The 72,089-nt window shown below is 36.1% G+C and overlaps 5 protein-coding genes and 1 pseudogene across 7 annotated transcripts; 4 read left to right on the top strand and 2 right to left on the bottom strand.

Annotated features, from left to right (window-relative positions):
• Nucleotides 1-17,199: 17,199 nt before the first annotated feature.
• LOC131656047 (uncharacterized) lies at nucleotides 17,200-18,606 on the bottom strand (annotated as a pseudogene).
• A 2,949-nt stretch (nucleotides 18,607-21,555) lies between these two features.
• On the top strand, nucleotides 21,556-23,241 carry LOC131658270 (aldehyde oxidase GLOX-like). The gene has a single exon (XM_058927582.1). The coding sequence runs from the start codon at nucleotides 21,556-21,558 to the stop codon at nucleotides 23,239-23,241; it is 1,686 nt and encodes a 561-aa protein (XP_058783565.1).
• Nucleotides 23,242-24,646: 1,405 nt separating this feature from the next.
• LOC131661795 (probable galactinol--sucrose galactosyltransferase 2) lies at nucleotides 24,647-29,319 on the top strand. Its single transcript, XM_058931428.1, has 13 exons — nucleotides 24,647-24,936; nucleotides 25,183-25,454; nucleotides 26,134-26,224; nucleotides 26,324-26,464; nucleotides 26,555-26,662; nucleotides 26,745-26,864; nucleotides 26,967-27,377; nucleotides 27,482-27,623; nucleotides 27,721-27,788; nucleotides 27,891-28,025; nucleotides 28,124-28,335; nucleotides 28,691-28,779; nucleotides 28,883-29,319. Exons 1-13 carry the CDS (start codon nucleotides 24,758-24,760, stop codon nucleotides 29,165-29,167), a joined length of 2,253 nt encoding a protein of 750 aa, XP_058787411.1. The 5' UTR covers nucleotides 24,647-24,757; the 3' UTR covers nucleotides 29,168-29,319.
• Nucleotides 29,320-37,391: 8,072 nt separating this feature from the next.
• LOC131661796 (28 kDa ribonucleoprotein, chloroplastic-like) lies at nucleotides 37,392-39,272 on the top strand. Of its 2 annotated transcripts, XM_058931430.1 has the most exons (5): nucleotides 37,392-37,894; nucleotides 38,005-38,106; nucleotides 38,442-38,732; nucleotides 38,910-38,987; nucleotides 39,070-39,272. In XM_058931430.1, the coding sequence occupies exons 1-4, from the start codon at nucleotides 37,472-37,474 to the stop codon at nucleotides 38,973-38,975; spliced, it is 882 nt and encodes a 293-aa protein (XP_058787413.1). In that variant the 5' UTR covers nucleotides 37,392-37,471; the 3' UTR covers nucleotides 38,976-38,987; nucleotides 39,070-39,272. The 2 variants fall into 2 exon arrangements, with proteins under 2 accessions (XP_058787413.1, XP_058787412.1); XM_058931429.1 differs by having other exon boundaries at nucleotides 38,910-39,272.
• A 5,045-nt stretch (nucleotides 39,273-44,317) lies between these two features.
• Nucleotides 44,318-46,800, bottom strand: LOC131656048 (protein-L-isoaspartate O-methyltransferase 1-like). Of its 2 annotated transcripts, none has more exons than XM_058925833.1 (4): nucleotides 46,558-46,800; nucleotides 46,118-46,391; nucleotides 45,299-45,457; nucleotides 44,318-44,878 (listed from the first exon to the last, which is right to left on the bottom strand). In XM_058925833.1, the coding sequence occupies exons 1-4, from the start codon at nucleotides 46,735-46,737 to the stop codon at nucleotides 44,628-44,630; spliced, it is 864 nt and encodes a 287-aa protein (XP_058781816.1). In that variant the 5' UTR covers nucleotides 46,738-46,800; the 3' UTR covers nucleotides 44,318-44,627. The 2 variants fall into 2 exon arrangements, with proteins under 2 accessions (XP_058781816.1, XP_058781814.1); XM_058925831.1 differs by having other exon boundaries at nucleotides 45,299-45,463; nucleotides 46,558-46,795.
• A 14,513-nt stretch (nucleotides 46,801-61,313) lies between these two features.
• On the top strand, nucleotides 61,314-64,771 carry LOC131656049 (protein SIEVE ELEMENT OCCLUSION B-like). Its single transcript, XM_058925834.1, has 7 exons — nucleotides 61,314-61,572; nucleotides 61,681-61,779; nucleotides 62,236-62,684; nucleotides 62,908-63,017; nucleotides 63,106-63,248; nucleotides 63,328-63,807; nucleotides 63,923-64,771. The coding sequence occupies exons 1-7, from the start codon at nucleotides 61,351-61,353 to the stop codon at nucleotides 64,538-64,540; spliced, it is 2,121 nt and encodes a 706-aa protein (XP_058781817.1). The 5' UTR covers nucleotides 61,314-61,350; the 3' UTR covers nucleotides 64,541-64,771.
• Nucleotides 64,772-72,089: the final 7,318 nt, after the last annotated feature.

Below are 72,089 nucleotides of genomic sequence, written 5' to 3' on the forward strand. Positions count from 1 at the left end.
ATAATATTTTATAAGGCAAACACATATTTAAATAAAATAATAGGGTCGGGACTTAGCTTCGTAATAGGCGAGGCGCATAGTCGGAAGATGTCTGATGATAACCCTGAAAATTTGCGCAAAGGAGAGAAGAGAATCGCAATGAAGAAATTCAATGTTTGATTACAAAACTGCATTCTCTGAATCCTTAGATTTGGAATTAGCGAGACTAGTGGAGGAGATTGAGGATGGATTTGCAAATATCCACGAGAATATATGAACAGCTCGAATGTACCTCGCAAAAACAAGAAAGTGTTAGTAATGACACATAAAAAAAATACTAATAATTATTAATTAAGATTAACTAAAAAAATATAACACTAAACATGTTTAGATCTAAAAAAGAAATTAAGAATGAATGACATATTTTTTGTATTTTTAATTATCAAAACTATTTAGAAATCATGTTTTTTTATACTTTTATTTATAAATGATGATCCTAATAAACTATATTAAATATTTAAATTAGTTAAATAAAAGACACATGAACCACACAGCCACTCTCATCTCTCTTAACATCTTCAAATCTTTATAAATAAACCACTTAAAGAGGACATGCGGCAAACACAAAACAAAACCAATATAAAAATCAGTAGCAATAATACAACTCAGGAACATAACATCTCTTTCTCTCTTAAACATTCTATCATACAACATTAATGAATCAAGAACAACACAAATAAATGTGAATCAAAGGGAAATGTTACCGAATAACACGCAGATCAGGCAGTAGTTACAACCGTCGACAGCGAGATTTCCGGCGGTTTGTGGTGCGTGCTGGCTTTGTTCCGTCGGAGTGATTCGCCCCTTGCGGCGGTGCTGGGTGCTGCGCGAATCGGAGAGGGCGGTGCTGATCGCGATTCTGATGTGATGTCTGTTGACGGAAGCGGTTGTGCGATGGATGGGCGAAGGCTGTCCGTCGATTCGTTTGCAGCAGGGACTTCGTTTGGTTTCTCAGAACTTTGTGAAGCTTCTCCTTTTTTTATTTTCGATTTTCCACCGTGACTTGTAAAAAGTTTTGTACGAGAGGAATAGGTTAGGATTCTCGTCCTCATAGTGTAGAAAATGCACCTATTTATACTAATAAATTAGGTCAGAAGAAAAATAGAATAAAATTAATTTCTCCAATCAATATAATTAAAATCTTAAATCAAAATGTAATTTGATTTAGAATCTTACTATATTGATCAAATTATATTAATTTTTTCGGTTTATTATCGCTTCATTAATAAGACACAAAAAACACATGAAATAACAAATTAAAATTAAAACTTTCTTTTTTGATTTTTGAACTATAAAATGCATAAATTTATGACTTAAAATAAAAGAAAATATTTTTTAAATTACTAAATAAATAAAAAACGAAAATTAAAGATTAAATAATTAAAAGACTTATTTTTTGTGTTTTTTTTTACATAAATAGAAAATGAAATTAAAACTAAGTTATACACAGATGAAAAGAAAAAGTTAGAAGTGAGATTCGAACTCGGGACCTTTCGCTCTTGTACCTTTTACGCCCACATTCTTACCAATTGTGCTATGTCACATATTTGATATAAAATGACATTTGCAAATATGTGAGGGCAAATTTTGGGGTATGACATGAAGGATTAACGCATAACTTATTATCCATAAGTCAATTAAGTGACAATGGTTATGATATAATCTTCAATCAAAAGTCTTGCAAGGCTGTAAGTCAGAAGGATGGCTCAATCCTATTTACAGGCAAGAGGAAGAACAACATTTATAAGATTGATCTTTCTGATCTTGAGAAGCAGAAGGTGACTTGTCTTATGTTTGTTTCTGAGGAGCAATGGGTCTGGCACAGAAGATTAGGACATGCTAGTTTGAGAAAGATTTCTCAGATTAACAAACTAAATCTGGTCAGAGGACTCCCAAATCTGAAATACAAATCAGATGCTCTTTGTGAAGCATGTCAGAAGGGCAAGTTCTCCAGACCTGCATTCAAGTCTAAGAATGTTGTTTCTTCCTCAAGGCCGTTAGAACTCTTACACATTGATCTGTTTGGCCCAGTCAAAACAGCATCTGTCAGAGGGAAGAAATATGGATTAATCATCGTTGATGATTATAGCCGCTGGACGTGGGTAAAGTTCTTGAAACACAAGGATGAGTCTCATTCAGTGTTCTTTGAATTCTGCACTAAGATTCAATCTGAGAAAGAGTGTAAAATCATAAAGGTCAGAAGTGATCATGGTGGCGAATTTGAGAACAGATTCTTTGAGGAGTTCTTCAAAGAAAATGGTATTGCCCATGATTTCTCTTGTCCTAGAACTCCACAACAAAATGGAGTTGTAGAGCGAAAGAATAGGACTCTACAAGAAATGGCCAGAACCATGATCAATGAAACCAATATGGCTAAGCATTTATGGGCAGAAGCAATAAACACTGCGTGTTATATTCAGAATAGAATCTCTATCAGACCTATTCTAAATAAGACTCCTTATGAATTGTGGAAGAACAGAAAGCCCAACATTTCATATTTCCATCCTTTTGGATGTGTATGTTTTATTCTGAACACTAAAGATCATCTTGGTAAGTTTGATTCCAAAGCTCAAAAATGTTTCCTTCTTGGATATTCTGAACGCTCTAAAGGCTACAGAGTATACAATACTGAAACATTGATTGTAGAAGAATCAATCAATATCAGGTTTGATGATAAGCTTGGTCTTGAAAAACCAAAGCAGTTTGAGAATTTTGCAGATTTTGATATTGATATATCAGAAGTTGAAGAATCAAGAAGCAAAGCTGCAGAAGCTGGCAGTCTCAGAAGCAATGGATCAGAAGATCAAGTTGCTGCATCTTTAGAGAATCTTAGGATTTCTGAAGAACCAACTATCAGAAGATCACCTAGACTTGCCTCAGCTCATTCAGAAGATGTGATCCTTGGAAAGAAAGATGATCCCATCAGAACAAGGGCATTCCTTAAGAACAATGCAAAATGTCAATTAGGTCTTGTTTCTTTGATCGAGCCAACTTCTGTTGATCAAGCTCTAGAAGATCCAGACTGGATAATTGCCATGCAAGAAGAACTAAATCAGTTTATAGGGAATGATGTATGGGACTTGGTTCCTAGACCAAAAGGATTTAACATCATCGGTACTAAGTGGGTTTTCAGAAACAAGCTAAGTGAGAAAGGTGAAGTGGTAAGAAACAAAGCCAGACTGGTTGCTCAGGGTTATAGTCAGCAAGAAGGGATTGATTATACAGAAACCTTTGCACCAGTGGCCAGGTTAGAATCTATTCGTCTATTAATTTCTTTTGCCACTCAACACAACATCACTCTTTATCAGATGGATGTCAAGAGTGCCTTCTTAAATGTTTATATAGATGAAGAAGTTTATGTTCACCAACCTCCTGGTTTTGAAGACTCCATGTCTCCAAATCATGTTTTCAAATTAAAGAAATCATTATACGGATTGAAACAAGCTCCCAGAGCTTGGTATGAACGTTTGAGTTCTTTCCTTCTGGAAAATGATTTCACTAGAGGAAAAGTGGACACTACTCTCTTTTGTAAAACATTTAAAAAGGATATTTTAATTTGTCAAATATATGTTGATGATATTATCTTTGGAACATCTAATGCTACACTTGGAAAGGAGTTTGCTGAGTCTATGCAGGCTGAATTTGAAATGAGCATGATGGGAGAACTCAAGTATTTCCTTGGGATTCAAATCAACCAAACTTCCGATGGAACCTATGTTCATCAAACGAAGTATGTGAAAGAACTTCTGAAGAAGTTTAATCTTTCTGAAAGCAAAGAAGCCAAAACTCCTATGCATCCAACATGTGTACTGGGTAAGGATGAGGTAAGTAAGAAGGTAGATCAGAAGTTGTACAGAGGTATGATTGGATCTCTTCTATATCTAACTGCTTCTAGACCTGACATTCTCTTTAATGTTTGTTTGTGTGCTCGATTCCAATCAGATCCAAGAGAATCTCATTTAACAGCGGTTAAGAGAATTCTAAGGTATCTGAAAGGTACTACTAATGTTGGTTTAGTTTACAGAAGATCTAAAGATTACAACTTAGTAGGATTCTGTGATGCTGACTATGCTGGAGATAGAATAGAAAGAAAGAGCACTTCTGGAAGTTGTCAATTTCTTGGAAGTCGTCTGATCTCATGGTACAGCAAGAAGCAAACTACTATTGCCCTCTCAACAACAGAAGCAGAATATGTTGCTGCTGCTGGTTGTAGCACACAAATGCTCTGGATGAGAAGTCAGCTGGAAGATTATCAGATATATGAGAGTAACATTCCTATTTTCTGTGATAATACTTCTGCTATATGTTTATCTAAGAATCCTAATTTACATTCAAAAGCTAAACATATTGAGATTAAACATCATTTCATAAGGGACTATGTTCAGAAGGGTGTTATATCTTTAAACTTTGTGGATACAGACCATCAATGGACTGATATCTTTACAAAACCCCTTGCTGAAGATAGGTTTAAGTTCATTCTGAAGAATATCAGTATGGATTTATGCCCAGAATGAGAAGATGAGAAGATCTTATGTATGAGTATCTTCTGAAATGAAATTGGATTTTTTTTAAGAAGTTCTGATTGAAATCAATTAGAAATTGTGATTCAGTTATTACTAACGTTTCATTGTCTAAGTTGATTCAGAATCTCTTTAAAAGCAAAACAGCTGTAACTGGCTATCCAGATGGTAAACACGTGTTCACTATTTCTGGACAAACGTGCGTGCAGTTGAGGGGACGTCTACTTAGGTAACTGTGCAAATCTCGTCTTTTGTCATTATTATCTCTCCTCACGTCATGTTACATTAAATGCCATTCATCATTTCTCTTATTGTCCTTCTTTTCTTATATTCCTCGAACGTTTCCCTCTTCTTTTTCCCTCTATTTATTCCTTCATTTCGTTGCATTTTTTTCAATATGTCTTGGCTCTCTTTCTCTTTCTTTTTTCTCTCTTGTCCAACAAAGTTTTTCTTTGGCATAAACCCTAGTTCATTCATCTTCAACCTAGCGTTCATCATGAATCCTTTCAACTCAATGAGAACGGATGGAAGGGTTAATCAGTTACAGGATGTGAAGCATATCTTGGGATGGCTCTCCAAGTCTCTTTCAAGACAGATCTCTTCTTCAATGCTGTTATCAACATTTATCCAAAGGAAGAAGACCTTCTTGAGTCACTGGAGCCCGTTTGCAACATTAGCTCCCTATCTATGAACTGTCCCTCACTTCCTCTTTGGTCTCTTGGATCTCTCCTACAGTGGAGGTTCTAGTCTGGACAGGCATGAAGAGTTTTCAAGCTTTCATGGCTGAACAAACTGAAGACCAGAGGGTTCTTGAGTTGTTTGCGCAGTCTTTGCGTAGGATAGAGTCTTAGGCTTTAAGTCTTTGTAGTTTTCTTTCCTTGTTGCATCTGTTTTCCTGCATTCCTCTTTTGTAATCCTTCTTGTTGAAATCAATGAAAAGTTATTTATGTTTCTTTCCTTTTGTCTCTTGCTTTACATCTGAATCTTTTATGTTTTTTGATGGTATGACAAAAGGGGGAGAAATATATGATAAATGATCTGATTAATATTATCAGTTACCGAGTAAAAAGGCTCCACATTTACTAACAGAACTTGCAAAGTTCTATGTTTTTAAGTTGTGTTGTTGCAGGAATCAAAGATTCAAGATCAACATAAGAAGCAACAAAATGAATCAAGCTCTTGGATTCTTGAAGCAAGCTGAGTGCTAGGAAGCTTCAGAATCAGAAGCAAGAAGGAAGAATGATCAGAAATAGCTCTTGGATTCTTGAAGCAAGCTGAGTGCTAGGAAGCTTCAGAATCAGAAGCAAGAAGGAAGAATGATCAGAAATTCTGATAATAGAATATGATCCAAATCATTGTCTATTTGCTCTGATACATTGTCTATTGGATCTGATATATTCTATATGGCTTATATGGCTCTGATACATATTTTGTGTTCTGATACACATTTTATGTTCTAACTCATTCATGCTGACTTTTGTCGTTTAGTTTTGTTCTGTAACATTTCAGGATGTAGAGATGCTCTGATGATGCTCTGGTACATTCAACAATGTTCTGATACAATCTAGCATGAAGTGATGTAAGAAGAAATTCAAAGCTCTTAAGCTATCCGAGGGAAGCAGAAATCAGAAGCTGTGAATGTTCTAAAGATCCAGAAAACTCAAGTTCTGAAGCTGTCCTAAATGGAAGCATGAATCAGAAGCTGTGAATGTTCTGAAGATCAAAGAAATTCAAGTTCTAAAGCTGTCCTAAATGGAAGCAGGAATCAGAAGCTGTGAATGTTCTGAAGATCAAAGAAATTCAAGTTCTGAAGCTGTCCTAAATGGAAGCATGAATCAGAAGCTGTGAGTGTTCTAGGGATCTAAAGAAATTCAAGTTCTGAAGCTGTCCAATGGAAGCAGAAGTCAGAAGCTATGAATTATCAGAAGACAGAAGCTTATGTGATCGTCTCTACCGAAATAATCAGGGAAGTCTTTTATTATTAAAGTTCTTCGAGTATTTATTTCAGGGGGAGATTATTCATCTCAGGGGGAGATTGTTAATCTCAGGGGGAGACATATTCACATGCTTATGCTATAGCTGTGTAATTTGTCTTTAGCCGTCTGCTCTTTCTGATCGCAAATTCAAATCATTTATATATGTTTTTGTCATCATCAAAAAGGGGGAGATTGTTAGAACAATATTTGTTCTGATCAATATTCTTAGTTTTGATGATAACAAGGATATGAATTTTGTGTGAGATAATGTGGTACTCTAATACATTGCAATTTCCCTTTCAGGAAATATATAAAGAGTATGCACAAATCAGCGCTCAAAAGTTTTGTCTCAGAAGGTTCATCATGCAACATCAGAACATGGTCTGGCAAGACATCAGAAGATGGTCAAGGCAGAATCAGAACATGGGTCTATGGAAGCATCAGAAGAACTTGAGATCAGACGCAGAAGCACTGAAGTTCTCATGGTATCACGCTCAGAAGCACTTCAAGGTCAGAAGACAAGAAGATGCTATGCACCAAGCTGTTTGACTCTGATGATATTCAAATATTTTATTCACAAACATCAGATCAAAAGAAAGTACAGGTGGCAGGCTACGCTGACTGACAAAAGGAACGTTGGAAGCTATTAAAGGCAACGTCAGTAGACACAGCGTGAACAAGGCTCGAGGTAGTTGACAAAAGCGTGAAACATTAAATGCAATGCTGTACGGAATACGCAAAGCATTAAATGCACCCAACGGTCATCTTCTCAAACGCCTATAAATATGAAGTTCTGATGAGAAGCAAGGTTAACAATTCTGAACGAAATTATTCTGAAAGACTTGCTGAAACGCTGTTCAAATTCAAAGCTCAGAAACTTCATCTTCATCAAAGCTCACTACATTGCTGTTGTAATATATTAGTGAGATTAAGCTTAAACGTTAAGAGAAATATCACTGTTGTGATTATAGCTTTTCAGAAGCATTTGTAATACTCTTAGAATTGATTACATTAATTTGTAAGTAACTAGAGTGATCAAGTGTTGATCAGGATACTCTAGGAAGTCTTAGCTTGTGTCTAAGCAGTTGTAATTAGAGTGATCACGTGGTGGTCAGGATACTCTAAGAAAGTCTTAGCTTGTGTCTAAGCATTTGTTCCTGGAGTGATCAGGTTGTGATCAGGATACTCTAGAAGACTTAGTCGCGGACTAAGTGGAAAACCATTGTAATCTGTTGCGATTAGTGGATTAAATCCTCAGGTGAGGTAAATCACTCCGTGGGGGTGGACTGGAATAGTTTAGTTAACAACGAACCAGGATAAAAATAACTGTGCAATTTATTTTTATCGTTCAAGTTTTTAAGACTACACTTATTCAAACCCCCCCTTTCTAAGTGTTTTTCTATCCTTCATTCCTATGGAACTTGCTTAAATAGTAAAAATAAAATAACTACTACTAACGGTCGACTGATTATCAGTCAACACGTGTCTTCGACATGCAAGATCTTCAACTGTGAGACCTCCACGCGTCCTGTGAAAACTGGCAGAAAACTGCTTGAAACTGCCTTTTAACTTCTGATGCCTTCCGACTTCAGGGCTATACTTAAACAAAACGTTTAAGTTTTTCTGTTTGTTCTAGTCGAACATGCATATTGACTAATTCTAGTCGAACCTTGGCAATGATGATTTATAGATAGTCGAACGTCAGCTTTGACTAAACAAGACCTTTTAGTCAGACTTTTCTCTTTAGATTCTTTAATAATCTCACCTGTTTTAGGGATTATTTTACCATTATTTAATAAGTCGAAATCCTAGGGTAACAAATTGCCCCCCAAGCGACTTCTTTCGTTGACTTCAGGAAAGAGAAAAATGGCGTTTCAGTTCTTTCTTAGGTTTCGACTTTTGTTCTCTTCTGACGCCATGATTACTTTGCGCATCCCTAGGTACTAATTATTACCTAAATCTTAGGTAGTGGGCTATAACTGCTCCCCACTTTCTAAAAACCAGTTTCCAAAGCGTTTCTTTGACATGACCTTTGATTTCTACAACTTCTTTTTGCACGATTTCTGCTGACGTCACTACCAGCTTATATATATGTGCAGGTTCCTTCTCCTTTTTCTTTCTTTCTTCTCGTTTCCTTCTCATCTCAAACGTTTCAGAAAGAAACACCCCTCTTTTCTAACCTTTCACCATTTTCTTCTTCTCCTTCCATACACAACAATGGCTGCTGCAACCACCAACACAACCGTTTACGCTACAGGTGCTAACCCTTTAGGGTTTATTATGTCTCGTGAAGAAGAAGAACAAGGGTTGGATTTTGTTCCTCAACCCAACCTCACAGAGGCCAAAGCCATTATTTGGCAACACCAGATGTTAATCCCTTTTCAGATTACTGATAGATTAATGGCTTTCTCAGGGCCATTACCAGATCATCGTTATCATCCAGAACAAACCACTGGTTTCTTTCCTTGCTTCCAAACCACTATGCCTGTAGCTTTCGACAAACCACGTCCCCTCGACTTGAAGTTTATGGACCCTTCACTTAGGGTGTTTCGTTCGACTCTAGCTCCTGGCAACAAAGAGTATTTGGCTTGGCTTAACAAAGTTCAAGCGAAAAAGCAACAAAGATGGGAGGAATTGGGCATCTTCGACGCCATACAACTATCCAGAACTGGTCATAGGGTTTGTCCTCCAATGTTACTTGCTTCGATATTTTTCTGGGAAGGTTCGACTAACACCTTCCACTTTCCTTGTGGAATGATGACTCCCACTCTCTTCGACGTGGCTGCCATCACAGGACTTTCACCATTGGGTGAGATCTTCGACCCAACTCTTCCCACAGAAATGAATTTCAACTTCACCAACGCTACCATCACCAAGTATATGCAAGATCATTATGACAAGTCGATAGAAGAAGTCTCTGACGAAGAGCATGTTGCCTTCCTCACCTACTGGCTCTCATACTATCTGTTTTGTCCAGGGTCAGTTCAAATTGCTAAAGCTTACATACCTTTGGCTATTCAGATTCATGAAGGTCGAAAGGTCTCTTTAGGTAAGCTTCTCCTTGCTTATCTTTACCATACTTTAGGCATAGCATCTTTAAGGATCAAACGTCTGCACGAAACTCCAAAACAACTCTCTCTGTCGGGACCTTATTGGCTCTTGCAACACTGGTTGAATGCCACCTTCGAGTCACATATAGGTTACACTGTTTCCAGGTTTATTCTAGAGGTCATGTATGACCGGAGGGTCGAAGGCATCAAGCTTGCCTTTCAAACTCCTCAAGATGAGTCTAACAGGCCCAACCTTCTCAAATATGTGAGATTGTTTTCTGAATGTAAAACATTCATAGCTTCTATGGCCCCTTTTTCCAATCGATGCTTTGGGCCGACTTGGTTCAAAGTTGTTTTCCCTGGAAACACTCCAACCCTTCGAGCTTAACTGAATGCTATTTGGGCTGCTTTTCTGACCCCAACACTTCTCTCTCATCGTATTGAGTCGACAGGCAAGTGCTATGGGTTTGTGAGTTATCAACCAAATTTGGTCTCTCGACAATTTGGTTTGAGCCAGATGCTGCCCAAAAGCCTATATTCTCATGACAATGACATTTGTTACTCCGGTCGACCGTTTACATCTCGTCAACACCTTGACTGTTTAAAGTTTCATAACAAACAATCTCTGGAACACCCAACTTTCACCTTTCAAAACTCCTATTTTACAACTAAAGAGTTTAGTGAGTGGTGGTCTGAATACTACCAACTATTTGATCGAGATTCTTTTATCAAGAAACTGAATACTGCGTTCGACAAGTTGGAGGATCAACTTACCATAAGTAAGTATTTTATATCTGCTTTCGTTTTCTTTTATTGCCAACAGCAATATTCTAATATCAATTTTAGATCTTTCAGGGCCTGATCTTACCAATCAAATCGAAGCTCCTGCTCCTAAGCCAGGTCGAAAGCGCCCCAGTACGTCGAACAGCACCACCACCAAGAAAAACAAAACTGTTAGAAAGGTACTTAGCTTGATCTTTAATCTTGTCAAATCTACCTTAACCTTCGTTAATTGTTACTTTTTCTTTTTCAGTTGGTAGTTCCTACTGAATCAGACGAAACTACGTCTCCACCGAATCAAGAAAGTGAGATTTTTTCACGACCCCCGCTTCCGACTCCACCAAAGAGACGAAAAACTGTAAAGAACATTCCCAAAGTGGTTGTCAAGCCTCAAACAGCTCCAACAATCTCTTCGTCTCAAATTCTTCCTGAGGTAACTTAACATTCTCTTCCAATATATCTCTTTCAATATCTCTGTTTTCTAACACTTTTCCTGAATAGAATGCACCAACTGTCGACCACACTCAGGAGAAAGTTGTCGAGGTTGCTGAAAAAACTGCTGAAGCTACTCGTGACTCCAACCTTTTTAGCCCTCAAAGGACTGACGCTTTTGGAAGCAACACTGATTCGGCTAACACTCCAGGTCGAAGTCGAACAGATCCCCAGAACAAACCCACCATCGAACAAACACCTGTCACAAAAATTGTTGAAGCTGGTGATATCCCTCGACCAGAACACAATGCAGTTTCTCAGTCCAGACAAGATCCTATTGCTGATGATACTAACTCCAACAGTTCTCTTAGTCAGGAGGAAATTCTGGACTTGAAGAAGACTAATCCTATAGAAGTTCTCTTTCGACTTCAGAAGCTGCGACCAAGTTCTTTTGAGATTCCTGCTCAATCGACCAATCCTGATGCTGAGATTGATGCTTCTCTTGTCGAAGCTATATGCCAGCTAAAAACCCATCTGAACGAACCTGAGTTTCTCGCTGTTCTTGAGAGTTCTGAACATCTTGGTGGAGAAATTCGTAAGATCCTAGACTTACTAATCAAAGCTTCTCTTCCAGCAGTTGTTGTTCAATTCTTCTTTGATTTTGAGGCGTACTTCGACCAACTCTGGAGGGACCTTATGACGAAGAAGAACATCACTCGTCAAGCAAAGAACAAAGAGCGTGAAATGGAGAGGGAATGGGATGCCAGTGCAGCTTCGACCAAAAAGGTTGAAGAATTTTAGGAGAAAACTTTAAAGTTTTCTGATAAGAAGGGAGAGATCGACAACAAGATTGCTGACTACAAAGCTCAAATTGATGATCTCAACAAGAAGATTCAAGGTCTTGAACAAGAGAAAATCAATTTAGCCCAAACTGAAGAAATCCCTTCGCCTGAAATTATTAACCAAGAAGTCTTGAAAGGACTTGGTCATGGTGAAAATGCCCTCAAGTTGGAAAGCAACATTCGACAACTTAGGCAAAACTTGTCTCGACTTGATTCTAAGATTGACTTTGAGTCAGCCAAGCTAGCTTATTTTAGGAACAACTTTCCAACTTTGTAATTTTATTTTCGACTAACTGACTATATTTTGTAATGACTGCCAACGCTCTTTATAAGGAACTTTTTGTAATGATTGGCCAAATTTTTAGCCATTTTAATATAATCTTTTGGTTTTATTCTATTATGCGAATTTCTTGAAGTATAGGTTTATATTTCTTCAAATATTTACCGTTTATCCTCAAGATTCGACCATCTGAATTTAGTTCTTCAATTTCATATGCATTGTTTGAAAATACTTGCAAAATTTTGAACGGTCCTTCCCAACTTGGGGACCATTTACCCAATAACTTATTCCTTTGATCCATGGGTAAAATAACTTTCCATACATAATCACCTATCATGAATGTTTTTTCTTTGACTTTCTTGTTGTAAGCTTTCGCCACTTTTTTCTTTTGTTTTATCAACCTATCTAACGCTATTATTCGTTCTTCGTCTAACTCTACTAATTCGTCTAACATCATACTCCAGTATTCATCAGACGAAAGGCTGTTTTGTCGTTGAATTCTAGCTGACTGTAAATGAATTTCTGCAGGCAACACAACATCATGCCCAAAAGTCAAACGAAATGGGGTAGTATTTATTGCTTCCTTTGGTGACGTTCGACAAGCCCAAAGGATTTGGTCGAGCGTTTGATGCCAATTTTTTGGCTTTCTCCCCACATGCTTTTTTATCAAATTTATAATAACTTTGTTAGCAGCTTCGACTTGACCATTAGCCTGAGCATAATACGGAGTGGATGTTAGTAATTTAAATCCTGTTTCAGCTGCAAAAGCTTGCATCTTTCGACCAATAAAAACTGATCCCTGATCAGTAGTGATAGTTTCTGGAATTCCATATATGTAAATAATGTGTTTTTGTATAAAACTAATCACTGCTTCTTGATCAGCATTAACCAGGGGAATTGCTTCTATCCATTTAGTAAAATAATCTATTCCTACTAAAATGAATCTTTGTTGTTTAGAAGATGCAGGTTTGATTTCTCCTATTAAATCCAAAGCCCATCCTCTAAAAGGCCAAGGTTTGACAATGGCATGCAATTCACTGGCTGGAACATGTTGAATGCCTGAAAATTTCTGGCACTCTTGGCACCCTCTTGCATATTCAATACAATCTTTTAACATTGTCGGCCAATATAAACCTTGTCTAAACAACAACCACTTCATCTTATGGCCTGACTGATGAGCTCCACAAACACCACTATGAACCTCTGACACAGCCAAATATGCTTCGGCTTCACTTAAGCATTTCAACAATACACCTTCAGCTGTTTTCTTGTATAAATCATTTCCCAATATCACATAGTTTAGAGCTCTGTATCTAATCTTTCGATCAGTTCCTCCGACTGGATTATTTAGGTACTGGACTAATGGGTTTCTCCAATCAGAAATTGTCATATTGTCGATGGCAAAAATTTCCAAGGCATGCAAATCTTTACTCTTTACTTTCAACTTTGTCTTCTACCCCCCCAAATTTTGACGTCGACAATTGACCCAACTTGTCTAACACTTCATGAGTCTCTTTCTCTTTGATATCGACCATATCTTCTAACTTGTTTTTAGAAAATCTATAGCCAGAAGCAATCTGTGCCTATTAATTGGCAATGTAATTATTCGATCTTGGTACATGTAAGACCTCAACATGTTCGAATTTCTCTAACAAGCGTACCACGATTGCATAGTACATTATTAGATTTTCTTTGATGCATTTATACTCTCTCTTGATTTGTCGAATTACTAACTCAGAATCACCTCGAATTTCAACCCGTGTTGCCCCCAAGTCTATTAGAGCTTTCAAACCAGTTATCAAGGCCTCGTATTCGACCTCATTATTAGAGCATACATCCTTCATTTTATAATGGAACTTTGTTGGAAGTCCGTCAGGAGAAATAATCAAGACTCCAATGCCTGATCCATTTTTATGACTAGAACCGTCAAAAAACAACTTCCAGTTAGTTTGATCGACTAGATTTGCAGATAGCTCGACTAACCCATGGTCAACTATAAAATCAGCCACAACCTGTCCTTTCATAGCTTTTAAAGGAACATATGTTAAAGAGAATTCAGTTAGCGCTAAGGCCCATTTACCAATTCGACTATGCAAAATTGGTTTAGACAACATATGTTTAATAACATCAAAATGAGAGGACACATACACATCAACAGGATTTATATATTGCTTAAGTTTGTTACATGAGAAATACAAGCATAAACATAACTTTTCAATATCATTATACCTAGTTTCAGCATCCACTAAGGTTCGACTTAAATATTATATAGCTCTTTCGACGCCATTATCATCCTCTTGGGCTAACATACTCCCAATTGTCGAACCTGATGCAGCTATGTACAATTTCATACTCTTTGTCCTATTGGGGGGTAACAAAATAGGAGGCTTAGTTAAATAGGCTTTTATTTGGTCGAACGCCTGTTGATGTTCTGGCTCCCATTTGAATTGATCTTGATTCTTGAGCTTCACAAGTGGTGAAAAAATCTTCGTTTTGCCACTTAGATTTGAAATAAATCTCCTCAAGAAATTAATTTTCCCCAACAATGACTGGAGTTGTTTCTTTGTTTCTGGCGCCTTTAGCTCCAAGATTGCTTTCGTATTGTTCTGGTTTATCTCAATACCTTTCTTGTGAACCACGAAGCCCAAGAAATCCCCTGCATGGACACCAAAAGCACATTTTAAAGGATTCATTTTGAGTCCATATTTTCTCATTCGTTCAAAAGACTGTTGAAGATGGTCTAAGTGACCATTTTCAGAGTTAGATTTTATTACAATATCATCGATATAAACCTGCATAAACTTGTCAATAAAATCATGAAACATGGAATTCATAGCTCGTTGATATGTAGCTCCAGCATTTTTTAAACCAAAGGGCATTACTACCCATTCATAAGTTCCTAAAGCACCTGGGCATCGAAACGCCGTCTTAGGTACATCTTCGTCTGCTATAAAAATTTGGTTATAACCTGAATATCCATCTAATAAACTGAGATATTCAAATCTGGCTGCGGAATCGACTAACATTTCAGCAACAGGCATGGGATATTCATCTTTAGGGGTAGCCTTATTTAAATCTCTGAAATCTATGCATATACGAAGGCTACCATTTTTCTTTATTACAGGCACTATATTAGCTAACCATTCGACATACCTCGCAGTTCGAATAAACTTGCTTTTCAGCAATCTTTCAATTTCTACTTTGATTTTTTCCATAACCTCTGGCGCAAATCTCCTAGGGAGTTGCTTGATAGGTTTCTTTCCTGGGTTTAAAGGTAATTGATGTTCAACCACACTTCGACTTAAACCAGGCATTTCATTGTAATCCCATGCAAAACAATCCTTATATTCTTTCAACAGTCGAACCAACTTGGTCTTTAGGTCACTTGTAAGTTTTGTACTTACATAAGTAGGTCTTCTAATGACTCCGTCACCTAAGTCAACTTCCTCAAGAGGATCTTGAGCTTACATTCTTTTTACCGATCCTAATGGATCCATTTCGAAACCTAAAGGTTCGTCATCGTATATCCCATCAAACCGTTCGACCTGATGATCGATTTCCGGATTGTTTGCATTTTTTACCATCATGGCCTCAATGGCCATATTTTTCTCTAGTTCGGCTTCTAAAGCTGTTTTTTTCCTGTTCTCGGCCAAATAAGCCGTTATTCGAGCCAGATATTCTGACTCAGTGGTCATCATCTTTGACTGTTGTCCTCTCCTATGGAGGACTTTCATGATTCAATGGTTCATTAGGATCTTCTTTATTCCAAATGAAACCATAATTTGGGTCCAAGTTCAGATACTTAGACACACTTTCATCAGAAGAATACACCTCTTCTGCTTTGTAGCAAGGGGCTACATTTGCCAGATGTTGGTCGAAATGCTTGCGACCACTCTTAGTTTTGTAATAGCTTTGGTCAGCTTCAACATTTTCCACTATACCATCTGGCCTCCAAATGGCCACACGCTGATGCAAAGTAGAGGGAACTGCCCCTATACCATGGATCCATTCTCGACCTAGAAGTAACTTGAAATTGGCTTGAGACGCAATCACCATAAAGATGGTTGACCTGACAGTCGAACCAACAGCTAATTTCACCTGAATTACTCCAAGTATTCCACTTGTCTTACCCTCATAATTAGACAACACCATATTGTGGGGTCTTAAATCTTTGTCAGATTTTCCCACTTTCTGAAGTGAGGAATAGGGCATTAAATTCACAGCAGCCCCACCATCGACGAACACTTTGTTTATTGGAACCCCATCCACTTTTGCCCTTATGAATAAAGGCTTCAAATGATACATCATTCCTCGATCTGGCTTCTCAAACACAGCCTTTTGTTCTTCCACTACTCCTTTTCCCATTACATAATAACAAACAGGCGTCTCTTCTACATTCTCGTCAGGGAGAATATCATCTTCATTCTCAGACACCTCAGATACTCTGTCGAACTCTGCTGGAAGTACAGATACAATTCCAAATTCAATTAACAACTCATCTGACTCTATGTCAAAGTTGTCGTCGACCTCTTCATCCGACAGTGGAGAATACTCAGGCTCTTTTTCTGTATTGAGAATCGGAGCATCATCATCAACTAATTCTTTGATGAGTTTCTTTCCCAGGATCATTCCTGCAGCCAACCTCTCATTTGCCACTTTGGCCTGCTCTTCAGTCAATCTCCTCTGAAAAGGTTTCGGCTGGTAGTGAGAGAAACCTGCCTGCATCATCTTTGAGTTTTCCTGGCCATTCTTATGGCTTCTTTGGTAATGCCTCCACTGCGTTCGAGTCATAAGATTCTTTCCTTTGTAATTTGGAGATATATAGTCTTTCCTCTTAGATCCACTATCAGTCCAAGAGCCTTCAGCATTTGCTCCAGTACCTTGGATCTGCCATTCAGGATGTTTACCTCCTCTGAAGTTAATGGGTTTCACCCACTTGTCCTCAGGGACATCCGTCTTAGGTCGAAAAGTCTTTGGCTTCTCAAACCTTTTCCTGTACTCTCCAGCCCTTCGACCACTGTTTTCTCCTGTATACATGAATTGACGATTCTTGCCTCGACGAGGGTCGAACCTCACTTTGTTTGCAACATCAACATTGAAAACAACATCACACCTTGGACATAATCCAACTTGAGAGTTGTTGTTGTGACACCTCTCAAGGAATTTCAAAAGGCTCTCGTTTGGCTCAGGATAGACCATGTTCAAGACTTTGCCATCAGTAGCACCATCTTGCTTTCCGCCGAAACCATCAGTAGTTTCGACCATCATCACATCAGCAAGCTCAGTATAGTGAGCCTCTTCGACTTGCAAGGGATCAGTATCCACTTGCATTGATGACTTTGGCTTTTCTCCAAACTGTAACCTTCCTTCTTTCAAAGCTTTCTGCACCAAATCCCTGAAAAGAACACATTGAGAAGTCTTATGACCCAGGAAATTATGAAATTTACAAAATCCTCTTTTTTTCTTTTGTTCAAGAGGAGGATTCTTAAGTCCTGGGGGTACTATGATTTGTCCATCAGTTACTAACAAATCGAATATCTCATCACATTTTGTTATATCAAATGAATACGTTTTACTAGAAAATTTATCATTTTTACTTTCGATCGGATTTTTATCTTTTGAGGGCTTGAGTAATTTACAAATATATGGTGGTCCCGGCTTCAATTCAGCCACATTGACCTCTCCCTCTTCGTATTCACTATCACTATCAGAGTCGAACTCATTTGTAGTAACATAAGCTATCTTTTCTTTCTTATGATATTTACTAACTCTGGCTTTTTCAGCTTTTAACCTTTCGACCTGGCGTACTCTGTCTGCCAGTAGTGCCATATCCCTTAAATGTTGGGTATCTAATTTCTTCCTTATGGAATAATCTAACCCACCTGCAGCCATTTCGACTAACTCATGTTCAGGAATTTGTGTAAAACATCTAGCTTTCAATAACCTGAAACGGTTGAGGTAGTCATCGACCGTTTCTGTACCCTTTCGCCTAACTCCAGCTAATTCTTTCAAACTAATCTTCGACTGTCCCATATAAAACTGTTCATGGAACAATCGTTCTAACTGACTCCATGAAAATACAGATTGTGGAGTTAAGGTCGTGAACCAAGTAAAGGCATTTTTTGTTAAAGAACTTGGGAAATATTTCACTTTTAAATTCTCATTGTTTGCTAATTCTCCAGCCTCTGTCTGGAATCTAGCAATATGTTCGACTGTCGACTCGCCAGTCTCACCAGCAAATTTGGTAAATTTTGGAATTTTCCAACCCCTAGGCAATTATGTCTGCCTTATGTACTCTGACAATGGGGAAACAAAATTTGGTCTATGCAAACCTACATTTATTCCATTCTGAACTAAGATTTGTTCGACTATATTCGAAATATTATTGTGTCCAACATTGACATCTTGCTGGATATTTCTAAGAACCTGATCAGCATCTTGATGCCTTTGTACTACTCTAGGGATTTCTTGTTCAATTTGTTCCCCATTTCTAGGAGTTTCAACTACTCTAACATTCGACCCTTGTGGAGTCGAAAGGTTTGGTTGTGGGGGCGCTCCAAAGAAATCTGCTATTCTGGCCATTTGTCTAGCCAATATTTCATAACTTTGGTTCGTATTGTTTATCATGGGAGTAAAAACAATTCCCATTTGTTGAGTAAGGGCATTCACCATTTCATGATTACTTTCGTCTATTTGTTGTCGAATTGACAACATTGACGTAGTACTTAAAGATGGCAAAACCTGGTTATTGTAACCTATGCCCATAGGTCGACCCCCTGGATTTGATGTGCTTGTTGCCATCATGCTGTCGGAGTACAATGAAGGATTAGTGTGTAAACCTTGCATCATAGACGTAGGCATTCCAAACTGAGGGTTAAAACCTGGTGGAGGTATCATTCTATGAAACGGCGGTCGTAATGGGTTAAACGGTGACCGCACGTTCATTGGTGATGATACCAACGTTGCTGCCGTCGATCCACCAATATTTGTTGTTCTAACTGGGGATGAATTTGCGGCATTTTGTGATGTTGTTCCGGTTAGAACAACTCCTTGGTTTCCAGAAAGGTCAGAATCATTTGCATTAACTTCAGACATGTTAGTTAATTTTCGACCACTTCTTAGAATCATACATAACTAATGCACTAACAAATATAAAACAAACAGCAATTGACGAGTCCCACTGGGCGTGCCAATTTGTTTACACAGAAAAATGGTAAACAAGCGCTAGTTTCCTTTTTAAAGGTTACTTTTGCGGAATCAACTAGAATATTCCAGGACTAATTGCTTTAATTTGTTTATTACGTGTATCTGGTTTGTATTAAATGCAACAGTGACTTTGAAAGTAAAAGTAAACACTGAAATTGAAGGCTTTGAAGTAAATAAAAGCAATTAAAAAGCAGTAAATGTGCACTGAAAACGAAATATAACGTAAAATGATTGCATAAATTACACTGGTACGCATACGTACATTCCAAAGTTGCACTCGTCACTCATTATTGCACAGAGATTTGAGTTTACTTGTGTTTTGTAGAAAATGCGGACCTCAAACTGTTCCTATGGAACTTGCTTAAATAGTAAAAATAAAATAACTACTACTAACGGTTGACTGATTATCAGTCAACACGTGTCTTCGACATGCAAGATCTTCAACTGTGAGACCTCCACGCGTCCTGTGAAAACTGCCAGAAAACTGCTTGAAGCTGCCTTTTAACTTCTAATGCCTTCCGACTTCAGGGCTATACTTAAACAAAACGTCTAAGTTTTTCTGTTTGTTCTAGTCGAACATGCATATTGACTAATTCTAGTCGAACCTTGGCAATGATGATTTATAGATAGTCGAACGTCAGCTTTGACTAAACAAGACCTTTTAGTCAGACTTTTCTCTTTAGATTCTTTAATAATCTCACCTGTTTTAGGGATTATTTTACCATTATTTAATAAGTCGAAATCCTAGGGTAACAAGGTGTTATATGCCATGTCATGCGTCTTGCATGCACAAGTGACGTAAGTTGTTTTATTGATGAGTGACGTAAGTTGTGTGTGCTCCACACCACATCTCTGCACAGACGAGTGATATAGACGTTCCTTTACAAACGAGTTATGTGGATCTTAAAAGTAAAACCTAATGAACCTAGACATCCAAAAAGAGTTATATTAGATTAAGACACTTAGGACTATAAAAGGTGACACAACTAGAAGTGTACACACTCATACACTAATTGATAACTCTTCTGATGCTAAGTTAGTAAGAGTCACAAACAGTTATCTTAGTGAAATTGTGAATGAATCACTCCTATTTTATTCCTCTCCTTTTATAGCGATTATGATCTCTTTCTTTGGAAGACTCAATTGATGCCATTTAACGTGATTGATCAGGTATCTAATGATGATTGAGAATCGACTTTGATGAAGGAGATCTTCGTAGCTGATTTCCATAATTAGTAATAAATGCGTATCTTTATCACACCTAGATCGAATATCGACCCCAATAAGAGTCGAGTCGGTACCTCCTATTCGACCCACTAACATGCCCATACCGTTTCATGCCATATGGGCGGGTTGCTCCATGTTCAATTATATAGGCCTAATTCCGTTTTTACGCCATCCAGGCAGGCTTTTCCATGCCCAATTGCAGAGTTCGACCCAATACTTCAAAAGGGGTGGGATCTAACCCTATTAAATATCTAAAATGTACAAGTAAAAAGAGGGGCATATTTATCTAAGACAAAATCCTTAGTTATTTTTTAAGAATACTCTTAGATTTTGTTTGAGAGTTTGGAGGGGAGGGTTTCGAAAATACATTTTATCTAAGACAATCAATACACCTACATTTTATCCTTAGTTATTTTCTAAGAATATTCTTAGGTCTTATTTCGGAGTTAAATTTCCTTCTATAATATTCCGTAGAGCAGTTCATCGTTGTAATTATCTTGTGTATACTATAAATACACGATGACATTCCGTCAATTTTTGAGAGATTATCATGATTAATTTGTTGAGTCAAATTAATACCAAATTATATATATTTTTTGGTTACACCAAATTATAATCTAACATCTAACACTTTGTAGAATATGTAAAAAATATTCAATCTATTTTATATATACATTAAAATGGAATCAAGATGTACAATCATATGCTTCGTGTAAGTTTGATCAATATCAGTTTATAAATTTGAAAATAAATTCGATTAAAAATATGAACCGTTTGATCTAGACCGGACAGTCGAGATGCGCATGACTACATGCAGTTGCACTGCATCTATTTCTGATGATAAAATAATTTCTGACTAGATTTAATTTATCTTTGGGCCAAACACAATAAGTCTAAAGGCCCCAACAAATGAGCATTCATATTAAGAAAAGGTTGTTTTGTAAAGTGATTGCATGTATTAGATCTAACATAACATAATAAAACTACTATTATTTCATCTATAAACTCTACTCATGAAAAGATCATAGGAATATTTTAATAGCACACTTCAGAATGAGGCTGAAGTTTAGCCAAATTGATTGCACCCTTTCAATTCCATGACCACTACTAACTCGGTTCCAACCAAAACATTATCCTATAAAAGGACCCTCTTAAGTCGATTCTCACAATACCAAATAGTAAAACATGTTTGTAATGAAAAACATGTTTCTGTCTAACACCAAAATCATGTTCATTATTGTCTTATTCTTCTTGGTTTGTGTTGGATTATGCAATGGTGCAAATCATGAAACACCATTGCAAGGTAGAAAAGGACAGTGGCAACTGCTTCTCAACAACACAGGCGTTGTTGGTATGCACATGGCATTAACCTACAAAAACACTGTCATAATGTTTGATCAAACTGGAGGAGGCCAATCTAGATACAAACTTCAAAAACGATTCAACGGAACAACATGTAGAAAAAACAACAACAATGATTTAACCGATTCAACATGCTATGCTCATTCAGTTGAGTATGATATCAATGCCAATAGAATAAGACCTTTGAGGCTTGACACTGATCCTTGGTGTTCCTCAGGTTCTTTCCTAAGCAATGGAACACTTCTACAAACAGGAGGCTATCATCAAGGTGCTAAGAGGGTTAGATTCTATAGACCTTGTGGGAATAATCAACATTGTGATTGGATACAATCAAAGAAAACTCTATCTGATGAAAGGTGGTATGCTTCTAGTCAGATTCTACCAGAACATGACAGGGTTGTTCTTGTTGGTGGAAGAAGAGTTTTCACTTACGAATTTGTCCCGAAAAGTAGTCCTAATGAAAAATCTTTCGAACTTCCGTTTCTGCATCAAACCAATGACAGAAACTCTGATGGCAACAATTTATATCCCTTCACCCACCTTTCATCCGACGGACACTTGTTCGTTTTCGCCAACCGTGATTCCATTTTACTCAACTTGAGACGTAATAAAGTAATCAAGACGTTTCCTCGGATTCCAGGAAGCGGGTCGAGAAACTACCCGAGTTCGGGATCATCCGTGTTACTCCCATTAGACCATAAAGACAGGTTCCAGAAAGCTGAAGTGATGGTATGTGGAGGTTCATCCACAGGAGCACTCAGTGCTGCTAAAAGCAAAAGGTTCATTTCAGGTTTAAGATCATGTGGGAGAATGGTGATCACAGGAAACAAACACACATGGGAAATGGAGTACATGCCGAATCCGCGTCTCTTACACGACATGTTGATTCTACCTACAGGTAACATCTTGATTATAAACGGTGCTAAACATGGTTGTGCAGGATATGACAATGCTAGAAACGCTTCGCTCGAGCCTTATCTTTATACTCCAAAGAAAAAGCTAGGAAAAAGATTCACCATCCTTCAGAAAACAATGATAGCAAGAATGTATCATTCATCAGCAACTCTTCTACCTGATGGAAGAGTGTTAGTTGCTGGTGGTAACCCGCATGGCAGATACACTTTTCAGAATGTAGCATACCCAACAGAACTTAGACTTCAAGCATTTGTTCCACATTACATGGAGAAGAGGTATCATACTTGGAGGCCAAGTAACCTGACCATAGAGAATCATGCAGTTGGGTATGGTAAAGAGTTTAATGTAAGTTTTGTGTTGAGGAGGAGGCCAAGTGATGAGGTGAGGTTCAGTGTTTATTCGCCGCCGTTTACTACTCACGCGTTCGCGATGAATCAAAGGATGTTGAATCTGAGGTGCAGGAGAATGGTGAGAAGTAGAGAGGGGAGGGTGAGGGCAGTGTTAGAAGCTCCACCGTCATCTATTGTTGCACCTTCTGGTTATTACTTGCTCACGGTTGTGAATGAAGGAATTCCAAGCATTTCACAGTGGATTCAGTTTGTTCATGCTTAGGCTTCTTTGCATGAAAATTACTAAAAGAATCTCATGCACAAATATGAGTAATGCGAGAAAGCTATATAGTTCATTATATGCATTTCAATATAGATTTAAAGCTACTAGATCATAGTTTTTATGTTTGCCATGAGATTATATATGCATAGTGAGGCATGGTGTAGTTTCTATATAAATTAATAAAAGAGATTATTTGATAAGCTTATTAGACCTTATATCTCAACTTGAATGAAGCTCGTTCAAAATGGATGATTACTTTTAGTTTTGTTGACCGCAAGTTAAATTGCTTAGATTTTTTTTAAAAATTATGTGTGAGTGAATTTGCTACTTTTTAAAATAAATTTTTGAATGGAAAATGAAATTTCTTTTATATAACATACTCATATTTTTAAATTTAGTTGAGTACTAACATAACAACCAATTAAATATTATGATATAAAATAATATAATAATTATATAAACTCAAATTTAATGAGGTTCATACAAACGGATCAATTTATTTGATATAATATAAAAGTATGTTTATAAATTTAAAATTAATTATTAAATAATAATAATTATATAAACTCAAATGTAATAAATAAATTTTGGTTAAACCTGAAATATTACAGTAAATGATTAAATAATTAAAATAAGTGTAGTGTGATATAATTTTCACTTAATGTATCTTTTATGATTAAAGGGGTAAATTCCTTTATTCAAGGCATGTTTCCCACACACGATACAACTATCACCTGTTAACAAAAGAAAACCGAGTGACGTGTCCACCACCCTCACTTGCACAGTCTAACGACAAAATTTCGAGTCAAAATAACTCAACAACCTAATCCTATCTATCACTGTAACAAAAGATATGCATGAATGAATAAAAAATTGTCGGGGACAACTTCATTACCCATCACAAAAAGTTAGGTAGTGTACATTCCACCAATCATATTGAATCATTTAATTTTATCTTATTTAATTAATTATTAAATAGTATATTTTGTTGTTGTTTCCAAAGCAATTTACACTAAGGGTAACACTACCCAACTTTTTGTGTTGGGTAGATAAGAATTCACCAAAATTGTCACATAATATAAAGGGTTAATGAACTTTTTCGTCCCTTTAAATATTTCAAATTTCGTTTTTAGTCCCTCCAAAATTTTTCTTCAAGAAATCGTCCTTTCAAAATTTTTCTTCCGAATTATTGGTCCCTAACGTCAAATTTCGTAGCTAATCAGTGGCTAAAGTCGTAGCTAATCTCTAGCAAATTTGACGTTAGGGACCAATAGTTTAGACGAAAAATTTTGAAGGGACGATTTCTTAAAGGAAAATTTTGGAGGGACTAAAAACGAAATCTGCAATATTTAGAGGGACCAAAAAGTTCATTAACCCTAATATAAATAAAGCAACCTCCCTTCCACACTCAGCTCATCATTCATCAATATACCTAACAAATTCCATTATCCAATTACTTTCTCAACTTCCTTTTGGTGTTGCATCTCTCATTTTCTTTCCTCCTTTGACTGCCAAAATGACGAATACGGTTGTGCCTACGGTAAAGGACGAGTGTCTTATGGTGAAAAGCCACGTGATTTTGACACGTGTCCCGAAAAACATTGTGGTATCTCCGGTTTCCACAGGATCCGCTTTTTTAGGCGCTACTTCCCCAATTCCAAGCTCCCGTCATGTCTTCACTCTCGGCACTCTCCGGTAACTCTCACTTCTTCTCTTTTCTTTTCTCTTTTCATACAATGTTCATAGAAACGGTTAGAGATATTAGCATTTGTTACATGTTAGTTACAAATTGGTTACACTAGATGAGAGTTAGTTATTAGTTGCAAGTTAGTTACAAATTGGTTATACTACATGAGAGAGTTAGTTATAATCTTACTCTATATAAGTATCATTGTATCACTTTAATGAAATTAAGCTCTCATTTGATCAATAAAAATGCAGAGGATATAGGTTATTATCTTTATTCAGAGTCAAAATATGGTGGATGATACCACGTGTAGGAAGATCCGCGAGTGATGTTCCAATGGAAACTCAATTGCTGCTAGTAGAAGCAAGAGAAGAGACTGCTCTTAAACCAGATATTTCTTCTGATTCTCAAGAGCTAGAACAAGAGAATATTTCCTACATTCTCTTCTTGCCTGTGTTGGACGGAGCATTTCGCGCAAGTTTGCAAGGAACTGCATTTAACGAGCTTCAATTCTGCGTTGAAAGTGGTTAGTTGGTTTATTTTTCATTTTCTTATATGTTTTGTGGCATGTTTTGATAATCAACATGCTTTCCTATCATTTGTCTGAGACTTTTGATTTTCTAGTACCAGAGGCAATCGATTTTTTTACAGAGTCCAAAGACTTATGCATAGCAATGTTGTGTCTCTTAAGTCAATGAATGTAGTTTTTAAAATGATTGATTTGCCATCCAAAAAAAGGTAGGGACATAGCTCATTACCCGTTTGCCTACCTTCTATTTTTGTATTATCTTTATTATATGTTTAAATTGAGTGTTGAAATAATGAAGCATAGAAGCTTTGAAGTGATAATGTGTTTAAGCCTTTTCAATTTGTGACCAACTTTCCTCTTTTAACAATTGAGTTTCAAATCTTAGTTAGAACTTAGAAGGTTTCCATTATGGGAAACTAGTCGGTTAGAGTTTTTTTTAGTTAGTTGAGTTTTGCTTACCGCTTATTTGATAAGCTATATAAGATTGATGCATGTACAATTTCAAATGAAGCTCAATAATGCAAATTGATTGCTTCACTCTTTCTCTCTTTTCTTCATGATGAATTCAATATTCTAACAGTGATAGAGAAAAATATTCTACATTATAAATTTCTCATTGTCAGATCAGCTGTTTAAATTCAATACTAATATGAATTTTGATTTTTGAATGTTTCAGGAGATGCCTGTGTTCAAACTTCTCAGTCGCTTGAGGCAGTATTTGTAAATTCAGGTGACAATCCATTTGAGCTAATCAAGGATTCTATCAAGTATGTTTTTTTTCTTGTTCCAGAATGTCCATATTCTTTGTGATATGATAATTGAAAGAACAAATTTCATATCCACTTTATTGGTAATTAATGATATAGGATATTAGAGAAACACAAAGGAACTTTCTGTCATCTTGAAAACAAGGAGATTCCTGTACATCTTGATTGGTTTGGTTGGTGCACTTGGGATGCATTTTACACTCAAGTAAATCCACAAGGAATAAAAGACGGGATTCAAAGGTACGTACATTTTCAAGTAACTTACCTATGTGATAAGCCTGCAAAATTTGAAAATATTGATGATGATTTTTTTCCTATTAAATTAAATAGTCTCTCAAGTGGAGGTTTTACGCCAAAGTTTGTCATTGTTGATGATGGATGGCAAGAGGCGCTCAACGAGTTTCACAAAGAAGGCGAACCAATAATTGAAGGAACTCAGTATGTCTCTCTTTTTGATCAAGGCCATACTTTTTTGTTCCGTTTCTTATTTCTCATGCTCACATATTTTATAACCTATTAGGTTTGCAACAAGACTGATAGACATGAAGGAAAATAGAAAGTTCAGCAGTGCTGGTTCCAACAATTCTTGCAACAATCTCCATGATTTTGTTCATTCTATCAAAGATAACATGGATGTAAAGTAAGCTGTCAGAATTCAGCAAGAAGCCTATAAAACAAAACTTCCATGCCGCAATTCATGGTAACTTAAGAACTGACAATGAAATATTTCTGCATTCTGCAGATACGTTTACATGTGGCATGCTTTAGCTGGTTATTGGGGAGGACTACTCCCGTCTTCAGATGCGATGAAAAAGTATAATCCGAAGCTTGTATATCCAATTCAGTCACCTAGTAACACAGGGAACCTAAGAGATATAGCCATGGACAGCTTGGAAAAATATGGAGTTGGAATCATAGATCCATCAAAATTATATGATTTTTACAATGACTATCACAGTTATCTTGCTAGCTGTGGTGTCGATGGAGTCAAAGTAGATGTCCAAAATTTAATAGAAGCCTTGGGTTCAGGTTATGGTGGACGTGTTTCATTAACCAAACAGTATCAAGAAGCTTTAGAGACATCAATTGCAAGGAACTTTAAACGCAATAACCTCATTTGCTGCATGTGTCACAACTCCGATTCAATTTACAGGTTTGCATTCTTAATAGTCTTAAGCTAATACAATCTTAAATATTCTTCGGATTCTGTTTTCTGATGAGTAGTCCTTTTTTTTTTTTATTATTCTTAATTGTCAGTTCAAAGAAGAGTGCAATAGCGAGAGCATCCGAGGATTTCATGCCAAGGGAACCAACTTTTCAAACCTTACACATTGCTTCAGTAGCTTTTAACAGTCTTCTTCTAGGGGAAATATTTGTGCCAGACTGGGATATGTTCCATGTAATATTCTTGTGCCATTACTTTTCTTTATCTTTCATGTCTGAAAATGCTAATGAGTTAGTCGCTTCATGTTGGCTCTGAAATGTGGATATTTTAGAGCAAGCACGAGACAGCTGAGTTTCATGCTGCAGCAAGAGCAATAGGTGGTTGTGCAGTATATGTTAGGTAATGCATCGAGTCTGATACAATTATTGGTCTCACTTATTTTTCTTTAAAAAATTACTATATAGATTGAAGGAAAAAAATTCCATTTTTGATGCATAACAGTGATAAGCCGGGAAATCATGATTTTAAAATCCTGAAGAAACTAGTACTGCCTAATGGATCAGTCTTGAGAGCAAGATATGCAGGTCGTCCTACTCGAGATTGTTTGTTTCAAGATCCTGTAATGGATGGTAAAAGGTAAGTTAAGTTGTTACTATTAGTCTCTAGTTTGCCATAATTTTCTGACTAGTTTTCATTCTTATGGAACAACTATATATTTTTTTAATTCTTTATAGTCTGCTGAAAATATGGAACTTAAACAAGCTGACCGGGGTGATAGGCGTCTTTAATTGCCAAGGAGCAGGAAGTTGGCCAATGAAATCATCAGAAGTCACACCGACACACTTAACCATTTCAGAGAAAATTAGACCACTTGATGTTGAGTTTCTTGAAGACATCGCAGGTGAAAAATGGAATGGAGACTGCATATTATATGCCTTCAATGCAGGTTCGAATTTAAACTTAGGAAATGCTTGGATTAAATAATTTAAGTCTATCTATCTACTGACATAAACACTTGTGAGACAGTTTTATAGAGTTCATGGAAACACCTTATGATATGTCTATAAGTTTGTTTCGGCTTATTTCCATAAGCTCTCCAGGATCTCCAGGATGGCTTATAAAACAGTTTGGAATAGCGTATACATAAAAACTTAAATGATAAGTGTGTATCCTCTAAGCAAATGATAAGTGTGTATGCTCTAAGCAAATGATAAGTGTGTACGCTCTAAGCGCTTAAGTAATGTCTACGCCTTTTAGAACCTTACATATCCAAAATACTTACAAATTGTACAATATTGCAGGCTTGCTTTCCAAGCTACCAAGTAGAGGAAAACTAGAAGTGTCCTTGGAAACTCTTCAATGTGAAGTATATACAGTTTCTCCAATCCGGGTAAGTGTCGTGGCATTGCTACATAATACATTTTGCGAAAATCATCTTTCTTTCTTTTTTTACCAAATCTAATGTTATAAAATGTTAACATATGTATAAACAGGTGTTTGGTCATGATGTGCAATTTGCACCAATTGGATTGCTTGACATGTACAATTCAGGAGGAGCCGTAGAAGAACTGTCTTGTACAATAGATGTTGCAGATTGCATAGAAGTAAAAATCAAAAGCAAAGGAGGTGCCCGTTTTGGAGCATACTCGAACGTTAGACCGAAACATTGCTTGGTGGACATGAAAGAGGAGGAGTTTTGTTACAACTCTGAAGATGGGTTAGTGACAATTAAACTTGGTGGTGAAGGCAATTCAAAGGACATAGAACTTGTATTCTAAGAGTTGAGGTAGTTTAAATGTTGATATACATAATGACTACATGTTTTTGTATATTGTTAGTAATGATAACTTTTAGTGAGGTCTCTCTTCTCAACCATAGACCTTTCTTATTGGATTTAAGTCCAGTTTTACTCCGACGAATATATTATTGATATTTTGTTTTATTAATAAAACAACTGTTACTGATATGTAAAATTTGAATATTTTAATTTTGAGATTAAATGAGCAAATTGAACGAGACTTGTTTCAAAAGAGTGTGGACTGGAAGGGCCTTTGTTGGAAGGAGTTGCTCTTCCACCCCTTAGGGGGGAAGAGTCACCCTAATGAAATCCGAAATTACTCTTCCAATATTTTAAAAATACATCTTCAAACACACCTAATGCATACTGAAATACGTTTTAAGTGATACAACTCTATTTTTTTTTTTTGTTGAAATTAGTCGGAAGTGTATCTCTGGACTAATTGATGGACAATTTACTAGCAAGTGTACTAATGTTGTTATCGAAGTAATAAAAATAAGTTTGTCTCCACAGGAATTGCAAACTTAAAACAAGGTACAGTTGAAAATGAAAGAGAGAAGTTTTTAGAACAATTATGATAAAGGCGACCGGGTCTTATTATCAGAATCCCCCTATTTCTACTTAATTGATGAAAACACGCGTTAACAGACATACACTAGCTACAAAGTTACACTACAAATTAACTCTACCATTACATCCAATTCCCTGACATGTAGCTCACTAGCCTAAGCATTAATCTCTCGATCCCCTAAGTCAATTATACTGTTAAAGCAGACAACACAACGCGTTAATCCATAAGTCATAACTTCTAATCATACTATTCCGTCAATTAGTGAATTCAACAACAGTTAAAGTATGTAAGATAAATAGTGTTAGGGTCAGTAGTCACTACTTATCAAGATCAATTCGAATGTCATAACAAACAAAAGGCAACGAGCACAATCAATAACTGAATAATAACAATGATTTTGAACAATTACATTAACATCTTCAGATCATATGTCTCAATCAAGTAAAAACAGATTCATTATTAAATGAGACCTAACCTAAGAGGAATCTAACTACTCATGTTGAAATTATTCAATACCATATGTAGATTCGAAGAACATGAAGAATCACCGAAGAAATAGCTTTCCAATAGCTTCAATGACCTCCAAAAACTCTAAAATCGCTCAAATACGTCACTTTTCTCTATCTAGAATCGAACCCTTTTTTCTTTTCCTCTTTTCCCTTATAAAGCTGCCAAAGCGTGTCACCCAAAAGTTCAACGCAGGCACGTTGACTAATAAAACAGGGACTAGTTTTTTCCAGTAGATCGCAGGCTAGCAGCGCGTTTTTGTTTCGTTTTTCATTAGTTTTCTCAATAAGTGATTTTCTTCATCCAAAAGTGTTTTTTCAAGCTTATTTTCACTCTTTTGCTTCTAACTAGCTCATTTCAAGTCCGATTGGCCGAATTGTCTTGCTATACGACGTGCAATGACATCATGTCATTACAACCCTAAAATTAAACTCTTGATTGACCCCAAGTAATCTGTTTGCACACTGAAACTTTGTCAAATTAAATTACAATCCTTACCAAATGAATGTCATTTACTTTTGTCTATCGAGACACACGTTCTCTTATTTGCTTTAATCAATTTAGATTAGTTATTCCAGCACGAGTACTCAACCTATCTCCCTACTCACCACTATGAACTCAATTGCAACGATGTTCACTCAATCAACATACAAGAGTAAATATCATTGAATTTGTAATCTATCTAAAATTCAGTCAAATGATATTTTAACACACACATTTGAGGACTTTTAAGGTTGTATCTTGGCTTGTCTCAAGGTAGGATAATTTTTTAATCACCGGCTTAAACTTTGGAGTTAGGTGCATCTTTGTCCTTCTATTATCTTCTTCCTTTCATATCAGTCTTTCTTTTATATTTGGTACTAGAAAATTTTTCTAATTTTTGGAGGACCTTAAAATGTGTTGGGTTCGAACAACAATAAATCATAAAACTCAAATTGGACTGAATGAATCCGTCCAAACCCTATATAGGTTACTCGTTGACCCGCTCACCAGAACAGAACCGACCCATTGAATAAAAAAAGTCATGGATAGAATCGAATTTCTTTGGGTGGTTTTTTTCAGTCCAACCCTAGGCGAGATTATAACTAATTTTCATAATAATTATTCTTAAAACTTAGTATGACAATTCAGACATTTAACACGGTGTATTTAGTTTAATTACTTTCTCATTTACTCCACATTGGTGCATTACTTGCGCGACACATCTTGCTGCAATTCAATCAATAAATCAAGTTTCATATTTAACAAATTTATACAATTAACCATCTAGAGATTACTTTATTAATTAAAATTTTAAATTCTATTTTGAGCGGGCCACAAGGTTCAAAAGCGTAACCTAGTTGCAGTATAAGCAGTTATCACGTGTAGAGTTGACAGACTTCGTTTTCCTTGACGTCACATAGTATTCATCACGAGAATATCATGTCAATCTCCTTGAATTCATCCAACGATCAACTGCATTCTACACGTGTGAAATTATCAACCATCTTCCTTATTTAAAGAGGAAACACACCACTTTTAAGGTACAAAATTTATTCCTATTCAAATTCCACATTTTTACACTATTATTGTCTTGAATGTTAGAGTAATAATCTTGTAAGTCACCCCCTCTCTACCGCGTCAGAAGCTTTGAACCACCACAATTAATTATAAATTCATCACAGCTTTGATTATACACCAATTTTAGAATAATATATTGACGTTGTTTGTAAAAATCAAACTCATAACCTTTAAACTTACATCTATTTCTTGATTTAAAACATACATCTATTTCAGATCATAACCTTTAAACTTACATCTATTTCTTGATTTAAAACATACATCTATTTCAGAGCAGAACAAATCTATATAATATTTTATAGACATTTATTAGGAATCTATATAATATTTCTAAATATTTTTTTAATGTACCGAAAATTTTGTTGATACCAAAAATTTTATTCGAAAATGTTGTTTTTCTTTAGAAGGAATATTTTTGGTATTAAGAAAAATTAGAAAAAATCATATATAATTTTATAATTTTAGGATGACATCTAAAATTTTTTAAAAATTATTTTTAAAGAAAAGCTAAAACAAACCGACAATTGTTTGATAGTTATGTTTTAACATATACACTTTTTATTAAATAAATAAAATATAATTTTATAATAAATATCTTGATAATTTTTTTTTCTTTTGACATCAAAATATATTCGACTTGTAATCATATTAATTAATAATTCAATAATTAGATTTATCTTTTATATGAGCAAACTTTAAATCACAATCAATATTTTAATAACCTTTTTAATCCAAAAAATACATTATTATTAAAAAAAAAAATTATAAAATTTAATATGTTGAATTTAAAAAGTACTAGACTACTAGTACATATACAATCTAAAACTGATCAAGAGTAGTGGTTACTTTTTTACTAATATTTTTGTGGCGCAGATCCCATTCATGATTCGACAGTAGTGGTTGAGGTTATTCCTACCCTTGTCGATAACAATATGAATCAGATTCTTACTATGATTCCATTGATGGAGGAAGTTTCTAATACGGTTCACAGTCTGAACAAAACCAGCTCGTCGGGCCCTGACGGTTTTTGAGGTGTCTTTCTATCATACTTATTGGGACATTATTAAGATGGAGGTGTATGAAGCAACAGTTCAATTCTTCCAAATTGGCTGGATTCTCCCCAACTATAATTCATGCTCAGTTATTTAAGTCTCGAAAAATAAGGATGCTCAATCTTTGGATAATTTCAGACCTATCACTCTATCTAACTTTAAGTATAAAATCATCTCTAAAATTCTGGCTAACATGATTTCCTCTATCTTGCCTTTTTTGATTTCTAAGGAGCAACGGGGGTTTATTCAGGGCCGTAATATTAGGGACTCTACCTGTTAGGGATGGCAGCGGGTGCCCGCGGGTGCGGGTTTTATACTACCCAAACCCGCACCCGAAATTACCACCCGAACCCAAATCCAAAAGCTATTCGGGTGATAAAATAACACCCGTGCCCACACCCGCAACAAAATACATAAAATATATTTTTCCTACAATTTTCTTACAAATTTCCACACAAAAAATAATATTTTATATATAATATATTATATAATATATATTATATAATATATTATATATATATATAATATATTATATATATATATAATATATTATATAATATATATTATATAATATATATATATATATATATATATATATATATATATATATATATATATATATATATATATATATATATATATATATATATATATATATATATATATATATATATATATATATATATATATATATATATATATATATATGGGTGTGATTTTGGGTTTCGGGCGCGGGTTTCACACTACCCAAACTCGCACCCGAAATATCGGGTGGCACCCGAACCCGAGCCCAAACCCAGTCAACTCGGGTTTTCACCCGTTGACTCGGGTTCGGGTGCGGGTGGGCGCTGCGGGTTCGGGTCTGTTTGCCATCCCTAGTACCTGTTTGGCTTTTCAAGCAATCAACATGTTGGATAAGAAGTGAAAGCATGGTAATTTGGCTGTCAAGTTCGATATCTCCAAGGCCTTCGATACCATAAGCAGGAGTTTTTTGGCCAAAGTCCTTGCTCAATTCGATTTTAATCAGTGGTTTTGCGACTGGATTGCTACGTTACTCTCTTCAGCCTGACTTTCAGTCAACTTTAATGGCAAGTCCCATGGCTTCTTCCAATGCCGTCTAGGTGTGAGGCAGGGAGATCCTCTTTCTCCTTTGCTGTTCTGTTTAGCTGAAGAACTGTTAAGCCGGAGTATTTCTAAGCTTCTCGATGCAAGTGGTTTAAAACTCATAAAATCTTCCAATAACAATCTGGTTCCTTCGCATATTTTTTATGCTGACGACATTCTTATCTTTTGCACCGATAAGAAATCTAACATCATTTCCCTGCAAAAGATTTTCAAGGATTACTCTATGGCTTCCAGTCAAAATTTCAACCCCCAAAAATCTTTCATTTACTCTGGTTCAATTTCTGATCAACACTTAGACGACATTATTAACAGTACTGGCTTTAGAAAAGGCTTTCCCCCTTTTACTTATCTCGGCATCCCGATTTTTATGGGCAGGGTTAATACCTCTTTCTTGGCCCCTGTTTCAGATAAAATTCTTAGCAAATTAGCATCTTGGAAAGGGTCTATTCTTTCCACGATTGGTAGGCATACTTTCGTCAAGTCCACTGTGCAAAATATGTTGTCCTATACGATAAGCATTTACTCTTGGCCATTTCCTTGTTGTGAATTATTGAGAAGGCTTGTAGAAATTTCATTTGGTATGGTAATATTTATAACCGTAAGTTGCTTATGGTGGCGTGGAAGAATACTTGCCATCCTGTTCTGAATGGGGGTCTTGGTTTAAGGTCATTGGTAAGGCTTAATGAAGCTTCCATCCTAAAGCTTGGTTGGGACTTGATGAACAACACTGAAACCTGGGCGATTCTTCTTCGAAGCAGGATTTTCAAAGGTGTTGGAATCATAAGGTATCATATTTTCTCCACTCTTTGGACCGGTATAAAATATGAGTTCTCTGTTCTGTACAATAATTCCCCATGGTCGATTGGCTCCGGTTGACGGATAAAGTTTCGGACTCACGCTTGGTGTGGTCTCCCCTTGATTCAACACACATCTCTGGATTTTCTTCGTTCTAAAGATATCAGCTTGCAGTCGGTTGTGGCATATTTTGTTCACAATGGCCGTTGGCACTTTCCGCCTTCTTGGTATGATTGGTTCCCCTCTCTTCTGTCTTGGTTTCTAGACCTTCCCAGTACCATTGATGATAGCCCAGATCTGTTGGTTTGGAGCCATAACGTTACGGGGCCCTTATCTCTGAAAGATGCATACAGTTTCAAAGATACGCTTTTGCCGAATCGTTCTTGGCCCAAGATTATTTGGTGCAATGACATTCCTCCTAATAAGGATATGCTGGTGTGGAGAGTTATGCATGATAAAATCTCCTCGGATGATTCGCTTAAAAAACGCGGCATCTCTTTGGCCTCCATGTGTTGTCTTTGTAACTCCAAGGAAGAAACTACTAATCACCTTTTTTCCAATGCAGTTTTGCTACTGCCATCTGGGATTGGTTTAGATGCAAAGCCAATATCTGTTCTAATCCCTCTTCAATGGAACAATGGTTAAATTGTTGTAAAGGTGCTAAGATAAATCATGCTTCCCTTGTTCTCAAAGCGGCGATTATTCTCATTATCAATCAGATTTGGTCTTCTAGAAATAGATGGAGGCATAATAATATTCGCCCTACTAAGTTCAGATATATTAATTGGATCATATCGAATGTGAAGTTGTTTGGAAACAATCCTGCCAACGCCTCCGCTATTTCCATTTCGGATTTCATCATCATCGAAGCGTTTGATGTCATTATTCGTCCTCCTTGCGCTCCTAACATCAGATAGATTCTATGGAGTCCTCCTTCTTTGGGTTGGCTCAAATGCAATTGCGATGGTTCGTTTAATTCGGTTACTAAGGCTGTTGGGTGTGGAGGGATTTTCCGGAATCATTTGGGTAATTTCATACTTGCTTTTGCAGTGAATATTACTTCGACGTCGTCGGTGTTCGCTGAATTTTCCGTTCTTCTCAAAGCTATTGACATAGCAATTTCTCGTGGTCGGAGGAATATTTGGATCGAAACCGATTGTAGTATGGTTGTTAACGCTTTCTCTAATTGACTTTGGCCCCCTAAAGCTTTTTCATATGTGGAATAGAAATTTGATTCCGCCTAATACTACTAACATCATAATTACTCACATACACAGGGAGGGAAACTCTTGTGTTGATTTTTTTAACTAATATAGCGCTCAACACAGGTTCCGCTGATATTTTTAACTCCATCCCAGTTATGATTAAGGATGATTTTATAAAGAATAAGTTAAAAGTACCTTTCACGGGCTAAGCACCTTTTGTGGAGGATTTGTAGGGGCTGTTTACCGACCCGGATACGACTCCAAAATTATCAAGTTCAGTGTCCGACAGGGTGTCAGTTATGTGATGCTATTTTTGAAGATGATTGGCATGTTCTGTTTGGGTGTAGTACTACTATCCAATGTTGGCGGGCAGCAGGTTTGTATTCCGTAATTGAACACCGGTTAACTTCATTTGATGATGCTAGAGATCTTATTTTTGATATTTGTAGTAGGGAGGATAGGAAGACCGCCGGGAGAGTGGCTGTTATGCTTGAGATGATATGGAAAAATAGAAATAATAAATTATGGAATAATGAGCAGGAGGATGCTACAACACTTGGTTTAATAGCGCTTAGTAATTGGCAGGCTTGGTTGGCGGCACAAAAGGAACAGGTTTTGGATATCCATCCCCAACATCCTACGAATTGGGAACCTTCGAATGTTGGGTGGTTCAAGTCTAATGTTGACGCGGGTTTCAATTCTAAAAAAGGCACCACGAATAAAGGGTGGTGTGTTCGTGATAATCTTAGTCGCTTTAATTTGCAGGTGTTGCTTGGGATGTTGGTACTCACTCCATCTTGGAAGCGGAGGTCATTGCACTTAAAGAAGCAATTCAAGGAGCTATAAGCTTGAATCTCCGACAAGTTATTTTTGAAAGTGATTCATAGACGGTTGTTCAAGCCCTTCGAAAGAAGCACACGGGTAGTTCCGAGTTTAGTCTTATTGTTTCTTCTTTACAAACCTTGTTGCTTTCTTTTCCTAACTTTGAGGTGAAGTTTATTAAACATCAAGCGAATTCGGTTGCCCACTCGTTAGCGAAGGCGGCCAATTCTTGGTCTAGACGTAGTAGTTTCCATTTGATACCTCCTTGTATTGAACATCTTTTGAATAATGATGAGTTAAGTTTGTTTTTGTAAAAAAAAAATAAATTAAAAGTACGTTTCTTGATTTAATAGTTTTTTGATTGGGATAACTTGATTTAATAGTTTTTTGATTGGGATAACTTAACTCCAATGTTTTTTTAGTTCTAATTGTATCTCTTTATTCTTTATCAATTTATGAGCCTTATTTAAAAAAAAAAAAAAAACTACTCAAGAGTCGAGAGTGTATAGATTTTATTTTTGTTTTTTCTCTTGCAATATTTTTGGCACAAAACCCTCGATTCCAGTTCATTTTCAGTTCGAGTATTTAAACCCTTATCCTCTAATATCCTCATTCCTTCACTTCACTACCTTCTTCATTCTATCACCATGTCTGTAACTTCCACCACTCCCCTCTTCAAATCCCTCACCATAGCCGCACTCTTCCACACCAAAACCAAACCTACCTTCTTCTCACTCCCCTCCAAACCCTTCAAACTCCATCTCTCCCTCAATTCCTCACCCTCTCTCACTCTCTCCCACAAAACCAACCGCGCTACACCTCTCTTCGCCGCGCAAGAAGGGGACACGCTAACCACAGACGAAGAAGGTGCCGTTGAAACCGACGGACTTCTCGATTGGGGGGAACCCGAAACTGCTGAAAACGAGACTGGTGAAGACGACTCTGTGGGAGGTGATTTTGCGGAACCGCCAGAAGATGCGAAATTGTTCGTTGGTAATTTGCCTTATGATGTTGATAGTGAGAAACTCGCCATGCTTTTTGAGTCGGCTGGAACTGTAGAGATTGCTGAGGTTAGTCTTTTCAATTTCGATTGCTTTCAATTCTTAATTGGTTGTGTGTTAGTTGTATTACGTTCTGTTTGTGGTGAAATGAAATTGAGTTATGGTGGTTGTTGTTTTAGGTTATTTATAACAGGGAAACTGACCGGAGTCGCGGATTTGGATTTGTAACCATGAGTACTGTTGAAGAAGCTGAAGCTGGTGTGGAGAAATTCAGCGGCTATGTAAGTTCAAGATCCAATTCATAAATGTGGATTTGTAACTATGAGCATTATTAGTGTGTATGTTGTGACAACCACTTTGAACTTTTGGTGCTTCTCATAATCCTATCTTAGCATAACCTTTTGTTTTCTTGTTGGATTTCATATTTATATGAAAATAAATCTACATATGTAAAGGAGTTTAAGTTTCATGCTCTTTCTTTTATACTAGTCAAATGTGTCTTAATGTTTATTTTGTGCAAAGTAATTTATTATTATTACTATTGGTGTTTTATTTCTAATCGATTTTATTGTATTTTTTTTTGCTCTTTTGGTTCTTATGCATATTTCTGTGACAGGATTATAATGGAAGAGCCTTGACTGTGAATAAGGCTGCTCCAAGAGGAACAAGGCCAGAGCGGGAAGAGCGCGCACCTCGTACATATGAACCTGTCACGAGAGTTTATGTTGGTAACTTATCATGGGAAGTTGATGATAGTATACTTGAGCAAGTTTTCAGTGAACATGGTAAGGTTGTGAGTGCTCGAGTAGTCTATGATAGAGAGACTGGTCGATCACGTGGCTTTGGCTTTGTCACTTTGTCTGATGAGAAAGAAATGAGTGATGCCATTGCTGCCCTTGATGGTCAGGTATTACTTAAGTACTTTATTAAGTGATCAATGTTTAGATGCAAATCGAAGGGAATATGATTATTATGGGCTCATGTTAAACTGGGGAAACAAATAACTAAAACTGAATTAACGACTACGTGCAGGGTATGTTTTTGGATGATTTCTTTGATATGTGGTAATTTTCTTTTTTTGCAGATTGTGGAAGGGAGGGCAATAAAAGTGAGTGTTGCTATAGACAGGCCCAGGCGGGGCTCCTTTTGAGTGGTGCTGCAAGTAATCTGCTAATGTTAAATCTCTATTTTAATAGCTGAGGATATAGTAGAAATTCTACTTACATAATTTTCTTCTCATGCAGACGGTTTCAAGTTTTTGCATTTTCTGTCGACTATTTGCTAGTACAATTTATGAAATGAAAAAATCGGAGAGGTGGAGTGTAGGTAGGGGTAGTTCTTACTATCACAAATGTCTATTAGCAGGAAATTTTCTACCATATTGTTTTACAGTACTTGAATGTATTCGGATGAATTATTTATTGTGTCATATTGATGTGTTTTAATATAGGAGTGTATGACTCTTGTGCTTTGTTTTACAATATAATTTAAAAAAATGTTGTTCGAAGTTTTATCTAAATAATGCACAGTGCAAGATTTCTTTTAGGCAAGACTGAACTTTGTGAAAAAAATTGAAATAATCAATTTAAAAAAAAAAAATCAACTTTTCAAAATATTTATCTAGGTAACCAGATTTGGGGTGCCTTACACATACGTGCAAACCCATGGCCATGGTGCCTTAGGCAAAAGCAATGGTGCAACCCCATGGCCATGGTGCCTTAGGCAAAAAATTTGGGTGTATACGCCACCCCAGGTGGCTCCAATGTGTTAGAAAAATTAGGGTTCGCACTCAGGTGGTACCCACATAAATATTTTGTACATAAGAGTCATATGGGGTGGCGCCTATGTGCATATTTTGTACATAGGAGTCATATGAGACGACGCTTAAGTACATATTTTATAAATAAAAGCCATATGGAGTGACTCCTATGTGTTAGGGTTTTTTCTATAAATATACCCTCAACCCCCCTTTATATTTTATATATTTTCTCCACTGTTTTCTCACATTCTCTTCGATTTTTTGTTATGGCTGCCTTGTCGATTTTAAGAGAGATGCTCATGTTTGTTTCTCACTTGTGAAACCTCTGATTAAAATAAAATTTTGGAACATTTATTATATGGACCATCTGAAGAGGTTGTTGATGCGATGGTTAGACGGGGGGTACGAAGCTGGTGAAAGCATCAGACGAATTCAGAGGCAGAGAACGAGGACGTCAATTAACATGGGAAAAATCGAACGTTGGTGGTGGGATGAAGTTAAGAACAACACTGATGTCATGGTCATGATGCATGAGACAAATGATATCGTTTTGATGGTTGTGATATCGTAAAAATGTTGTTGTATTAATGTTGATAATTTATGTTCGTGTTTATTGTTAAGCGTTGTTTGTGTTGTTGTTGTTTTAGCGTTGTGGTTTTTTAAGCTTTAATTGTGGTGTTGTTTAAGTTTTGTTTGTGTTTGTTTAGTTGTAATACCCATATGTTTCATGAATAAATAAAGTCTAGTTGATTTTACAAAAGATAGTACAAATAGGAAATACAATTATCTGTCCGACCTAACGACATATGCTACACTTTCTTTTCATTTTTTCATGATCATCCATATCGGTTCTAATACGCGTGTTATTGGGTCGATCCTTTTTCTTTCTTCGCATCATGTCATTATGCCAAACTACTTCCTCCTCATATGAAGGCCAATAATCCTCATTTGTCATCACAGGAAATGCATTGTTATATATACCAAGCAAGGTTTCGGTCTTGTAAATGGTAGATAGGAGTGTTAAGACATCTCGGTGCGCATATGAACATGCTGCTATGACATGAGAGCAAGGCATATGAAAGGCTTGAAACTTTCCGCAGTTGCACCAGCCCTCTTGTAGCAGAACTCTGTACTCTTGTCTCGGCAGACCCTCATTGTGGTCAACTATTTCTTTGACACTGAAGGTGCGGTTTTATCGACCGAACGCTGTAACATGATGGTTGTTGGCTTTGGAAGTCTGTTCTTTCATAAATTTCACGCAGCATTCGCTGAACAGCTGTCCTGATTTGGAAATTCCACTCCACCGCTAACCTCTTGTTGCGAAAAGGGAAGCCATCCTAAAGTAGGTTGATCTCACCAACGCAATAATCGAAAGTTGTTTGATGCCCTTAAAAACACCGTTCATCGGCTCCACAAGATTTGTAGTCATGTGACCCATCGTTGCCCGTTGTCGTAAACCCTAGTCCATTTCTCTCTGGCTAGATTATTAATCCACCTGTGTGCATCCAAATTTTACAATACGATTTCACATCAATAATGTTGGGATGTTGATTGAGTTAATGCATATCCAACATTGACAAGAGTCTTTCGAAGAACCTTATCATTGATCTCCCGCATGAAATTTTGTACAATATGTTGAATACAGTAGACATGGATTTAAGGTGGGTCGTGCCAACTGTTTGCTGGATTATTGTATGCACTCTCGATGGAAGCATGCCTATCGGAAATCAAACAGAGATCAGGTTGGGGAGCAATGTATGTCCGGAGATTCCTGAGAAAGAAACTCCAACCCCAAGTGTCATCTATTTGAAGAAATGGTTTACAATATGCAAATCCTCTTATACAAGGTCGAAAAGCCCAAAACAATTGATGGAATATCCCATTTCCTTGAACACACGTTCCGTCGGGAGAATGCTCCAACTTTTAACAGCTCATCGAATTGTATGTACGGGTTGAAGAAAATATCAGATGATGGTTCATCCCTATCCAAGTTCAAGTTACTCATATGTGCAGGAAGCGTGTACACTTGAGCTGGAGGCACATCAACGTCTTCTTCGTCTTCGGATTCCTCATTGACCATGTAATCAGCTTCTAACTCCGATTCTTCTTCTTCTTCTTCTTCTTCTTCTTCTTCTTCTTCGTCTATGACGTTGACCTCTGCTTGCTCTTCAACCAATGGTACAATAACTTGTGACTCAACCAATTGTGATAGTTGCATTTCTTTTAGGGTAACATACAACTCTAAGGAGTCGTAACCATAATGCTTATGATTAGCAAACATATTCTGTAAGTCTTCATCATCCTGGACCTCAACTTGAAAAAACTTGACTGGGTTGTTTCCACGAAAAATAGATATTGGTACAAAATTTGTGATACATCACCCCGTGCAAGCTTCGCCTCTAATCTCTTTTTGAATTAAGAAAAAATTGCTTTCCTGTTTAAAGAAAATCGTGTAATTTCAGTGTTTCTAAACAGAAAACCAGCAACTTCACAAATGTATGTCTCACCATTTACATGTGCATTGATAATGTATCGTGATGAAGGGACCATTGTTGACTGTTTACAAGTGTGTAATGAGATGTTTGATTGTGCATTGAATTCTTTAGTTTAAGTAGAAGAAGAAAGTTGCTTCTGAAACACAAAATTATCAAACAATGCATACTGTATACTCTCATGCGTTTACAGTTGATGGGATGCATGCATGGAGCATCACATGCGTTCACTGTTGATGGGATTAATGCATGGAGTGTTGCATGCTTTACAGTCGAAGGGACTAGACATAACCATGTTGTGTTCAGCGTACCGGATATGCACAATCTGTCTAGTGCAATCAGACAGACTTGTAAACATGAACTAAAGATTGGAAAGCAAATAAAAAAGTATATACAGGAAGACACCACATGGGGTGACTAATCAAATTTGTTTCATATGCAGTTTTATTGAATGTAATGTTGGTGAAAAGGGGGTGGTTGAGAAAAGTTAAGTGCGGTGGGATGACTAATCAAATGGTGGGTTAACTCTCTCTTATGTGGATAAGGGAAGTGGGTAAGGGGGTGAGGTAGGTAGGTATGCATGCAAAACTCTGATTTGTGATGAAGATGCTGCCGTGGAAGTAAAACGTGTTGACTCATGAAAGATGTGAGTGTTGCAAATATAGCTCTCATTGGTCATCAATATTGCTCAACTAATCCAAATGCTTAGAGAGGTTTTGGTTGGTGTTTTCGTATTGACTCCGTTGTAGTTTCCATGATTGTTTTAAGATTGTACGTATAGGTGATTAGCTCATTTGGTGTGTTTGGTATAGGTGAAATAAGGAAGAGAGAAGTTGAGAGGAGAGAAGTTGATAAGAAACACATAATTTTGTTTGTTTGGTTTGTGAGAGAGAAGTTGCAGAGAGTGAGAAATATGTGGGTCCCATGCCTAATTTCAATCTTCTCAAAATAGAAAAGAAAGTGGAAAGAGGACAAGTTATTCTAAGAAAATGACGAAAATCTCCTTAAATTAACATCTATGTTTGTTTTTTAAACTTTTTTCTTTCTGTTTTGTTAATCATTATTTATAGTATGTACTCCGTATTATACATGCTTCTTTTATATTTACGAGATTATTCTTTTCATAAGAATATCAAGAATATAAAATTATTTAAAATCTATTTACAAATTCATTGTATTAACTAATAAAGAATTTATTTATAGTAAAATTTATATAATTTTTAATTAAAAAAAATTAAATCAACATTATAAAGTTAAAAATAAAATCAAGCAGTTTCTTTAATACATATTTATCATTTAAAAATTAATTAATAACATTAGAAAAAATAAATATTTAATCAATACAATTATAAATTAATTTAATTCAATTAGGGACATTTATGTCTTTATCATAAAATAAAACACTTCTTTCTCTTCTATTTCTCTCTTCTTTCTTTTATACCAAACAATACATCAAATCTACTCTATTTCTCATCTTTTTCTCTCTTTTCATCCTCTTTCTTATCTCTTTCTCTCTTCTCAACTTCTTTCCTCCACCAAACACCCTAAGAGTCAGACTCCACCAAACACCCTAAGAGTCAGATTAGCTCATTAACAGTCAAGATGTTGTTCTTCTTTCCTCCACCAAACACCCTAAGAGTCAGACTCCACCAAACACCCTAAGAGTCAGATTAGCTCATTAACAGTCAAGATGTTGTTCTGTGACTTAAAAGAAAATCATCATGGTTTTTGAGGTGGGGTTTGGGGGTTTACAAGATAGTGAGGAAGAAAATGAAAGCAACAATCATAAGGAATTCTCCGACTACCACTAATTAGAGTTTAACTATTAGACTAGAAAAGAAAAATTAAGAAATAAAAATAAAAGTTTTATTAAAAGAATTGTTCACAAAAATATATAAATTTTGTAAAGCCTACAATTAAATAAAAGTTCCTTATAAATAAAAAACAAATTTAAAAATTAAAAATATATATCAAAAATAATTAATACCACATGTGAAGCATGTCACAATGCTAGAAATAAGCGTCTCCTGACACTACCAAAGTTCAACTCCTATATAACATATGTCTGACAATTCAGTTAAATATTAAAAAAAATGTTTTTTCTCTATTTAACACATCTTATACATTTTTATAGACGATTCTCACTCATTTGAAAAATTAAATATTATTGAAACAATGATATCAATGAAAAAGAATTAAAGACATTAATTTTTAATTGAATATTTAAGTTCATTTAATGGATGAATAAATAAAAGTCAAATATCACATATGTAACGGAAATTATCACTTTCAGGGTGTTTGTTCGTGTCTGTGCTTGCGAGAGGTTTACATGAATCTATCATGTTAGATGAGCAAGGACCTTTTTACTATCCAAATTCTCATAGCATGTGCTTACATCAAGTTCCAACATATGATGGACATATGTATAGAACATAAAAAATTCAAGAAACATTAAACTATACAAATTCTACGGGCATGTGTGTACATTGAAGTTGCAAACACTCACAACCTGAAGCATTAGCTTTCCAAAATTCAGGATTTTGCCTCCATCTTAGTAGCCGCGAAGTTGGGCTTCTCGACTAGTAAGGGGCACATAACGAACGGAGGTCTCAGTCCGGATACTGATAGAACCATCAGGGTTCTTATCCACCACTTTCAAATCTTGAAATATGTTACCAACAGGAATCACCATTCTCCCACCAGGTTTCAACTGGTCAATGAGTGGTTGGGGAATTTCTGGTGCAGCTGCTCCAACGTGAATGGCATCATAAGGAGCAAATTCTGGCCAGCCTTCCCTTCCATCTGTCAACATAACAATTCATCAAATATTTTATCTATCAATGTGTTAATTCATTTTCTCATTTTGGTACAAACACTACTAATTCAAAAGTTTCAATGAACACGATTAACTTCTATGCAGCCTCAGTAAAAAAATCTCAGATAACTATAACACGAACAATACTTTTGGATCAACTCTACTGTCAGTTTTTGTGGACTTAATTACCTCCAAGAAATCATAGATCTTGGCAAATAGGTTATATTTTCTCTGTCTATTTCATGGACTCAACATAATTAAAATTAGTTAGTCATTTGCATCAAGTCTTCATCCCTTATACCTGGAACGAGGACTAGATTCAACTTTCATAGTCAACTAGATTCAATTGCCATGCTAAGATGAAAAGCTTCAATCTTTCAGATTCACATAAATTTTTGAAATCATACCACCAGCATGTACAGAAAGGGAACCATCTTTCAACAGTGTAGCTGCAGCACTATTTTGAATATTTTCTTTTGCAAGAGAAACTAATTCAGGAATATGCTCCACACCAACAGCACGACCTTGGGGTCCAACCATCAGGGCAAAACATGCAGTCAGATACCCTGTTCCTGCAAACACGCTCAAAAGGTTTAAATTATAAACACCAAGGGAAGAGAACAATGAGGAAAGTGAAAAAAAAGAAAGAAAAAAAGGACAAAAATGTCCTAATATAAAACATCAGTCATTCCATATCTCACATCTTCAAACAAACAAAATTTCCACCCTGAATTGGGATTGAGTAAATCAATAGGAGAACCGTGATGCTATTTCTAATTTCCTTACAAACACAGTCATGGTAATGTTATCATATCATAGCATTTTCACAATGTTTTTCTCCGGCTTTATAACCCTGAATTGGGAATGAGTAAATCAATAAGAGAACCCGGATGCTATTTCTAATTGCCTTTCAACAAACACAGTCATGGGACGCTATCATAACATCTTCACTATATCTTGCTTCTGACTATATAACTTCTCCAGAGATGGAAATTTATGTATTAACTAAGAATCTACTATGCATCTACATACTAAGCAATTTAGCGTTTGGGCATTAATGTCTAGTTTTTTCTACTCATCCTTATCATTACCGCTTGTCATCAACTATTCTAGGTTATACCATCTATCTCAACAATCAGTCACATTAACATACAACAGTAAGTAGTAACTTATCAATTCTTTTTTGTAAAACCAAGGTATCCTCACTCACAAAATCAAAATCATACCAGAGCCAACGTCGAGAGCGTGCATCCCAGGTTGCAAATTCTCCTCCAGCAACTGAAGGCAGGTAGCATGCATATGAGGTGCAGATATAGTGGCATTATAGCCAATTGCCACGGGGCTATCATCATAAGGTGCCGCTGATCCACTGGGTACAAACAAAGCTCTGTCAACAGTCTCCATCACTTCAGCAACCTTACTTGACACGATTACTCCAAATTGCTGCAACCTCTCCACCATTGCTTTGTTCTTACTTTTGCCACTTACAGAGCAGAATCGCTGTAATTTTTTTTAACAATAAAACATAAATGGAATGGAAAAAAAATCTTACTAACCTATTATATTTGGTTCCACTCAATTTCACGCTAAATCATCAATTCAATTATTCAAACACAGTGTTTGCGAATATTAGGGTAAAAATGAGGGAGGGAAGAGGTTGAATTACCTGCATCTTGAAGAAGATAGTGTTCCCCGTGAGAAAATTAGGGTTTTGGAAGAAGGAGACAGAAAGAGGACGATGATGGTGTAAGAGGGTTAGAGAAGTGGGTGTTATTGGGGCATAACACGAGAGGCGGGAATGATGCGCCAATGCGGGGGAAGAGTGGTAGTAGTAGCTCACATTCATTTCTATACCTCTCTATTTTCTCACTTTCTTTCCACGATTTTCTTTCACACGCTCTCATGCCCAATCATCATATACCATCCACACGTGTCGACCATTCCTTCTTACTCCACATCACCCACTCACTTCTCCGGTGACAAATATGCAAGATCAAACAATTAATTTTGATTTAAATATTTATTATTTAATACAAATTAAAAAGACAAATTATCTTTTTGGTACGTTAATCTTGGAGTTTATTTTAGTTTGGTAACTTTAAAAAGTTTTATAATGGTCTATTACATCTTTAAAATGTATCATTTTAGTCTTTTTAATCTTATTAACGACTGATTTAGCGATCAATTTTTGAGTTTTTGAGTCTTTAAATAGACGAAAAAAGAACCAACATGATACGGTTTGAAAAGTTAAAGGATTAATACGGAACTTTTTGAAATTAAGGGATTAAAATGAACCTCGGGGTTAACATACAGAACCAAAAAAAGAATTTTGCCGATTAAAAATTATATTTAAATTTAAACCTTTCCATTTAAATTCGGCTCTGAAATTAGAGTTGATCGGAGGGATGAATCTGTAGTTTATTGCCATGGTTCGGAACTTGTAATGTGACGAAAAAATGAATGACCTCCAAAATTAGCACTCCAACGCTAAAATCGGTAAGAAAGTGAAAAATAAAATCTGAATCAGAAAAGATCTAAATACTTATAAAGAGATGTGTTTTCCTCTTGAAATAAGAGAAATAATTTGTAAGTGCATGCATATGAAACAACGTGAGATGCGATTAACCATTGAATTAATTTGAGAGATTGACATAATATCTCTGTGCGAGATACTATACTACGTGAAAAAAAGCCTACATATGTTGCATGTTGTAGCTTCTTATTTCACTGTTGGCCTTCATTTTCTAGACATTATAGTAGGATAATATATAGTATTGCATAAAAGTACAATCAGCATAATAACTCCAAATGATTAAGGGTTGTCAAAGGTTTTAGGGTTTGTTGAGGATTAGAGCTAACCCACACGATGGAGTGAAAAACTATGTACGGGATGTTTCTCGGTGTTAGAGACTGATCTCCCACTATCATGGTATTGACCTATTTATAACCCTAGGTACTAAACAGAGTCCCTTATTATTCATCAACCACTTTATGCGTGAATGGTTGTTTTCTCGAGACTCAAGGGGCAAGGTTAGGTCCCATGACTTCATATGTAACGTCTATTGGTCCATAGATGCTCTACACACATTGACACATCATGGATGAGAATTATGGAGACTTAAGCGACTTATCTAGATAAGGGTGTCCGAACCAACATGACGGTGCTCGAACTAATGCATGGGCGATTCGAGAAGGTAAAGGCTAAGAGAGTGCCCCCTCGCTTCGTCTCCAAAGCCTTTTTAAGTTATATCATTACACAGTCCCTCTAGCACTAGGGCTCGTAGAGGCCGGAGTAGTTTAACCTTTTGTTCATCTTTGGACCTTAGGAATGAGCCTCGCCGAGTCTCCACTCTTGCCCTTGGATCTTGAACGTCCCCTTAAGACTAAGTTAAGATCCTCGGGTGAGGATGAGTTAAGACCCTCAGGAGAGACTTTGTCGAGTCCTTTTAGTGAGACTTTGATAAATCCTTCTAACGAGACTTTGGTGAGTCCCTCCGATGAGACTTTGGTGTGAGGTGTTGCCTCACTTTGGTAGTTGAACCTATGACGTGCATCCTGATGTCATAGATCCAACTTATGCGTCAACTAGGGGAATTGGAACGTCAATCACTAAAAGAAATGGAACATCAATTCGAGAGGAAAGACTAAAGTGTTGCTTAGGAAAAACATGAGTTAAGGCTTTTTGAATGAGTCCCTTGATTATATCAAGATGCTTTAGAAAGAAGTATCTAACCTCAAAGATGACTTGGTAGAAACTTCTTATTTATACTTCAAGCGGGCGAATGACACATATGGCATTCCTTAATCTAGGCCTGGACCTGAGACAAATAAACTTATTTAAGTTAGTCTAGGGAGACCATCTGGTCGAGTATATTCCTCTAGATGAAACCCAAGGTGACGTCTTCAACCTTGGTGAAACTCAAGAGGACAAATGATTCAAGAGTCTCGTCTTGACATGTAGGTAATATGTTGCATGCCTTTGGACATCCAATCAATATTATTCTCGTAATTTGTATATTCCTATTACCTTTTAAAACATCTACCACTATTTATTTTTTTCCCTTGTGGGTGAAGGCCTCCCTCTGGTGATGATTTTATTTCTCTAAGGATGCTAAGGCTTCCCTCAAAGGATTGTGTAGGCAGCATTGCAAACTTTCAATATACTCGTCAATAAAGAAGATAAGAATTTATTCACGAGGATCCAACAAGTAATCACCTCGCGGGGAGGTAATGACTGCTTCACGAGGATCCAACATGTAATCGCCCTGAGGGGAAACAAGGATTCACTCATGTGGATACCATTGTGAGTTCATCTTCCTATTAGATATGTTTTGTATGATGTCAAAATACTAGGAGAACTTTAGCATTTTTGTATATTGGACGATATCTCTGATTCTTAATGTGCATCTTAGTATTAGGAAACTTAGAATGAATTTAGAAAAGATTTTATGAATCATAAATCATGTTTTATGTGAAAAATAAGGTTATGTGTCGACACATACGCGCTATAATTTGATACATACAGATCATTATTAAGGCATGTAACCTCTGTTTGCATGTGTTGACACATGAGGGCTTTCAGGTCGACCCATAGAAGAAAGTTTTCTTCTGTGAGTCGACATATATGATAAATGTGTCGATACATGCTGCTCAATTTTAAAGCATGTAACTTTTGTCTTTCATGAGTCAACACATGACCTTGTATAGGTCGACACATGCATCAACATGTGTTTGCACATGACTTATATGTGTCGACACATGTAGCATATATTTTTTTTGTTTTGAGAAATTGCATTCTTTTCTAAATTTCTAGTTTCTCTTTTTGCCTCCAACTTGCACACATACAAATACTTCATACATGCATCATTCGCGATAAGATGAAACCATAAACATACATAAAGTTATCTTCATCTTCAACCTTACATCTATTCATACACACAAACAAATTACACATAATCATTCTTTATTTGGATGCCATCTAGATTTAATGTTGATAACGTCCAATTTAGGTTGTTGAATTATAAATTGGATTGAAAATCTTTGGAGATTTCATTGGGAAAACCCAGTTAGGGTTTGTCTTCCAATATCAAGGTGTTGATTTGGGAATTCGAATTCAGCCAAGTGAAAGCTTCGAACAAGGTGGTTCTATTGAAAGAGTAGTGGTAACAAGAGGATCGTTTGGGAGTCTTGGGTCACGATAATTTGCAATTGGATTCAGTCGAATGAAAGCTTCTAAGAAAGTGGTTTCGTCGAATGAGTAGCGGTAACAGAGGATCAGTTGGTTTTATCGGGTTACTTGATCGAGCTCAAGATCAAGGGAAGAGAAAGAGTTATGATCAACATCAAACATAGGGTTTGTCGGGTTGGATTGCTACATTTCTCTTGTAAAAGTTTTTTGCAAAGTAAGATTGATTATCTCAGTTTCTTTGAAATTGGGAGCAGACGTAGCCATAGCATAATTCTGTTGCTCCAAATTTTGATATAGAAGAATACTTGAAATAAATTATGGAAAAATTATGGTGGCACGATTATAATACGAACGATCCAACTACAAACTAGAAATTCGAAGAATCTTAGTCTAAGTTGCACTTATCTCTCAATGTGAGAAAATGAGCATTTTTACAAAACAAAATTACTACTTAAAATAAATTCTAAAATCTTGGATAAATAATGGAGAATTTGGTGCAAAACTGAGTTTGAGTGGGTGAGAAAAACCCGTTTTTAACGTCATGACAGGTGTCATCCCAATTGACGGCCAGCCGTCATGACGTCTTCAAAAGGGGGCGCGTTTTAGGCATGCTTATGATCAACCAGTCAACCCATCAAAATTTTCTCTTATTCCTTCTTCCTTTGCCTGCGCTGACATGCAGGATTTTCAAAGGGATGGTGGGCGTTAGCTCTATAGTGAGCTGATCATGACAGCACTAAGCTTGTATTTTTTCCCGTTTTCACCGTTTTTTTGCCCAAGTCTCCAATTAATAAGTAACTAAAATACACGAACAATACCCACATAACACAATAAAAACATATAAAATCGACATTAAAATGCATGCAAATCGAGTCAAAATATACTATGCATTTTCATGTTATCATATTCATTGAAATGTTCTGCATTGAGCCCATTCTAAAATGCTCCTACAAACATCTCCTAGTTGGGATGAATCACTTTGATGATCACTCTTTTAAAACGAGCAAGATGATCCCTTAGTGACTCTGATAGACCCTTGTGTACGCTAAAGAGGCTGGTGGTAGTTAGCTTCTGATGCCTACTTGCAACGAATTGATGGACTAATTTCTTCACCAATTCTAGGTAGCTAGTGGCAAAGAGTTTTAGGAGGCCCATATACCATCTCAGGACCGCTTCCTAAAGGTACTAGATAAAAGGTTACACTTTAAAGAGTCGGGTACTTTGATGATGGCCATGTGAGTTTTAATGAAGACCACATGCTCATACTGCTTGTTGTGTCCATCAAACTTAGCTAGCGATAGCGACTTGAAGTTCTTTAGGATTAGCATCTCCTATATTTCATTCAATAAAGGTTGGGAATCCAGTACCCCCAATTCCGTCACCATATTAGCCCCTTGTTAGTGTTGTTGGATATGGTGAATGTTGTCTTCCAAGGTTTGGTTCTGACATCGAAGGTCGTCCATAGCGGCATGCATCTTCTCTATGGCTCTTTCCTCACCTTCAAAGTCTTCTCTAGTCAAAATAGATGTTTTCTTGTTGACCATGATATGGGGTGAATGCAAAGTTAATACTTTGTATAAATATAGTGAGGGTGGCACAAGTCAATTTTATTGGAGCCCCACGAAGGGCGCCAATTGTACTAGATAAAAGTATAATGATTGTGACTGCCTTGAGTGGATAAGGGTCGTCAGAGGCTTAAGGGTTTGTTGAGGATTAAAGCTAGCCCATCCAATGGAATGAAAAGATTTGTATAGAAGATTTTTTTAGTGTTAGATTTTTATCTCCCACTATTACGATACTGATTTATTTATAACCCTGAGTATTGAATTGAGCCCCCTAGTATTAAGAAACCACTTTCAGTATGAGTGGTTGATTTCTTGAGATTCAGGAGATGGATCAGGTTCTACGACTTTAAGGTTGATGACATATGGTGTATTCACATAATTATATGGTCCCAACTGGGATGATATGGACCAGCAATTGAATTTTATCGTTACTAGCTCTGATCGGGAAGAGATGGCTCCATTCTCAAGCGTCACTAGGAATCGTCCCCAGCCAAATGTATAGCTCCTGTCCCTACCCCCATGTTTTTCCTGGTTCAGGGCGGACGTCTCTAGGGCTCCACCTCCTACGCTCTTGGAGTGGCTATTTCCTAAAATTGGGGGGAGGGGGGCCGTGTTAGCTACGCTTTAAGCATGATTGCCGAGTGGGGGGTCTGTGCCAAAAGTATAGTCCACACCATTCTACTAAGGGCCATAACAACATTTTCACTCGCAATATTTTTCATAGTTAGCCTATTATTTATTTAAATTTCAGAGAACCTTGAAGGATACTTATCTTGCCGGGAGAATCCCAAAGAAAGATTGTGCAACCCCTCCTCGATCCTTTCCTCGATTGACTACATTATCAAGGAGCATTAATATGGATTCTTAAGGCGCTAAGTTCAAAGAAGTCTGGATTTGATCGCCTATCAGTCAGTTTCCCTTTGGAATAATATGCATTTGGGTAGGATCCAAGTGCTATCTTATCCTCAAGCTAGACAACTTATAAATCACTACTGAAGAATTTAGTAGGTTTTGATGTGTGACTTCTTCGATATGTCTTGCCTTTTTCAAGTCGGCATTGCTCACGGCTGGTTTCCTTTCACTATTGTGATACACCTATTTCTTGTGGATTGTAAAGCTACTACGCCTAGTTTGCCGAAAAGGATCTACTAGGTGTTATACCCTAATTTTTAACCCTAAGATCACTCAATCATTTTATATTCATGCAACACATCAAGATCACAATCTTGAGAGTGACCCTTGGTTTTGTGTTAATATTTCCTTTGAGGGATCACCAAGCACCCATGTTTATTTATCTTGTGAATATATGTTTTTATGTTATACTGATCTCTAACCAAAATACAAAAAGATGTTTGGATTCTCTTCATACTTTGTACATTGTAGCTGTTAAACCAAGTACATTTATCTCCTCTCTTAAATTAGGGTTTTGAGGATCGACTCTCAATCAATTGGTCATCCATGGAAGCTCAATGGCTTAAACTTCAAAGGAACACTCTAATCATCAAAGTGTCATGTCTTGAGCATCTTTTGACTTCGTTTGACTAAGTTCATCTCAATATCATGTGGCTCTATTCATCAAGAGACTCCATAAGTTCATGTGTTTATTTCCACGCCTTCTTCAACAAGTTTCATCAAGTTATGATCCTCATCATCAAGTGTTCTTAAAGATAACATCATTTCATGGTCTTATATACTTCATCATGCCTTAGATTTCAAGTAAATATCAAAAGATTCAAAGTTGATTCAAGGTGTTTGACTTAATTTGACAAGTTCTTGATTCTATGGTCAAAAGGGCATAACTCTCTCAATTTTCAATATTTTTAGTGCATTTTTTGGCAAATTATTCTCCTTGACATCATCAACGACTTCTCTTCGGAAGTCAAGAGATAATTTTGTGAAGAAGGTCATCAAAGATGTGAAGACATTATAGGCCCTCCCTTAAAATTCAAAAAATTTGTATCAACTTCAAAAGATCATAACTTTCTCAATTTTCATAATTTTGAGCCCACTCTTTTTGATTAATAATCTTGAGTGAGTCTACTTCATTTCATCTTGATTGATCAAGAGCTAATTTGGAAAGGAAGGTCATGAAAATTTGCAAAAGATTATAGGTCATCTATGGAGTTTTCAAGAATATTTCATCAACTTCCAAAGACCATAACTTGTTCAATTTTCAACATTTTTCAGTGCTTCTATTTGCTATGAACTCTTCTTGATGTTATCTACAAATCATCCTCAATGATCAAGATCAAATTATGCTTGGAAGGTTATGGAATATATTGTAACATTATAGGTCACTTTGAAATTCTGCACTTATAAATTTTTCTAAGTATAAAAATCAGTGTGTTTTTCCAAACTTTGAAGATGCATAACTTTGTGCTCAAATGTCCAAATGGAAACTATCTTGGCATATTGTGTTCCTTTTATCAAGATATTTCCAATGCAAAAGGAACCAATCCATAAAGCCTCCTACATTGTGTGTTATGCATTGATGAACAAGGGACCTTGCAACTAAAAATTCCACCATGATCAGTTTGCAAAACCTTTTAAAAGTTGATTAATTGGGTGAATTAAGGTTCAATATTGATCTAAACATGTTTATCAACCTTCCAGAAGATGATTAGTGCCTTGAAACTTAAGTTTTGGCTGCGTTTTGATGGATTGCAAATCACACTTCTCATACCTTCGACCTTCACACGAATTAACTCCATTTGTCATCATTTTACACGCTTAAAAATTCCATCAACTTCCTTATAAATAGAGGATCATTCTCCTCTCATTTCTCAAGATTTTGATAGCCAAAACACCCCGGCTAAGATCCCATTCGAACTCTTAAGCTTGAAAAAAAATCGTTTTTCCATTCCCACACCTCAATCACTCAAATTTTCCATCCAGTTAGCTTCATTGACCATCATTGAAGCTAACCAGATCATTTGCAAGCCAAATCGTGCCTCCATTGAAGCTTACCAAGTCAAGTTTCAGAGTAGATTTTTTCTACTTTGTGTAGGTAGAGATCTTCACCAATTCAACTCAATCTTATGGCTAACATGAAGATCTTGAATCACTAATACTCACTGCATAGTTAATTTCAAGGTCTGGCTTCGTTTGGTACATCTGTTTTTAGATTTCATTTTAAAAGTTTTTCTGGTTTTCTTCAAATCGATTGAGCTAAAGTTTGAATAAATATTTCGTGAGGATGTGGTTGAGATCGTTTGGATGAGACGAATCCAATGATATTACTAGCATTTGATTTGGTTATCTTTTGAATGCCTTCGAATTTTGTGCAGATTCCTTTGAAAATCTTTGGCCGGAGGTTGAAAATGACTTACATGTCATCTTTAACCAATGAGAAAGTGTCATTTGAAATAACTCTACTGGTTTGACTTGGTTTGGCTTTGTGTGTGTGTTTTAAATGAGGTTCACCATGAGCATGTGCCTTAGAGCCATTAGATTAGTCAGGTCAATTAATAAGCTCTCAATCCAACGCCTCGTACATGTTCTAATTTTATTCTATTTTCTTTTATTCCATTTAATTTCGAAAATTCATAACTCCTTCATTTTAATTTCAAAAATTACGAACAAATATAAAAAATATTTTGAATTATTTATGATTTTATGAATATTTTTCCATATTTTTTATTTTATCATTTAATGTTTTTAATGTTTCCTCTCATTTTCTTGGTGTTTTAATTAGTTTAAAAATATTTTTAAGTGTCTAAAAATTCTGAAAAAATTTAGAGATCGTCCTTAACCCATGGTGGTTTTGGTTTGAATTTATTTGATGTTTATGTGTTTGGTTTGAATTTTGGTTCTTATTTTCTTTTTTAAAATCATTTTTAAAATAGTTTTAAATTCCTATTTTGTTTTGATACTTTATGATCCATCTTAGAGAAGGTTTTGATCTGTTTTTTTTTCTCTTTTCATCTTCTTTCTCTTGTCTTGTGGGTACAAGTATTGATGAATTTATTGTGTGTAGGTTATGGTTTTATCATCCCTCTAATGAATCATCAAGATGAAGTCTCATTATGGCTAAGAGAAATTCATTTGGACTTATGTTTTTGTGGTTGATTCATTTCCCTCCCTCTTCATCTTAATATCATTCTTCTTTTTTCCTTTTGATCAATTGGACTTAAAGATTCATTTGGTTCAATTAGGGTTGGATTGGTATTGATGAACTTTTATCATTTCAAATCTACTTCAAGGTGATCATGAGATCATTTTTATTACTTTGGATTTATGATAAGTTTGTCCTAATTACTAAGAAGGCTTTGATTGATGTAATGATCTTATTAAGCTCCTTGACTTTGTCTGTATCATCTTGTTTGTTCTTTTTACATGTGCTGCAAGTTTTAAGAGGATGATATTTTATATCATTTCTCTAACTTGTTCTTAAAAACATAAATTTCTATTGACCGGCCTCATATAGGTGCAACTTCTATATAAGTTCACTTACGATTGCTTAACATAGCGCTAAGTTTGCCCCGAATCGGATTACTAACATTAATACTAATCATTAACCATATAATTGTACTAACCTTTACTTTAATGCAATTTATTATTCTGCACTTAATTTTTCTGCTCTTTATCTTATTGTCATTTACCATTCCTTACATTTTAATTTTGTGCCTTTTTCCTTTTTGCTCACTTAAGCATTTATTTTCTCTCTGCTCATTTGAGTCTTTGCTTTTATTTTGTTTGCTGGTGTAAAACACCCTAAAAAACATAATTGTAGACTCTGGACTATGGCTATTATCCTATGCTCACGGAGATTGGACCTATAGACTTAGGATTAGGAATTTGACCTTGGAACCTTCATTTGAAACTTATTTATCTGAGACCTTTGGACCTTGTGTTATCCTGTTGTTATTTTATCTAAAGTCCTTGGGGTTTACTCCAAGGCATGGGGAATTTTTTTGTGTGCATGTGTTATTTTAAAATTTCATCTAATGCAAGAGTAATTGCTGAGATATCAAGTTCATCTGAGGCAAACCTAAGATTCTCCTAACATGTTAAATGGGATTATTATCTTGGAGCTCTAGTTATTTGGTTCAAGTGCTTTTTATTTACCATGCTTTGAGGTTAATCCAAAGGAAGGGAATGCTTATGTTGACTTTATGTCAAGTGTTGGCTTCTTTGTTGGTTAGATTGTTCATGTCCTTAGCTTTTACTTTATGCTTAGGGGTAGTCCCTTCATCTCCCCCTTCTTAAATTTTCAAAATCTTCTCCCTTTTTCAAAACCTTATTTGTTTTTAAACTTGACCTTTTTTGCAACAAACCTTGACTTTTGTCAAGTGATCATAATTTTCAATCAAACCTCTTGCCATTTTGGCTCATTCTTTTAAAATCTATTTAAGGATTAGTCATGAGTAATCATCATGGTAGAGATGTAATCCCATATCCCTTTGATATTGATTGATATAGTTGATTCTTTTCCACTTGAAAGAGTTAGTGGCGTACTTGTTGATTTCTATCCAAGTTAGAGCCATTCTTTCACTTGTGTTGCAAGGAATCCACTTGTTCTCATGTTCAAGTATGTTTAGCTGAGTTTTCTCCTCTGAGATGACAAAGTGTCTCTTCATTTTTAAAAAAACTAGCATGTTTTTTAGCAGAACTACAATTGCTCTGACTTCTCCTTTGCACTAAGGAGGTATGTAGGCATAAGATGTGATGTCTTGCCGAGCATAATTAAAAAATACGAAAACTTTCTTTTCATCTTTTGCACACAATTCTTACACATATTTTCAAAAAGGTTTATGTGGAGTGCCACAGATGTGAGGGGTGCTAACACATTCCTCTTGCATAATCAACCTTCGTACCTAAGATCTTTGCTTTGTTTTTATTAGTTATGATTTGAAAACTTCTTTGGGTTTTATTTCTCTCTTTTCCCATTTCTTTGGGAAATAATAAAGTGCGATGGTGACTTTCACTAAAATAATGAGTCAAGTCAATACAATGGATTTGGTCTCAATTTTTCACTACTACACTAGGGATACCATTGAAGGCACTTTTATGTCAAATTATCAAGGAGCTGACAGTTACCTTCTTCCCATCTTCTCCTAATGAAATTGTCAAATATGTCATTCTGCAGGGGCTAGTTGCTGAAATGTTGAAGGCCAAAAGATTTCTGCCACCATACGGGCTAAGATCTAGTTGACAATTAGTCAGTTGTTCCAGCGTCTTGATGTAGAGGATAGTACATGAACTTCTATCATCTACGATGATTCTGATTATTGCACGATCAACGATGACAACTCCTATAATTAACAACAAATTTGCATTCGGGGCTCTATTTACCTTTTTGAGATATAGAAATCCTAGCACTAGTCGTTTTTTTGTTTCGTGAACTAGCATCCATCATTGCTTGGAGAAGGTGCTCTAGTTACAAATCTACTTTAGATGTTCCTACACTACATGTCTCGTCAATGAACGATAATTGATGTGGAACATGATTAGAAGATTTAACAAAGTTCTTTAGTACGATGCAGGAGGTTACTGCCTCCATTTCCCAATGATTTGGTAGAGATCTGGTTTGAATCAAGAATGATTTATTTGTGGAATTTTGCGGGAATTAAGAGTCAATTCTCATTAGGGGTGGGGATAGGCCAGACCGACTAACAGGGCCCTACGGCCCAGCCTACATAGGCCTAGGTCAGGCCAGGCTTTTTAGATAAATAGAAAAGGCCTAGGCTTTTTTATAAGCCTATTTAGCTAAAAAGGCTAGGCCACATGCCACATAAAAAGCCTTTTAAGCCTAAGAGGCCGACCTATTTAAATAAATATGAATAATTTTATTATTATTATATTATATTTTTTACTTTGAATTAAAAATATAAAAATAAATTTTAGTTATCTTGAAGAAATTATGAAAATAAGATGAAAAGAATCTTATGAACAATGTCATAAGTTGTTTCGATAAGTTCTCTCAAACAAATAATATCACAAAATTTATACTACTAGGTAAACTTAAATAAACTAATGCAAATAAACATTTAATCTCACTGATCTTTTAATTTGTTACTCTATATAAATACGAGTTGAATGACTTATTTACAAATGTTCAAATGAAATAGGCTTTTAAGTAGGCTAATAGGCCAATCAGGCCTTCAAAAAGGCCGGGCCCAGGCCAAAAAAATAAGCCTATGCTAGGCTACAGGCCAGACTTAGGCTTTGAATATTATAGCATACCAGGCTCAGGCTTGGCAAAGCCTAACTCGACCCAGCCTATTCCCACCCCTAATTCTCATAAACGGTGTCATTGTTCCATTGTGGAACTAGAATTGGTGTTCATTGATGACATATGTCTCTGGAATCAATGGTGTGATCTTCAATACGGTGGCGCCGGGTGGACCTGCAAGATTAACACTTAAACACCTAAGTGAGTTACATAGTCAAAGACTCTCAATAGTGAAAAATAGAGATTAAAAAGTGTACCTTAAATCTCACGTGTGCTGATTTTATATGTTGGATAATGTTTATTGAAATTGTATGTGATTGAACACTTGTATGGGGCTTTTGACCAGCCAAGAACACAAGGTATGATTATGAGAGGGAAAAAACCAAATTCTGTTAGTTATTTTAATTTGATTAATGGATTTTGTAGGGAATAGGATTTTGAAGTGGCTAAGAGGTTGTTTTATGATGTGAAGAAAAGAGATTTTTTTTGGGTTGAGGATGAATGATTGGTAAAGCTTCATTTCCCCAAAAGAAAAACAAATATGATTTTTTTTATTTCCCTTATTTTTGGTGATGGTGTTATATGAATTGTGGTATGTGATGGTGATTGAAGAAGATAAAGAGAGAAACTATTTTCTGGGTTGACGATGTTTGGGGCGTTAAGAGAAATATGTTTTGTAGATGATAACATATTGTTGTTGATGGTGGTGCACAAAAATACCAAAAATATTGAGAAAATTAAAAATAAATAAAATAATATTTTTTAATGCTTTTAATTATTAATTGATGGAAAGAATATGTTGTTTATAATATATATATATATATATATATATATATATATATATATATATATATATATATATATATATATATATATATATATATATATATATATATATATATATATCCATCACAAAAAATAGATAGTGTACATTCAATCAATCAGATGACACCATTTAATATTTAATTATTTATTAAATAGAATGACTATTTGATGTTTTCAATGCATTTTACAGTATGATAATTTTACCCAATTTTTTGAGTTAGATAAATAAGAATTTATTTTGTATTGATGTGAAAGATTATGTTGTTAAAGTATATATTTTTGTATTTATTTTGTATTAATGTGAGTAAGACTTAAATCTGGATTTTTTTAGATTTTGAAAATGTTAATGATGTGTGTTAAATTTTTTTAAAAAATGTTAATAATGATATTTTATTTTTGAAGATTTATTTTTTTGAATTTTTATTTATATTATAATTAACATATTATAATTTTTATTTGTTTTTTAAAGTTATTGAATTTTATTTTGAATTAAATATATTATTTTATAACTCGAAAAAGATTATGAATTAAACTCTATTTTTAAATGTATTATTTTAACTTTTAATAATATTTTTAAAATTTAATTAAATTATATGTTAAATATTCCTTACTTGGAGGCAAAGTGTAATTGCCACATCATTGTCACATATTAAATAAACACATCACATCTGCAAAAATGAAGAAGATGGAAAATTGCAAGAATTGTGAAATAAAAGACTAAAAAGCTAATATATGACTAACAAGTTAAAATCATCAAAATAGAAACTAAAAATTGCATTTAAACGTTTTTTTTTCTTTTTCTTAAAAAGAGCTATTAGCTATAAGCTATGTTAGGTTGGCAAATGGGACATGCTCACCTCATTTAAGTCTATTCCTCAAAAAAGCATGCAAAAATTATGATGGAACTAAATATATATAGGCACTAAATATATATAGTTGAGGCCGCGCGTCTAAAATCTGTGGTGGACCCACAAATACTTACAAAATTTTATGTTAATACCCACGTTCGTAAAAACCTTCGTAAAACAAGATTGAACGGAATGGTTATATTAGAGGATGCGAACTTAAACTTTATCTCTTCCATAAAAAAATATGGACAAAACAGACATACACAACGAGCTTAACCCGTTTTGCTACTCTTAACCTATACTATACTATACTATATTATACTATACTATACTATAAGAATACCTATACTATAAGAATAAGTTATCACATCCTACTTTTCTTTTTCCTCATGTAACTCATAAGCTTTAAATTTGAAGAATAGTAATATATCTATGGTAGGACTTCTTCAAAACAAAAATATCCATGGCAGGTAGAATTTCACTTCTTATTTTAGCATAAAACATTGGTTTTATCCTATAACATATTTATAGATACATTAAAAGTTTGATAAAAAAAATACTCCTTAAAATAATAGAATCTCACTTCTTATTTTAACATAAAACATTGGTTTATGACTTTATGCTATAACATACTTTATATGATTATATCTAATTCCTAAGCCTTATTCATTCCGTCTTATCCTAAATAACAGGATTTTCACTTTAGCTTCTTTTTTAACACCCTCTTACAAGCAAGGTACTGGTGCAATAACCCTTTATTCCACTTCCTTTCATTATATAAACTCTATTATTGAAACCAATTATACTCACACCAAACACTAATTTCCCTCTTGTTTTCTGTTTCTTCTTTTTCAGCAACATGGCTAGTAGTAATCTTCGCCAGTTACAAGCTGCTCCTAACAAAATGCAGCTCAAGAAGGAGAGACGCATGTTCTCTACTTCTGATGATAGTGCCATGATGAAACAAGTTCAGTCCACTCATGCACCTGATGGCCGCGAAATCGATGTTAAACCTCTTATTCAAATTGTTGATGAAATATTGATTCAGATCATTGCTCGGAGCGTTGAGGGTCATGAACATGTAACTAGTACATTAAAATGCATGCACATAACATGTTTTTTTAACCACTTGCATGTGACATTTGTTCTAAACTGTTATTATGGTTTGTATATATGGTTCATGTGACAGGTGAAAAAAGAGCAAGAGACATTGGAAACTGCTGTTGCTTTGGCTGAATTTGATATGCTTGATGCACTGGCTTTTATCATTAACAAAATTTCCTGTGAGGTTGTTGTTATATTATGAATCTCTTCACTTTTATGAAAGTTCATTGTTTTTAATATTTATTACTGTTTTCTAAGATAAAATGATGTTTCCTTAATAACTCACAAATATGTCAATTTTGAAAAAGGAGTAGAAGAAAACACATTTAGCTTTATAAGGGCCGTCTTTCAAGACATGCAAGACGGACTATTGCACAGGACTATGCAAAACGGACTATTGTACGGTGCTAAAAAAATTTCAGGATTAAACAGTGGCTAAAAAGGACTCATAAAATATTTGTTATTGTTAATCCATAGCAAAATAGGGCCGATATTTATTTTTCCACAGTAAAACCATAATACACATAATAAATTTACACAGAGTTTCCGAAAATTTAAGATAGCTCTGACCTTTATTTTGCTTTTAGTGCTACAATTACTTATGAAGAAGAAATAATCAATAGTAAATTTATGTATGCAGCTATCATGCAAATGCTCAGGGGGTGGAGATGCACATGCATCAACAATGGTGTTACTGAATTACCTCTCAAGCTATTCCTGGCATGCAAAAGTTGTGTTAGCCTTAGCAGCATTTGCTGTTATTTTTGGAGAGTTTTGGCTTGTTGCTCAATCAAGTGCTTCAAACACACTTGCCAAATCTGTCGCTCTCCTTAAACAACTACCTGACATTGTAGAGAATTCTGTTTCATTGAGACCACAATTCGATGCACTCAATAAGCTTGTGAAGGCTGCACTTGATGTTACTATGTGCATTGTTGAATTCAAGGAGTTACCTTCTGAATATATCTCAGAAGATGTTCCTCCTATGTCTGTTGCAAGTGCTCATATTCCTATTGCTACCTATTGGGTCATTAGAAGTATTGTGGCCTGTGCTTCACAAATTGCAAGTCTCATAGGGATGAGAAATGAGTAAGTTAATTACCATATGATGTAAAAATGATATATTTTCATCCCTTGAATTTACTTAATCATTTTTGAAAAATGATAACTAAGATAATGAAACTCCAGGCGTTGGCCCGATGGTGAAGACTTGAGTTCTGAGAGTGTGCTCCTCTCAGAGTCTCAAGTTCGAATTCCGTTAAGTGCCAACAATTTTTGTGTTGAATGACTATGATCTTTTTTTTTCTTGCAGGGCCATGTCATCAGCTTCAGAGGCATGGGAATTATCTAGTCTGGCTCACAAAGTCGCTAGTATATACGAGCACCTCAAAAACCAACTTGCTGTTTGCTATCAATATATAGGTGAGCACATTGTCGAAAACATAGTTAGAAACTTAATAAATTTGGATACTATTCTTACTTCGAGTCGTTACTATGGTAATTGGTACAGATGAAAAGAGGCATATTGAGGCATTTCACAATCTGATACGTCTTTTCGAGACAGTTCATGTAGACAACATGAAAATCATGAGAGCACTGATTTATGCAAAGGATGATATCCCTCCACTTATCGATGGAACTACAAAACTAAGGGTTTGTTTTTAGATTACAGTAACAATTAACTAGTCCATTTTGTGTGTGAGACTTAATCATTCTACACCATGATAAACAGGTTAGTCTTGAGGTACTAAGGAGGAAACATGTGCTACTTCTCATATCAGATCTCGATATTTCGCAAGAAGAGATAATGATACTCGATAACTTGTACAAAGATGCAAGATCGAGGGGCGAGACATACTATGAGATGGTATGGATTCCAGTTGTGGACAAAGCAACATGGAATGAAGTGAATAAGCAAAAGTTTGAGTATCTTCAATCATCAATGCCATGGTATAGTGTTCGCGATCCTTTCATTATCGAACCATCGGTGATTAAGTATATCAAAGAAGTGTGGCATTACACAAAGAGAGCTATTCTAGTAGCCCTTGATCCACAAGGTAGATTGTCCTCCCAAAATGCTCTTCATATGATATGGATTTGGGGAAATTTGGCCTTTCCTTTCACGAGCGAGAAAGAAGAATCCTTGTGGAAGCAAGAGATTTGGAGCCTTGAACTTCTTGTTGATGGCATTGATCCTGCAGTTTTAGACTGGGTACGTAATTTTAGTGCTAGTTTATTTTGATCGCGCATAGTCAGAAACATAAGCACAATTGGCCGAACTTCGTGATCAATTGCATTTTCTATATCGCTTTTACTTTTTGTTGCAGATGACAGAAGGAAAAATCATATGTCTATTTGGAGGAGAAGATCTCGAGTGGATAGAAACATTCACAAAAACAGCGATGAACCTAGCGAGAACAAGCAACTTCGATTTAGAGATGGTTTACGTAGGAAAAAGCAATGCAAAAGAGCGAATGCAGAGAATGATAACCACGTTTAACTCAAAAAGATTCAGTTACTTTTTCCCAAACGTGACATCGATTTGGTTCTTCTGGGCAAGACTCGAGAGCATGTTATACTCAAAACTACAACACGGAAAGACAGTTGAGAATGACAAGATCATGAGCGAAGTTATGACAGTACTTAGTTTCGATGGGAGTGATCGAGGGTGGGCGATATTCTGTAGAGGACCATCTGAAATGGCAAGAGCTAAAGGTGATACTGCTTTAACAAGTTTGAGGGATTTTGATAAATGGAAACATAATATTGAACAAGACGGTTGGGTTCCTGCGTTGAATGATTATATTAAGGAAATTCAACAGCCGCATCATTGTAATCGGCTTATTCTTCCTGGAAGCACTGGTGGAATACCGCAGAAAGTTGTTTGCGCGGAATGTGGGCGTCAAATGGAGAAATATTTTATGTATCGTTGCTGTGTGGAGTGACAGAAGGAAATTTCATGTGACATTATTAGTACTGCTTCATGTGTTCATTTATGTATAATAAGATTGGTTTGAGAGTTGTTTATGTTTTGTTATAGGGTCATAATATAGTGTTTGTTGTTTATGTAAGATTGGTATAAATGTTTATGTTTACTAGTTGGTATAAAGTATTAAGGTTTTAGAAGCATAACTTGTTTCAGTTTGCTAATAAAGTGTGTTTTGTAGAACTATTTATATTAAAATAAATATTGTTGTAATTCATTTTGTGTTGTAGAAAATTCTTGATTAAATTATATTTGCAAGTCATTCTAACTTACTGCATGTGTTTTTCTGCTTTATAACTTTATTGAGAAGACATTTAGAAAATACTGAACACTTTTTGGTGGAGGTTCAAATATATGAGGTAGAAGAGATGTGAATTGGCTAAGTTGCAAAATCTAACCATGTGAAAGAATTTAACGGCTGAGCTTTTGTGATTTCTAAGGATTCAATTTAGCAATTTTAGGGTAGCGAGATTGTAAGTTCTTATCAAATCAAAATTCATATGGGATTTTCTATAGGATAGATCTAATGACTCACCATCATGTATAAGACGAGACATGCGGTGTTAATCACATCCGCCTAAAAGTGTATCGGTAGACCGTAGACTCATCATATTTATCATAGTTCGTGTTAATTATTTTTGGTATCGGTAGACTCATGTATAAGACGAGACATGCGGTGTTAAACACGATTTTTATGCTCTACAACACCATTTTATTATGGAATACGGAAATGAAAAGTTGTGATAGTTATACCGTTTTTGTCACAACAGTTTTCTAAATGGTGATTAACAAATTCACCACCATGATAACTTCTTAAAGTGGTTATTTTCAAAATAAATTACTTTTGGACAAACTTAGAAAATTTAACAAAAGCTTAAAAAGTTTCTTCCTTGTGACCTAAGAATAAAGTTCAAGTGAATCTAGTTAAATCATCTACTATTACGACATCATGATAATTGTCTCCTAGACTTTTAGTGCTTGAGGGATCAAAGAGATCTAGATGGAGAAACTCAAGAGGTTTTGACGTGGTAACATAATTTTTCGGTTTAAAAGACGCTATTGTTTGCTTTTTCATTTGGCATACATCACATAGCTTCTCTTTTGAAAAATTTATTTTAGGTAGAGAAATTACTAAATTCTTAGATGCTATCTTATTAATTAAATTAAAATGAACAAGACCTAACCGTCTATGCCATAACCACAAGTCTTCACACTAGGTGACTAAACATTTGATACCACTATTTGATACATCATCAATGTTCACAATATAGACAATATCAACTCTACATAACCCTTAAACACTCTCTCCTTATTATCTGTATGTTAAATTAGGAAATGTAGGGCGTCTAAAATTATAGTATATGTTGTGAAAAACGATACCAATAACAAAGTATAATAGGGAATTAGGGAAGAGAATAAAGGACACGGAAGAAGAGGAACACAAGAATTGGTTATAACTGCTATTCTTTCACTTTCTCTTAAAATAAGATTACAAGTTTACAAGAATAACAAATAACCTCTCTCACCCTAAATTAGGATTTTCAGCTTAGCAATGATGAGAGACTAGTATGTTATTTATAATAAAACCTAACATACTAACTAATGGACTTTTTCCACAAGGCCCATTACACAAGCCAACTTAATAAACAAGCTAACTTAACAAATTAGGGTTTAAACACTAAAACCTAATTTAACATGCTAACAACCCTAGCATCTTCGACACAAGCATGTGAACAACCTTCGACTTCATGCTTAACCCTGTCGAACCAAGAAGCTACCCTTCGGCCATACTAGAGTTCGATCCAATATCTCACAAATCTCCACCTTGGATCTAACTCTACAACATCAAGGGAACAAACTAGCTTTCTTCATGCAGCTTTATCAACTGCATACAGTGGAAAAACTTGCAACTCGGCAATGTCTTGGTGATCATATCAGCAGCATTGTCTTCAGTCGAAACCTTCAGCACTTGGACTTCTCCACGCTCGATTACTCCTCTGACGAAATGCAGCCTCACATCAATGTGCTTAGTTCGCTCATGATAGGCTGAATTCTTCGACAGGTGTATTGCACTTTGACTATCACATTTAACAGTGATACCTCGACCTTGAAGTTTTATCTCCTTCGCAAAACCTTCAAGCCACAATGCTTCTTTCACAGCTTCAGTTAGGGCAATATACTCCGCTTCAGTGGTTGATAGAGCAACAACCTTCTGAAGTGTTGCTTTCCAACTAATTGCAGTGCCAAACATAGTGAAAACATATCCAGAAATAGATTTTCTGGAATCCATACAACCTGCATAATCAGAGTCGACATATCCTTCTATTACTGCTTTACTATCTTCACCCAAGGCTCCACCATAAATTAAGACTCTGTTTAGAGATCCATTTATGTACCTTAAAATCCACTTCAATGCTTGCCAGTGAGCCTTTCCAGGATTCGCCATGTACCTGCTTACAAGACTGACTGCGTAAGCTATGTCGGGTCTAGTACAAACCATAACATACATCAAAGAACCAACTATATTAGCATACGGAATGCTATTCATATAGGCTCTTTCGACATCAGTACTGGGACACTGATCAATACTCAGCTTGAATTGAGGGTTTGTTGGAGTCACAACTGGCTTCGAATTCGACATACCAAACTTTTCAAGAATCTTCCGTAGATATGCCTTTTGAGATAAGCATAACTTCGACTTCTTTCTATCTCTTCGAATGTCAATTCCAAGAATCCTGGAAGCAGCTCCTAGATCCTTCATATCGAACTCCTTATTGAGTTCAACCTTCACCCTCATCACATCTTCAACATTGTTGCTTGCTATGAGAATATCATCCACATAAAGCAACAAAATAACAAATGAATTACCAGGTCGAAATCTGAAGTAAACGCAGTGGTCGAACTGACTTCTAATGAAACTTATGCGTGCCATGAACTTGTCGAATCTCCTATTCCACTGTCGAGGAGATTGTTTCAGCCCATACAAAGATCTCTTTAACTTGCACACATAATCTTCCTTCCCCTTTTCGACATACCCTTCAGGTTGCCTCATCAGGATCGTTTCATCTAGATCACCATACAAGAACGCAGTCTTCACATCCATCTGTTCCAGTTCAAGATCGAACTGTGCCACCATGGCAAGCAACATTCGAATGGACCTATGCTTCACAACAGGAGAAAACACATCATTGAAGTCGACACCTTCTTTCTGAGTGAAACCCCTTGCAACTAACCTTGCCTTGTATCTTTTCGACGTCACTCCTTCAATTCCTTCCTTAACTTTGAAAATCCATTTACAGCTGACTAACCTTGCCCCAACAGGTTTCTTGATCAGTTCCCAAGTATGATTATCATGAAGAGATTTCATCTCATCATCCATGGCCTTCAGCCATTCAGTCTTATTTCGACTCCTCATAACTTCCTTATAGTCTCTAGGTTCTTCGTCTAGAACCTCACTTGCAGAGATTAAGGCATAAGCTATAAGATCTGCATATCCAAGTCTCTGAGGTGGCTTGATGAATCTTCTCGACCTATCTCTCGACAATAGGTAGTCATCGTCAGTTTCCTCAACTTCAGCATCTTCTGCTTCTTCTTCGACTTCATCTGGGATATGCAATTCAGCATCAACATGCTCCACCTCAACAGGAATCTCTACCTGTTCCAGCTCTTCGTCAGATGTTTCTGTACTTCGACCAACATCATTAGTTTTCTTAAAAGCCATTTCAGCTTCATTGAAAACTACATCTCGACTGGTGATACACCTCCTGTGACCTGGCTCTAGGCACCATAGCCTATAAGCTTTGACTCCTTCAGGGTATCCCATGAACATGCATTTCAGAGCTCTAGGTTCGACCTTGTCTTGCCTAATGTGAGCATAGGCTACGCAGCAAATACTCTCAGTTTGTCGAGATCTGGTGGATGTCCCGACCAAACTTCTTCAGGTGTCTTCATATCTAACGCTGTCGAAGGACATCTGTTTATCAGATATGTTGCTGTCGAAACAGCCTCAGCCCAGAACACCTTTGTTAACCCCGCACTAGTCAACATGCATCTGACTCTCTCCAAAATAGTTCGATTAAACCTTTTAGCCAAACCATTTTGCTGTGGAGTACCTGCAGTAGTTCTATGTCTTGCAATACCAGAGGCAGCACAAAAACTGTCGAATGCCTCATTGCAAAATTCAAGGCCATTGTCGGTTCTCAACCTCTTGACCTTTCTGCCAGTCTGATTTTCAACCAGAGTCTTCCAACTTTTGAAATTCTCAAAAGTTTCATCCTTAGTCTTCTGGATGAATACCCATAATTTTCTGGAATAATCATCTACTATGGATAGAAAATACCTTGCTCCTGAATGTGATGGACACCTTGCAGGCCCCCAAAGATCAGCATGGATGTAATCAAGGGATCCATGTGTTCTTTGTTTGCCTTTGTTGAACTTCACTCTGCAAGATTTTCCAAGTACACAGGGTTCACAAAACTTCAGCTTTTCGACTTTGTCTCCACCAAGCAGATTTTGTTTCCCTAATTCGACCAGACCCCTTTCACTGACATGGCCCAATCTCATGTGCCAGATTTCTGTTTTCGACAAAGGTTTCGTGGATGCAACATTTGTCGAACCACTTACAACTTCAGCCTCAAGGGTATACAAGCCTTGTTTCTTCACGCCTCTCAAGACTTCCTTCGAACCCTTCATGACTCTTAGGATACTTTTCTCTCCTTGGAAAACATATCCTTTCTTGTCGAATTCACCAAGAGAAAGCAGATTTCTCTTCAAATCAGGAACATACCTGACTTCAGTCAACAACCTTATTGACTCACCATGGAGCTTGAATCTCACAGATCCAACACCTGCAATCTTGCAAGCCTTGTTGTTTCCCAGCAATACTGATCCACCATCTTGATCACATAATTCCTCGAACAAGTCTTTGTTTGGAGTCATGTGCCAAGTGCAACCTGAATCCATAATCCACTCCTTCTTAGAGTCACTGCTTGAAACCACAAGAACATCAGATGATTCGAAATCATCTTGAACAATGGCAGCGTTGCCATTATCCTTACCTCCATGATATTTCAAGCGTTCAGGGCACACCTTTCTTGTGTGACCCTCCTTCTTACAATGGTAGCATCGAATGCCAGATGCTTCGCCACTGTAAGTCTTCGACTGGCTTTTGCCTTTCTTCTTGTCGAACTTACCATCCTTTCGTAAGAGTTTTCCTTTAACGGCCAAACCTTCGCCAACAGTCGAAGGTTTATGCTCCTTTCGTTCATTCAAGTCCTTAGAGTACAAGGCTGATTGAACTTCTTCAAACGTCAGGGACTCTCTTCCATACAAGAGAGTTTCTTTGAAGTGAGCATGTGATCGAGGCAAAAAACACAATAGTAACAGCGCTTGATCTTCATCATCGATCTTCACATCAATATTTTCAAGATCAAGAATCAGCTTGTTGAACATATCCAACTGCTCAGCCAATACTTTGTCTTCAATCATCTTGAATGAATACAAAGCTTGCTTCAGGTAGAGTCGATTTACCAGCGATTTGGTCATATACAAACTTTCAAGTTTCACCCATAACCCTGATGCCGTCGTCTCCTTTGATACCTGCCGGAGAACCTTATCACCAAGGCTCAACAAAATTGCGCTGTGTGCTTTCTCGATCATATTCGTCTTCTCCGCTGCCGTCAATTCTGCATTCATGGCTGCCTCTCCCTTCAACGCTTCCAAACAACCCTGCTGAACCAGTAGAGCTTTCATCTTCAAGCGCCACAGACCGAAATCATTCACTCCGGTGAACTTTTCAATCTCATACTTTGTTGAAGGCATCTTCTCCACGCTCACCGCACCAATTTGTTGTGAAAAACGATACCAATAACAAAGTATAATAGGGAATTAGGGAAGAGAATAAAGGACACGGAAGAAGAGGAACACAAGAATTGGTTATAACTGCTATTCTTTCACTTTCTCTTAAAATAAGATTACAAGTTTACAAGAATAACAAATAACCTCTCTCACCCTAAATTAGGATTTTCAGCTTAGCAATGATGAGAGACTAGTATGTTATTTATAATAAAACCTAACATACTAACTAATGGACTTTTTCCACAAGGCCCATTACACAAGCCAACTTAATAAACAAGCTAACTTAACAAATTAGGGTTTAAACACTAAAACCTAATTTAACATGCTAACAACCCTAGCATCTTCGACACAAGCATGTGAACAACCTTCGACTTCATGCTTAACCCTGTCGAACCAAGAAGCTACCCTTCGGCCATACTAGAGTTCGATCCAATATCTCACAGTATACTATTTGTCACATAAGTGGCTAATGCTTAGGAGGTTATGATTAAGCCCTTTGACTAATAGAACACCATCTATGGTGATTATGGAGAGATTTTTCCATAATACATTCACCTAAAATTTTACTTTGATTATTGTCTCCATAAGTGACATATTCATGCTTTCAAGTACTCAATAACACCCTTAAGTTTTAAGACTTCTTCCTCAAGTTTTAAAAAAAAAAATGGAGGGAGATTTTCTCAAAAGCACTTAAAGCCTCGGCATGCATTTTGTGAAAAGTATTTGACAATTTATTATAAGAAGATATGAAACATGAGCTTGAATCACTTACCTTAAAATATTAGTTTTTGTGACACATCACCAAACATAGATGATCAATCTCATCTTCATCTGAATTATTGTCGGAAAAAGAGGAATCTCCATCTTCTTCTCAAGCGATGTACACTCTACGACCCTTGGAGTTTTTGCTCTTCGTCTTGTAGAACAGTTGCTTGCCTTTGCACTTTAGCAATCTTGGACAATCACTTTTGAAGTATTCGGGTTTACGATACTCATAATACATGTTACTTGCTTTTCTTTCTTATTGTCACCATTCCACTTCTTTGGATGGTTTGTATAGTTCCTATCAAAATGTTTAAGACCATTCTTCCTCATGTATTTGTGTAGCATCTGATGAATAATCCCTTCTCTTCATCTTTTAAAGAGTAATCAATCGTGTCATTTCACTATCCTCGACTTAAGCCTGGAAGTTGAGGTGTTCAAGGAAATGTTTTTCTTCTCATTTGTATTCTTATCCATCCGTTTTGAAATGTTTTCACTCACTTCAAGCCTTTTCAGTTCATGCTCATGTTCAATGAGCTTTTCGAAGAGTGTTGACATGTGAGCAACTTTAGACCATGATATTATTTTATAGAAGTTACTTTAGGCTTCCACTTCTAGCATATAGACCTCATAATTTTATTATTACAATTCCGATAAGATATAGTTTTGTCAAAGTTCTATAATTTGTTGATTATGTGCAAAAATCTCACTTGCATGGAGGCCATATATTCTATAATTTGTACTATTCTATTAACGGGTTAATTTTAAATTTCTTGACGTCTTCAGTTCCTCCTTGGAGAACTTGAAGAGCGCCCACATTGTTTTAGCCATCTTACAATGTGATAATGAGAAACATACATTCACACTCAATGAATAGATGAGTATATTTC

Source organism: Vicia villosa, linkage group LG3 (assembly GCF_029867415.1).
Source record: "Vicia villosa cultivar HV-30 ecotype Madison, WI linkage group LG3, Vvil1.0, whole genome shotgun sequence".
NCBI classification, from domain to species: domain Eukaryota; kingdom Viridiplantae; phylum Streptophyta; class Magnoliopsida; order Fabales; family Fabaceae; genus Vicia; species Vicia villosa.

Coding starts and splice junctions, on each gene's coding strand:
- LOC131661795 (XM_058931428.1), top strand. CDS start 24,758: ATGACGAATACGGTTGTGCCTACGGTAAAGGACGAGTGTCTTATGGTG. Junction 27,378..27,481: donor AACTCCGATTCAATTTACAG/GTTTGCATTCTT, acceptor CTTAATTGTCAG/TTCAAAGAAGAGTGCAATAG. Junction 28,336..28,690: donor ATTATATGCCTTCAATGCAG/GTTCGAATTTAA, acceptor ACAATATTGCAG/GCTTGCTTTCCAAGCTACCA.
- LOC131658270 (XM_058927582.1), top strand. CDS start 21,556: ATGTTTCTGTCTAACACCAAAATCATGTTCATTATTGTCTTATTCTTC.
- LOC131656048 (XM_058925831.1), bottom strand. CDS start 46,737: ATGAATGTGAGCTACTACTACCACTCTTCCCCCGCATTGGCGCATCAT. Junction 45,464..46,117: donor CGCTCTCGACGTTGGCTCTG/GTATGATTTTGA, acceptor GCGTGTTTGCAG/GAACAGGGTATCTGACTGCA. Junction 44,879..45,298: donor CCTTTCTGTACATGCTGGTG/GTATGATTTCAA, acceptor TTATGTTGACAG/ATGGAAGGGAAGGCTGGCCA.
- LOC131656049 (XM_058925834.1), top strand. CDS start 61,351: ATGGCTAGTAGTAATCTTCGCCAGTTACAAGCTGCTCCTAACAAAATG. Junction 61,573..61,680: donor GCGTTGAGGGTCATGAACAT/GTAACTAGTACA, acceptor TTCATGTGACAG/GTGAAAAAAGAGCAAGAGAC. Junction 63,018..63,105: donor TGTTTGCTATCAATATATAG/GTGAGCACATTG, acceptor TAATTGGTACAG/ATGAAAAGAGGCATATTGAG.
- LOC131661796 (XM_058931429.1), top strand. CDS start 37,472: ATGTCTGTAACTTCCACCACTCCCCTCTTCAAATCCCTCACCATAGCC. Junction 37,895..38,004: donor GAACTGTAGAGATTGCTGAG/GTTAGTCTTTTC, acceptor TTGTTGTTTTAG/GTTATTTATAACAGGGAAAC. Junction 38,107..38,441: donor TGGAGAAATTCAGCGGCTAT/GTAAGTTCAAGA, acceptor TTTCTGTGACAG/GATTATAATGGAAGAGCCTT.